Consider the following 72,089-nt stretch of genomic DNA (forward strand, 5'->3'; position numbering starts at 1 on the left):
TTACGGCTCTGCTCTTGTAGATGGTCTTGTGCATAAACATTTTAAAACTACACTTGACATTTCCAACGTTTTTTTTGCCCACAATTTGAACGGAATGAGTTCCCAGTGGACCAGTTTTACCTGTGGCGGCAAACCACGCCACTATACTCGTTTACCTAAGGGCTATAAGAATAGTCCAGGCGTGTTTGCTGCCCATATTGTCTCTCTTTTAGAGAGGATAGACACTGATGCGTGTTCGTATGTGGATGACATATATCTCACAGATGACGAACTTTGGGTGCATCTGTGTCGCGTTGACCGCATAATTTGTAACTTTGCGGACTTCGGTTACAAATTTAACTTTGCAAAGTCCCACATTGCAGAGTACACAGTGTTGTTCCTGGGCTATGAGCTAAACAATGAAGGTCGAGGATTGGCCCCTCACGTCTTGGAGAAATGCGCACAACTGCGTGCTCCTACAACTCTGAAAAAATTACAGTCCTTGCTGGGATTTTTGAATTTCGGGCTTACCTATATTCCAGCGTATCAAGCCTTTGTATGCTTTGATACAACCTACTTATACCAAAACTTGCAGGCTGCCGGAACATTCAGCTATTGCATCGCACAACTGGCAGAGCTTCGTGCTCTGATGCTGGCATTAGAATACGCTGATCCTGGTGTGTCAACTCTTATTGTGAGTGATTCTTACTACTGTGTCCAGTCTTACAATGAAAACCTTTTCTTTTGGATTCAGAATGATTTTCATGATTCCAAGGTTAGCACAATAAAACATAAAATGATCTGGGTCCGAGTGGCTGAGCTTAAAGAGCAGTTGCCACGCGTGTTTGTGATTCATACTCTCGGTCATCAGCGCGTGGGAGTCTACGCTGTTGGCAAATCGCTTGCCGACGAGGCAGCAAAATCAGCGGTATCGACATATTTGGTTGCAGCAATTACGCGTTCTAAAAGTAAGATTGGTGATGATATCTTGGCAGCTGTTGCTGCAACTGAGAAGGGAGTTAAATATCCACAAGGATTCCCTTTGAAGTATTCATACCACTTAAGTCCTGATAAAGTTCCTTATGTGAAAATTCCTGATGTTGGTGAGAGATTGCTTCCCAACGCGGACCGCAGGCATGCTCTGATTACCGCAGCCCATGAAGGCGTTGCGTCTGCGCATGCTGGCGCTTCGGTTACTGTAGCTTAGTTACAACAAAGTTTCTGGTGGCGGGGACTGTACAAACAGACGCGTGATTATGTCCTTCAATGTGACATTTGCCAGCAGATTAAGCCTTCAACTGCTGCACGCCCGCCACGGACACAGTTGTACATTTCTAATAAACCCCTTGGGTGTGTTTATTTAGATCACTGCAGTCCCTTTTCTTCTGATACTGCGTATAAGTACATCTTAGTAGCAGTTGATTCGTGCACACCCTTTGTATGGGTCTGGCCTCACCCAGCGCTGATTCACGGACTGTCATAAGAGACTTGCGTATCTTTGTAGGGATTTTCGCCTGTGGTACCTTCCATTCGGCTTTCGCCTCTAAGGCGTATAAGAATGCCAAGACTTCGTTGGGGGTCCTAGTCAAGTTTTCGTCTCCATACCGACCTGAGGGTAATATTGTTGTGGAACAAATTAATCAAGATTTAAAGCAGTTTTTGATGGCTCGAGTTATAGACACTGGCAGGAACTGGCTGGCCCATCTCAATGGCGTGCAGCGTGGTCTTAATAATCTCCCTAGAAGGTCTCTGGGTGGGCGGACCCCATACACAATGCTCTTTGGTATCAAGGTGTATGTACCGGACCTTGACTGTCTAGACTCGGTGGCTCAAGCCACCTCCTTTGACGTAGATGAACACTGCAATGTTTTACAGGATCTACAAAAGACAAGAGACAGTCTTGCAAAGGAACATTTGCCCTCCAGCTCGGATGATGCGTTGCAGATCCCGGTAGTTGACTGACTACCCCAAGTTGGAGAACTAGTTCGAGAGAAGATCGATAACAAGAATGAATTTGGTCCCTCTTATCGAGCTCCGGTTCCAGTGCTTGGTGTGAAGGGCACAAGAACAGTCATTTTACCACCACTTCCAGGTCGTAAGGAGAACAGGTATATCTCCATTGACAATGTCAAGATACACAGAGTGGCCGATTCTTCTTAGTATGACACCGGCAGTCTCATGTCCTTCGATTTTGAGAAATTCTGTTTTGGCCCCGGTTTCCAATCCTGTGCCTGATGTTGCTCTCAAGTTGCCTGCAATTTCAAGTCTTTTATTGAGTATACTGCCTGGTACTCAACATGATGAAACTGACTATACTTATCCTACTGACTTATCGATGCCTGATTTGCAAACTCGCTTGGCTACGGAATCCAGATTTTTATCCTACACATCTAAAAAGCCCTCGAAGATTTCTAATTGGACTGTTTAAAAAAAAAATGTCATTCCCCCTTGGACTTATATTTGGATGGTGCTTTTTTCGTTTTACCTTTTTATGACAATTGGTTTTGAATTTTATTTTTTCCGTCTCATCAATGGACACTATCTCGAGGAGAGAACTGACATTCAACATATCAATGGAACTTTGGCTCCCCATTCCTCATCGGACAGAGTGCAGAGAGACTTAGCTTTTGTTAACATCACAGCTTGGCCTGTCCTAGATGGGATTGTATGGGATGCTGTTCGATTTCAAATTCATGGGCCCACTGAGGTTATAAATGTCCCTAATGTGCTAAGAGTGTCAATGGGGGATGTGGTTAAACAAAATATACGTTCTGATGATTGGGATGTTCAGGCCGTTGAATCATTGTTCTCTGATTTGAAATATTATGCTGCCTTTGATGCTGAAGATTTGTACTTGGAGTCTGCTAATTACGGTGATTTGTATTGTATCAACATTTTGGCAATCACTATCTGCATAAAGCTAATACCAGGAGATTACCAGTTCTGCTATTTTTTAAAAGGTTCACTTACTTTACAGATTTTAATCAATCTAATCCTAATGCCTTTTATTTTAAAATGGGTAATAAATCCATATCCAAAGTTAGACTTACCGATACTAAATGATAGTATTCGAAGTCCTTTCTAGACCAGTTGGCTGTTGGGGGCTATGAGTTGTGGAAGGATACAATTGACCTTAAATCAGTTTGGGGTTCTAAAAGCTGGCAAGTGCAAGGCACTGAGGCTTTGTACCATGCATGCCTCATCCCGAGGCATATGTTGTTTTTGAATTCTACCATTTCACAAACAACATGCTTTGGATTGGCTACTCCTAAAAGATTGAATGCTCCTTCCTTTCCTGATTTAGAGGAATATTCCGGTTGGGAACATTTTACTAAATTTTTCATGAGAGAGTTACAAACTCTATTATTGAATTCCTCCTTTAACAAATCCAGTTTGGATCCTGAAGGCTGGTTGCTCTGGCACAGAAGTGCTGATTCATGCCAGCATCGTTTTCTGGGTTTAGCTCACAGCTTTACACAGGTCAGGGTAGATCCCCGTTTTGAAAGTGGCCATTCTGTAACTACCTATTCTGTGGGCAATCTGTGTCAGAACTGGCTCAGACATTCTACCTTGGTGTCAGTTAAACTGCATTTATCTAAACTGACTGATGATGTTGATCTGAATAATTTTATTAAAGGCCCGGCTAAGTTAGATCAAAAAGATGGATATATACTGTTTATAACGAAATCTGGAAAGCTGCCCAGATTGAGGCTGCTACCCGCCTTCGGGCTATAGATCAGGCTAATTTAGAAAAAGTGCTAGCAGTTGTAGATAACAGCATTAACACGCTCTCTTCCCGCATTTACACAGTAGATAATATTGTGTCATCCGTTGTGGATATTGTGCAAGATGAGGTGTCTGCCCTGTACCACGGTCAAAATCAGTTGCGTTCCATTATGCACCGGTCTGGTGCATCCCGCAAACGAAGGATGCAATGGCTTCGTAGTGGCGGGAATTTCCTCGCACTGTCGGGGATGCGCGCAACAAGCGAGCGATGCAACAAGACTTGCAGAAAGTCTTTAAAAGCTTGGTTTCCAGCTTCCCAACACAGGTACAACTTCCAGAGGCACCACAACTGGGCCACGCACTCCAGGAAGGACAGAACTCTCTCAATAGAGTTCAGGGAAGCTGGGGGTGAAGTCCTTTTGTTCCTGGGACTTCATAACAGGGAGCCACCTCTTCTCAGGCCCTTGGAGATTCCTTCAAGCAAGGGCACACAGCACAAAGCAAAGTCCTTCCCCTCTCATTGGCAGCAAAGCAACAGCAGGGCAATCCAGCAGAGCAACAGCTGGACAATCTTCCTTCTTCAGTTTCAGCTTTCTCCTTGGCAGCAAAGCAACAGCAGGGCAATCCAGCAGAGCAACAGCTGGACAATCTTCCTTCTTCAGTTTCAGCTTTCTCCTTGGCAGAGGTTCCTTCTTGATTCCAGGATGATCTAATTTTCTGTTGTCAGGGCTCCTGTACTTATACCACTAAAAGTCTTTGTTCTCTGTGTGCAAGTGGGCCCTGAGCCCAGTCTGAACCAGTTCTGGGTGTTTCTTGAGCACTTTGGTTTCCTGGCTTCTCCTTTCCTTTCCAAGTGAGGGGCAGGGTCCTCAGCCACCCAGCAGGAGGTGGAGCCAGCATTGTGGGAGGCAGGCACAGCCCTATTCAGGCCCAGGTGCTATCTCCTCCCACCACTCAAGATGCAAATGCTGTCATTCAGCCTAGGGCTGACTCAGCCAGCCTCCTGAGGAATCCCCAGCCCCTGTCACTCTCAAACCAGACAGTCAATACACAAACAGGCCAAGGCACACAGGAAGGTCAGACAAGAGAGAAGCAACTTTCTAAAATTGCTGTTCTCAAACACAGGATTAAAAAACAACCTTTCCTAAAAGATGTGTTATTAAATTCTGAGTTCAGGGATACTAGACTCTTATGTCCTATCTTGTTCCTATGGGAAGATATGCTGGTAGCCACTGTAGCCAGCATCCCCCATGTTAACCTATGGAGCAAGATAGCCTTACAATAGTGAAAAACGAAAATGGTTGTAATTCACTACCGGAGCTTGTCACCTGCACCAGTACATGCTCTACCTTTCACATACAATGCACCCTGCCCAGGGGGGTACCGTAAGGGTGACAAATGTGCACAAAAAGGGAACGGTTAGGCCCGGTCAGTGGGGACACTGACCAGGCGGACATGGCAGTTCATGGACTGCACACAGGCACTGCGGTGGTAGGCCTGAGACACCATTTTAGGGCTACTCATGTGGGTGGCACAATCAGTGCTCCAGGCCCACTAGTAGCATTTGTCATCTCCAGCCCTGGCACACCCAGTGCACTTTACTAGGGAGTTCATGGTGATACAAATATGCCAATCATGTATATCCAATCACAATAACAATTTACTCAGGGAGCACTTACACTCTGGCACTGATCAGCAGTGGCAGAGTGTCCAAAGCATCTAAACCAGCAAAAACGAAATACAGCACAGCATCAAAAATACAGGAGGTAGAGGCCAAAAAGACAGGGGAAACCACGCCACAGATGCCAGGTATAACAATTGCCCTCTAATGGAGTTTCCCCTGCTTGACGAGGGATCACTGAACACTCTAATGTCGAGAGTATCATCTGGTTTTCAGACTGATCGAGCCCCGCCGCACCATCTTATGCTAGTCTCCGATGTAATCCGGAGAGTGATCCAGAATTGTTTTAAATGTCTCTATCACCGCAGGAAAGGTGCGGCTGGCGTTGAAATGTGCCCAAGTCAGAGCTTTATTGAAAAAACCCAATCTGGATCCTTCCATCATGGCCAATTATTGTCCGATCTCCCTCCTTCCATGGCTGGGCAAGCTGCTTGAGAAGCATATCGATTCCATCTTGGTTCACCATCTGGAGTCTAACAACCTACTCCATGATTCTTAAGCAGGTTACCGCCCGAAGCTCGGATGGAAGCAGCCCTCTTGGTAGTGAAAGAGTGTGCTCGGAGGTATCTGCACCAAGGCGGCACTGCAGCAATCATTTTGCTGGACCTCAGTGCCGCCTTCGTCACGGTGGATCACAAAATCCTGCTCTCCCGTCTAAAACATCTTGGAGTGACAGGGCTGGCTCTCACTTGGCTGCAATCCTTTCTGGAAGACCGGTTCTTTCAGGTCTCGGAGGGTGCTACTCAATCCAAATTATGGCACCTCAGCTGCGGGGTCCCTCAGGGATCCTCCCTGAGTCCGACCCTTTTCAATATTTATATGGAGCCTTTGGCTGGGATAGTGCTTCCCTCCGGCATTGAAATTGTCACCTATGCAGATGATACCCAACTGGTGGTTGCTTTCAACCACCCTGAGGGATCATCTAGCTCCCTGGGCAGCTGCCTTGAAGCAGTAGCCGACTGGATGGCACTCTCCCATCTAAAGATAAACGGGGACAAGACAGAACTGATGTTCCTGGGTAAGTCCCTGTCACCCAGAGGAGCTATAGATTGGCCGACATGTATGGGCACTCTACAGGAGCTCAAAGATCAGATCAAGAGTCTCGGAGTCTGGCTGGATAGCACTCTCTGCTTCAACCATCAAGCTACTAAGCTTTCCACCACCTGTTTCGGCCTGATGAGGCTGTTGAGGAAAATTCTGCCCCTTCTCCCTTTTCAGGCCCGTAGGATTATAGTGCAGGCTCTTATCCTTTCCCGTCTAGACTACAGGAACACCCTGCACCTGGGTGCCCTGACGACCACCATCAAAAAACTTCAGATGACTCAGAACTGTGCGGCACGCTTACTTTTGAGGCTGCCTCAGAGACACTCAGGTTCAGCTGCTTTGCAAAATCTCCACTGGCTGCCAATACAGGCCAGGATTCGATTTAAGGCGATGTGCATAGCCCATAAAGCGATGTGGCACGCAGGCCCTGTTATGATTTGTTCTTTGGTGACTCCCTACCATCCTCCCAGAAATCTGCATTCTAGCACTATGTTTCTTGCAGTCTCATGGAAAGGTAAACGAGCTAGATGGGGAGGTCGCTCATTCTCCTTGAATGCTACCTCCTGTTAGAACTCCCTGCCCCTCACCATGCGCAACAAACCAAATCTACAAAAGTTTCGCAAACTTCTGAAAACCTTCCTTTTTCACTAATTTGCACAGCCTGATTGTTGTCCCTACCCGTCCTTAGCGCTACGAGGCCTTAGGGTGGAAGTGCGCTTTACAAAACTGAATTTCATTTCATTTTATTTCCTGTATCCTATTTGGATCCATCTCAATTCCACTAGGACTGAGGACATAGCCTAAAAATTCCACTTTAGTGGTGTGAAAAATACTTTTTTCTAATTTAACAAATAGAGAGTTCTTTTGGAGCTGTTGAAGAATAACCCTTACTTGTTTTACATGTTCAATTGTGTTTTAAGAATAAATCAAAATATCATCAATGTATACTACACAACAAACATCCCAAAAATCTCTTAACACGTGATTTATAAAAAATGTGAAAGCTATTGTTCTTTGGTTTGTTTGGGCAAGTTGGACATTCTTTTACAAAATGTTCTGCTTTACCGCAGTAAAGACACTGGTTTAGTTTTCTTTGCTTCTCTTTTTCTTCTTTTGAGAGGGGTCCTTTGATTGTATCTATCTGCATAGGTTCTCCTAAATCTAACTTAGATGCTGGCTCTGTTTTTAAACTAGTATTTTCCTTGTAGGTAAACACTTTATGATCAGATCTTCCTTTTTCACCCTTGCGTTCTGATAATCGATGGTTAAGTTTAACTACGAGATCTATGAATTCTTCAATATCATCTGAAGAATCCAAGATTTGTGTCACCATGTCTTTTAGCTCATATCGTAAATCCTTATAAAAAAGAGAAACTCTTTTTTCTTCTGGCCATTCTGCCTCAATCACTAGTCTGTTGAATTGTGAAATATAGTGTAATAAATCTGAAAACCCTTGTTTAAGATGCAATAATTCATGATCTGCAGATTGTACGAAGACATGTTTGCCAAATAATATTTTCATCATATTTTTAAACCTTCTAAGATCATATAGGATCGGATTGTCTCGTTCTACAATTGGTACGGACCATAGAGCTGCATCTCCTCCTAAGTATGATAATATAAATGTAACTTTAGATGAACATCTAGAAAGGCTGTAGGCTTTGCTATAACATGTAAATGACATTGATTCAAAAATATAGTAATTTTATTACTATCCCCATAAAACCTCTCTGGAGGAGCCAACGAGATTGTAACTGGAATCACTACCTGAATCTGCATGGGCTAAGAGGAGGTACTATTATGTAAGGTTTGCATTACTGGTTGAAAGGTAGGTGGTTTCAATGCAGGTTTTTGTATAGCTGGAAGTAGTTGGACTTGGGGCACTAGAAGCCTGCATACTAGTTTCTAAAGCTAAAATATCTCTTCGAAGATCTGCATTTTCTGATTTTATGTCTGCCAAGATGGTTGCTATATCTTGCAAGGAAACTGAAGTAGTCTGATCCACAACATCTTAGTGAAATTATATTTGTGGGCTTTGCCTTCTTTCAGGATTACAAGCAATCTTACCTGTTACTTGCTCGTGTGTTGATTTCACAGAGACGTTATGGACTGACATCCCAGTATCCTAACTAATAACCTGTGTTTAGTAAATCAACACTAAGGCTACGCAGTTGGGATTCAGGGAGAAGGGCCGGATCGTGGACTCTAGCTGCTCCTAGCTGTCGACCTGCGAGGCAACAAGGACAATTGTACCTAACTGCCTCTCTAAATTGGATTGTTTAACATAGTCTTGTTGTGAATGCAACCTTTGTATTTAACTTAGAGGGTTCCTACCTGCGATCTAGAGATGTTGGGCGTCGCGTTCTTGTAGTCGTTGTGAAGTTGTTTTCAAATTGTGTGACTGACGTGTTGGTCTTGTTAGTAGGAGGCTGTTTTGAACCTGCGTTAACAAAATGAATATTAAAAATAAGTTACTGATTTTTCAAGGTTACTGTTCAGTGTCCAATGGCAAATTCTACTCTGATTTATGTCTCACTTACTCCCTATTGGCTCCAATACTAGTATCATTCACGACCTGTGTTTAAATCAATAAATAATATATACCAAACTCACAGCAAATACTCAGACATTGTGCTTTTAGAGTAACAACTACATATGCCAAGAAATATCTTCCAAATCACAATGTACATACTTGTTAATTAGTGTCTTTTTCCTTTCAGGTAAAATTCTTTACCAACAATTGTCCCAAGAAACATCAATGGTAAGTATTGCGCGCTTGCTTCTTGCTTTCTTGCGTTGGGCGCCTGAACATTAACATGAAAAGACGTTCACTTAGATTAGGGTTTTTCTTTCTTGTAGCTCCGTGGATGCGGCGAATCAGAACAAGGTCTGCAACAAAGAAACTGACCCTTTACGAAGAACTGTGAGCTCCGTGGATGCGGCGACCCAGAAGAAGCGCTGCAGTGAAGAAACAGACCTTCAAAGTAGAACCGTAATGTCCTCAATGAATAGCACGCAAAGGGACCGTCTTAGAGTCTATGCGCTGGATGGCAAAGCGGTTTCCAGAAGATGGGTGTGGCAATTTATAGTTTTGCCACACCCAAGATGGCAGCTGACGTCTTTTGCACTTTATTTAACGTGCCTATTACTTTAAACAGTCTTACTCAGCAATAGTCACAACGTTTTGCCGTTTTTATCTGAAAGGGTGTTGCTGTTTCTTGGTGGCTCAATTTTCCGCAAGTAGACTTAATTATTCCCTCATCGCACCTATTTGGACAAAAAACATTTATTCATGAACGTTTTTAATGAAAACCACATTATTTATGAAAAAAGTGTAATGAAAACCTCATGATACTTGCAGATTATTTCACGAAACATTCCCACGGCCTAAATTCAACATACACATTCTTACGTATAATAGATCAAGGTGTGCAGGTTGCTCGGGACAGGGGTGGGTTTTAATTTGGGAAATGCACTCTATAAGTGCGTGCATAATACAAGCCCTAAACTGAATGCACATTGTTTTTAACAAGTAGGGGTTTTAATGCTGAGTACCAAGAGGTGGCAAGGGGTGGTATGGGGTGGCATGACAGAGACAAACTGTGGCCATTTTGGGCAATACTATATCTCCTGTCTCTCCTAAGATATGCCACCTGGCATTTATTTATTTATTTATTATTTGAACGATTTTTAGAGCGCGCAAATACCCGAGGGTGTCTCGGCGCTATAGTTGCAGAACTCTCAAGTGGATAGGAGAGATTTAGGCTGGGAACAACCAAGTTTTCAGTTTTCTTCGGAAATCCACCCGGACCGTGGTGCCCATCACCTCAGACATTATTTGGGCCAAGGTATTCCAGTATTCTTGAATCTTGGGACATGCCCAGAGGATATGCAAAAATATCCCTGTCTTACCACATCCCCGTACACATTGCTCCGATAAACAAAAACCTATACGATGTTGCACTTTTCCAGGGACGTACAATCTATGTAAAATTTGGAGCTGAACTAGGCAAAACCTTGCCCTTATCGCTTGTTACATTCTGTGTCTTTTCTCTTATTTGTTTATTTATATCTGCTTGTATGACATCAGCCTGTTCTTCTGATGTCTGCTCTACACACCATGTTATGATTCCAATAAGACCTGGAATTCTAGAAGGTGTAGAGGCAGATAGGCAGTTTTACATTGGACCTGTAGCTGTGTACTTGCTAATGCTGTGCTGGACATTAAATCTTCATTTCACCAATACTTGATTCCTGTATGATTTCAACATATTTTGGCGACGAGGGAAAGAACCACCCTACACTCCTGTCATTTTCCCAGCACAGGTACGGAGTGTCTAAGGATTTATTACATTTTACTAACTTTGTGTTTTGATAGCACCAGCGGCAGTCTTATTCATATTTTCCTTTCACTGTGCTCTGATAGCACCTGCGGCTGTTCCATTTACTTGCTGACTTTTACTATAATTTCAATTAAGATTATTTTTTTTTTTTTGGCTCTACCGTTTATTCATTTCAAGAAGGATATCTCTTTACATGCTATTTCATACTCGCTCTCGTTGTTCCCAGTAAGACGCTTGGAATTCCTGTTATTTTGTGACCTTGTACGTCCATCCTGTGAATTTTTACATATTTTCCACTTTTCAAACTGTTCAAGTGAGTTTGCATCATTTAATCCACTTACGCGAGCTCTTTGGAGTGTCACCGCTTCACACGCGAGCTCCCTGCTGTGTCATCGCTCCACACGCGAGCAGTCTGCGAGCCGCCTACGCGAGCTGTTGCCAAGGTCTTCCTGCATCTTCGCCTTCGCGCATCATCACGCAACGTCTTCACGCCGCGTCTTCACGCAGCGCGTCTCGACCTCGGCGGCCATTTTCTGTTTCCTAGGAAACAAAAATCAACACTACAACAGAGCTTCACTAACGGAGCTTCAATACGGACCTTCAGTTTGATCGCTTCTGAGACACTTTTTACCACACGGCAAGACTATTCATTGGGAATTCGATATTACCTTAATTTACAATAACAATTTTTTTTGCTTATTTCAATACCAGCTTATTTATATTTCAGTTTTTCAGTTTTTCTTTGATTGTGCTCATCAATGTTATTTCTCTTGCTCTAATATAGGGAAATTAATTCTGTTATACCTTACAGCTATTTACAACTTATTTGTTGTAACTGTAGACATATTGTTCTTAGCTTTCAACAATATTTAACATGCAATTTGACCCTCCAGCAAAATTTCTACAGACTAAAGGTGATCCCCCCATGCCATGGGCAAGATGGAAGGAAGAATTCATCACATATATGAAAGCAATTGATGGGGAACGCATGGGGGCAGAAAGAAAAAAAAGTATTTTCCTTCATTGTTTAGGATCAGAAGGTCAGGTTATTTTTAGATCTTTGCCTCAGGTTACTGTACAGAATGATGGTGGTGGTGATAATTTAAATGTTTATAACGAAGCCTTATTACGCATAGAAAAAAGATTTAAACCTGTTACTAGTATTGCTTTAAATCGGTTTAAATTTTATACAAGAGCACAGAAATCAGACGAAAATTTTGATGATTTTCTTACAGGATTGAGATCATTATCTCTACATTGCAACTTTGGGTTATTGACAGATGAAATGATCAGAAATCAAATCATAGTACATGTTAAGAATAAGAAAATACAAGAGAGATTATGGGTCTTAGGTAATCCCACACTATCTGAAGCTATTTCGGAAGCTAAAGCTTTGGAACAATCTGAGAAATGGATGGAAGTTGTTAAAGATAATGCTAATAAGAAAGTAACAGAAGAAGAAGTATGTAATGTTAAACTTAGGAATGATAGTCATATGCAACAAACCTATCAACGTACTCAACCTTCTCGGTTTCAACAAAATTACAGAGGAGGGTTTAATAAGAATTTTCAAGGAATGTCTGGTGGTATGACTGCCTGTTATAGATGTGGTAATAGATCACATTTAGCTTCTTTTCCTGGATGTCCTGCACTTAACAAAGAATGTAGAAATTGTGGAAGAATAGGACATTTCACTAGTGTTTGCAAAGATCTCAAACGAAATGGTACACCCTCTAAGGGAGCAGTATAATTTCTTACTTGTAATGAATCCTCTCACACTAGTACTCTACAGGATACAAATATCATTGACAAAGGTTTTGTTGTTTCAATAATTGATGTTGTTCCACCTCACATAAAAAAGTTACCTAAAGCTGATTTTGTTATGTGTCAGGTTAACATATCTTTGATGGTAGACTCAGGTTCGCCATGGACAATTATGACGGAACAGTATTTTCTTGAGAAGTTGAACAAACAACTATGTTTAAGTGAGTTGGAACAACCAGATATCAAGGGTGTTAGTTTTGAAGGAAATCAAATTGAAGTTGAAGGTTTTTTTGAAGTTTCCATACATTTCAAGCACAGATGTGCTGACATAAAACTGTACATTGCCAAAAAGGGTGTCAATGTCCTAGGTTGGCGTGACCAATACAAGTTGGGCATTATATTAAATCCTAGGGCTGAGGAACCTGTTATGTTATGTGACGATACACTATATAGCCAAGTTGCCACTGTAGATGATAATTTCAAGATTGATGGTGAAGAACAGAAACTGATCAACTCTTTTAAAAATGTATTTTGTGATAAATTAGGGAAACTGAAGAGTTTTTTGACACAAAATTGTTTTGAAAGACAATGCTACACCAGTGAAACAAAAAATAAGGGGTGTACCTATTAGTGTAAGACAAGAACTGAAAGATATGTTGAAGGAATTATCAGATGAGGGCATAATTGAAACCATTGAATCGGCTGAGTGGGTTTCTTCCATAGTTTTAGTCCGCAAGCCTGATCAAAAATTAAGAGTGTGTGTAGACCTCAGGGCTCTTAACTCAAATATTGTTATAGACTGTCACCCCATACCAAATATCAATGAGGTAGTATCAATGTTTGAAGGTGCCAAAATATTTTCTACATTGGATTTACGTTCGGCCTACCATCAGATTGAACTTAAAGAAGAATCTAAAAAGCTTACAGCATTTATCACGCCTTTTGGTTTATATCAATATACAAGGATGCCTTTTGGCCTAGCGTCAGCTGCGTCAGTATTTCAAAGGGTTATGTTTTTGATTTTCAGAGATTTAGATGAATACGTTAAGTGTTTTCAGGATGACATTCTGATTTTTTCAAGAAATAAAAATGACCATGTAGGTCATCTGTATGAGGTTTGCAAGAGATTAGAAGATCATGGCCTTACTTTAAAAGCCCATAAATGCAAACTTTTTCAACATACTGTAGAATATCTGGGACATACTCTGTCTGGAGATGGTATTATTCCTAAAAAAAAAATGTTGATGCCATAGTCAAAGCACCATCACCTGTCAACAGAGATCAATTATTGTCATTCACAGGAATGTGTGAATACTACAGTAAGTTTGTGGAAGGTTTTGCTACAAAAATGGAACCTCTGCGAAGTTTGTTAAGACAGAATGTGATGTATGTATGGTCGAAGGAACAACAGGAGGCTTTTGAATTGATAAAAAAGGATATTGTTAATGCTCCTACATTGAAACCTTTCAGGATGAAGAAGGAGTGTATTATCACTGTGGATGCTAGCCTATATGGGTTAGGGGGTGTTTTGTCTCAAAGGGAAGGAAAAGAAGAGTGGAATGTAGCTTTTGCTTCAGGCACCTTGAATGATTGTGAGAGGAAGTAGGCAGTGATTGAGAGAGAGTTACTCGCATGTGTGTGGGCTGTCGAACATTTTAGGTTATATGTCTGGGGCTGTAGGTTTGTTCTGAGAACGGATCATAAACCTCTAGTTAATATTTTATCTACAGGTGGTGGTTGGCATTCTACAGCCAGAATCGCGAGATTGTCATCCAGGTTACAGGAGTACAATTTTAGTACAGAATATGTTCCAGGAAAGAAAAATGTCACAGCTGACTTTCTTTCTCGACTTCCATGTAAACAGGATGATGTTGATGTTATTAGAGAGGTAGATTTTTCTTTAACGATTGCTGATGTATTAAGTGATCAATTCCAAGAGATTACAGAGGAGAAGTGGGACAGTTGCATTAGTGAAGATGATAAGTGGAGCACCCTCAAGAAGTATGTGATGGAGGGTTGGCCCAAGAAAAATCTTATTAAGGAAGAGCTGTTACCGTTTGCTAAAGTAGCGGATGAATTGGAAATGGAGAATGATTTTTTATTTAAATCAGGCAAATGTGTTCCACCCCAAGGTATACAAGACATGATTCTTAAATTGGCTCATAAGACACATCCAGGCATATCTTCTATGAAGAGGTTGATTAGGAGTTTCTTTTGGTGGCCAGGAATGGATGCGTATATTGACAGAACAGTAAGGGAGTGTACGGAGTGTGTGTCAAGTGAAAAGATGCTCAGAACTAATGTTCCACCTTTAAAGGTGGTGAAATGGACGGAGATGCCTTGGCAAAAGTTAGCTTTTGATATTGCAGGACCATTTAAGAACTTACCAGAGAATTCACGGTTTGCATTAGTGTTGATTGATTTCCATTCGAAATGGCCAGAGGTGAAGTTTGTTTCCAGTGCCACCACCAATTCGGTAATTTTGTTTTTTAAGGAGATTTTGGCTCGAGAGGGCTGTCCCTCTATTTTGGTTATGGACAATGGTGTCCAATTGAAGTCGACAGAGATGGAAACATTTTTGAAGGGGCATGGCATTGTACACAAGTGCACATCCTTGTACGAACCACATGAAAACGGTCAAGTAGAAAGGTTTAATAGGGTGCTAAAGTCTTACGTTTCTGATGTTATTAATACACGTGGAGAATGGTTGAGTGAGTTAAGAGAGAGGTTGTGGGTTTATCGAATCACGCCTCATTCAACAACTGGACTTAGTCCTTTCAAATTACTAAAGGGAAGAGATCCTGCTTCTAAAATTTGTCCATGGTGGCTTATGGATAAATGTCAAGATAAATTGATTACTAAAGAATGTGTACATGACACTGCTAGAAGAGTTGAAGAAAAACAAAATAAGACCATGTGTTGGTATAACAAGAAATGGAAAGTCAAAATGCATAATTTTGTTGTAGGGGATTGGGTGAGAATTAAAAAACCTGGTTTGATGACTAAAGGATCATCTAAGTTTGGTAGACCCATTCAGATTAAAAAAGTGTTCTCCAATTCTGTTATTACTCAGGATGGTAAGTTATGGAACATAAGGAGAATTGCTAAGTGTAACAATTCTGTTCATGATGTTTGTGCTAAGGATCAACCTAGTTCTGATATTTCAGGACAGGGTGATCAAGACACCATTGCCTCAAGGATCAAACGTAATGTTTGTGTCACAAATAGACCGTTAAAGTTAAGAGATTATGTTTAGTTTTCTTTTGTTTATGGAAAAGGGGGATGTGTTACATTCTGTGTCTTTTCTCTTATTTATTTATTTATATCTGCTTGTATGACATCAGCCTGTTCTTCTGATGTCTGCTCTACGCACCATGTTATGATTCCAATAAGACCTGGAATTCTAGAAGGTGTAGAGGCAGATAGGTAGTTTTACATCGGACCTGTAGCTGTGTACTTGCTAATGCTGTGCTGGACATTAAATCTTCATTTCAACAATACTTGATTCCTGTATGATTTCAACATCACTATTTCTCTAGGGCTTTGTAAAGCCTCTGCCCAATCATCATCTTCAAGGAGGCCAGATCTGATTCCCAAGCCTCCTGCAATGGCACTATGTGGTCTGGTGTGTTATTTATCAATTTTTTGTATGTGAGTGGTATAGCCTTATCAAGCATTGGATCAAGCAACAGCCTATCCTCTAACGGAGCATGAAACGCATGTCTGAACTGTGAATATCGCAGAAACTCACCATATCTCCCCTCTGATATTCTGAATGCATATTGACATAAACCAACATCTTCCCTTTCTTCCAGACATACCCCAACAGATCAATGCCGATATTACTCCATCCGCGTAATTCCTTTAGGCTTATGGTTTCAGTCAGAAAGTCCCAGTCCCATAACGGGGTTTTCGCCGTAAGTTTGGCTTCCCACCTCATCACTTTTGTCGCTTTACGCCACACAGCAACTATTGCCTTTGTGTGAGTCGGGAGAGTTGAATTGCCCCTTTGTTTAAGATAGCGGGCTGAGAGATTGATTTCCGTACCCAGGGCCATGTGATCCACCCAATATCCTTGTTCCTCGGTTGAGAGAAAACCCACCTGTTTATATTGACTAGTTGTGTCGCCCAATAATACTTTCCTAAATCCAGTACTGTCAGTCCTCCCTCACATACCCCCAGTTGAAGCTTCCATAAGGCAATCCTGGGACTCCCCCCTCCCCACCGTAACGTCTGCTGCTCTATCTCAATCGCTCGTAAGAAACTCTCAGGGATCAGAAAGAGGGTATTCTGTAGTGCATATGACAGGTGAGGGAGGGCCATCATTTTAAACAGGACGGAGCGTCCCATAAGCGAGACTGGCAGACTTCTCCAGTGGGCCACATAGCCTTTCAATCTATCCAGTTGTGCAGAAACATTAAGGTGCCTAAATTCGGCTTCCATCTTAGTGATCCAGATGCCCAAATACTTAAAGGTCTCCTTATATACCAGGTCCTTACACTCCGATGTCAACACAGCCGGTGTTCCCGCCAGTGAGAACACTAGGAATTTGTACCATTTGGTGCGATATCCGGAGTACTCCCGAAAGGATCTTAAAATGTGAAGAAGTCTATGGATAGTTTGTCTAGGGTGGTGTGCGTAAAGTAGGACATCATCAGCGCAGAGGGAAATATGCTCCTTCCATCCACTCCCGTATCAATGCCCCACACCACCGGGTCGCCCCGCACCCAAGAGGCCAGCGGCCGGGGATGGACTGGCCCTAGCAGGCACCGGGCTTTTCCCCAGTGGGCCAGCAGGGTGGGGCCAGTTTTAAGCACCTGGGGGGCGATTTTTGTTACCTGAGGTCTGCAATATCAGCCCCGTTAACGAAATCAGCGGAAACCACCCCTAACCAACAGCTCGTCCGCACCTCCCACCCCTCCAAGTGGGGCCGGCCTAGCAGTGTGCCAGGGCCCGTTTCTGTTCCCAATCCAGCCCTGCCAGTGGCTTAAGTGCAAGAGCAAAAAGAATTGGGGAAAGCGGGCAGCCCTGCTGTGTACCCTGGTGTAGCTTGAAAACCCTACGCCATATGAGCGTCTAAAGATAAAGTCCAGCTGGTCTATCCGAGTGTTGGGAAACTACATGCATCACGCCATATAAATGACAGAGATTAAGTCTTGTGCTTCTATGGGGCATGAAGCCAGACTGATCGGGTGGATCAGGGATTGAATGACCGAGCTAAACCGGTTTGCCAGCACCTTTGCTAAAACTTTTGCCTCGAAGTTATTTAATGAGATAGGTCTATTGAAATACATATATTAATATCAGAATTTCTCGACGTTGATGGATGACTGGAAGCCATTTGCGGCTCGTGCAGTAATTAACAAAAATGTATACCTATCGATATGCACTATAGAATACACTAAAACAAATGCACAGCTGTGTCCTCGCAAGTGGGTCGGTAGCAGCCATGTCAGACGGGAACCTAAGAGGAAGAAGGTGCCAGTACCAGCGCACAAATTAATGATGGAAACAAATATATCAAAATGATGAATTTTTCTGACCAATGAAGACACAGCAGATTAAAGCAGAGGTCGAATAGAGGAGCTATAAGAAAATACATAGGGGCAGATTTAAAAGCCCCTTGAGCCACTTTTGCGTCATTTTTAACATGGAAAAAGTGATGCAAAAGTGGCATAAGGGGCTTGTAAATCTGCCCCATAGTTTTCAAAATATTTTTTTATCACTTTCACAAGAGCAAGTGAAACACTCCAGAAGGCAGTGATTAAGTAATCCTTCATATTGTACACATTCAAAAAACGCACATGGACAAACATAACATGTGTATTTGTAAAGCGCACGTTCACCCATAGGTCTCTTGGCGCTGAATAACAGATGTTTATTATTACCCAACTCAATGGCACTCCTTTTATCAAACACAGATGGGAAAAAGATTGAGTGGACCCACTCGGATTTGAGCCTGTGACCATGAGGTGGAACACAGGCCCCTACAGAGGATGCATTAGTCCACTGAGCCACCAAAACCGAACGACAAGCCTGTTTTATTTATTTATTTATTTATTTGTTGCATATTTATATAGTGCCCAAAATCACAGGATGTGGACGTGACCCCGAGGCTCGAACCCTGGTCTCCAGCACCAAAGTCGGCAGTCTAGCCAACTGACCATATCCTCTGAAAAAAAGAAAAGTTTTAAATGGCCAATCAACCATGAGTCCGCTTATTACTATTAGACTTCGTGTTGCCAACAGTGCCATAGCAACGTACCCTTGCTGGATTGTCATTTACCAACCCAGTGTTTTCTGAATGTCGTAGTTGTGGTTTACCTCTTTTGGTCCAATTGAACTAATGTCCTAGATCACAGTCGTTTGTAGAAGGAAAAAGCTGCAATTTAAATATTGTTCCGCTGAACGCTACACATGGACGACCTTGGTTTACCCTTGTTTTTAACCAAGCACTTCATGGGGTACATCAATATGTGGCATTTTTACCTCATGGCATGTCGTCATTCAAACAGCGTAATCTGAATAAATATGAACCATACTTTGCTGATTTCTGAGAAACGAGATACTTGTAACTGCTACTGCCACGTTAGTGCGGCTCAGAAAGAATGCAAATGTGATGAATAGTGTTTATTGTTTCTATGTGGATTCCCCACAGCTTGTGGCGACGATGTTTTGTTGTCTTTGAAACCTAATAAAAAACATTTTCCACAAATCCATCTCTGGAAGCAGTATCTATTACCACATCGCATTCCCACATCGTGTAACCAAAGTGCGTGCTTAGGGAACATTCAATGCTCCACATGGTTCATCTAAAGCAGACTGAAGTGTTGTTAGAGGGCATGAACTTGTTAAGCCCTGATCTTTGTAACTTGTGTTTGAATTTGTTCAAACGTATTCAGCTTTTGCATCACTATTGCTCCGTGCCACTACAGTTGAGGCCTGACAAATTAATTTGGGCATTTTGAGTGCAGTTGACTTTGCAAATGGAAAGTGCAAATCTGCTGTGCATAAAGGTGCATGGAATTTAACAATTGCAAACCGGAATAACCACATTGCAAACTTTTGCAATTCACAAGTGCGTGGCAAAAGGTAATTCCTATGTCCTTGCGACTCTAGATAGCAGTCGCACAAATGATTGGCCCACTGTCGTCACAAAGCATGGAGTAGTTACCGGTTGCTGATGCAGGCAGTAATTCTTCACAAAGTGTGACTCGGCAGTTCTGACTGTAAATCACTACACCTGCCTGCAAGGGGATCTCTAACCCCCTTTAAAAGTGCAGGCGGATTGCCTCCTGCAGAGTGAAACACAAAGCTGCTGCCTCAAAGTCACCGAGTATTTCACTTGAATGTCCTGCCCCCTGGGCAGCAAGACGTAGCATCTGCACTGGGGCAGTGCATTCAAAATTACACAATGCACTCTCGTTGTTTGAGTAGGGCACACCTCTTGAATGGTGCACCCACTGCAAACAAAGAGAGCACACAATATTCTGTAATATCAGCCCCGGATGTTAATGGAGGATGTTATCAGGGCCGGACTGACCGTAGTGGATACCAGGCATATCTGAGGTGGGCCGGAGGGGTGGGGCCAGTTTTGTACCTGTGGGGGACATTTTTGTCATTGGCGGACGGTTTTGCAGCAATGCTACAATATCGGCCCCCTGTAACGAAAACAGGCCCCTGTCCAAGGGCCGGTCAAACACATATAAGCACATTCACCACAATTGAAATGTGCTAGGTTTTTGAGAAATGTAAAAATATCCCTCTGGTAATGAATGCTTCAGGGAGGTATACATTTTAATGCTAATCTCGGGTGGCAGTCAAAGTAGATTGGGCTTTGGATCAAAATGTATGGGAGTTTGAGGTGATCCACTCAATTAAGGCCCCAGTTATGTCTCCTTGATACAAAGCTGTGCAAAGTGCTTTTAACACTGAAAAAAGGGTACATTTCCAGTGCAAAAATACCTTTTACATGGGAAAGTAAACACTAATGCACTGCTTTGTGTCTCTTTGTGATGGCACACATCCTTAGTAATTCTGGTCCACATTTTTTTGCCACACGTGGCTAATTTTCTGTACTAAAAGGCAAGCATCTTTTTTATCTAGTCACACCCAGCTGACACATGCCCAACTGGACAGGACTTAATGTAAAATATTACTTCATAATTAGTAGCTGATTATTTCATAATTGTCACGAAGTAAGGAACACAATGCCTTTATATTTTACAGTGAGGCTATAACCTGCTGTAGGCAATTTGTTTTTGATTGAGAGTGGTGAGAGTGGTAAAAATCGTTCTCAAGCTATAACCACAATCCATGTCAGGGTGAACCACAAATGTCACTAAATTAATCTGTGGTAGCACATAAACAGTAATAAAGAGAAAATGCAACCCAAGAGATATCCTACAACAATTTAGAAAATTAGAGTAAAGTGAAATAAACAAAACAAAGCAAAAAATGAAACCAATTCAATTAGTAGAATTGTAGATATGTAATTTGAAAGGTTTAAGTAAAAATAGCATCAAGAAGCAGAAAGTACTAAGGGCCATATGTATGAAGGCAATTTTGCGATCACAAACACCAAAATTCGCCAAATTTTGGCATTTGCGATCGCAAAATAGCTAAGTGGTATGTATGCAAGTAAAGCAGCCTCGCAAAATAAGAAATCTCAAATTTGCGTTTCCCTATTGTGCGATTGCTTTTAAGGAATCGCAAATTGCGATTCCTTAAATGCAATGTATGAGGTCCAGAAAAAGTGCAATTTGGCCATAAGGAATCGCAAATTACCACCAACTTCGAGTTGGTGGTAATTTGCGATTCGTTGAAAAATGCACTTTTTTGCATTTCAGGGATGCATCAGGGTGTCCTTTTGACACCCTGGCACCCTTGAAATTGCATTCTCAGTTTGCGATTCTCTAGTTGAGAATCGCAAATTGAGAAGGTCTTCCCATTCATTGCTATGGGCCTCTAGGCCCATAGGAATTAATGGGAGGGTATTCCTTAATTGCGAATTGCAATTCACAATTAAGGAATTTGTAGGATTCGCAAAATTATTTGCAAATCCTACATACATAGCATTTTGCGATTTTCAAATAGCGTTTCTCTAAAAATCGCTATTTGAGAATCGCTAAATGTAACTTTCATACATATGGCCCTAACTGTTAATATCTGGTCAAGCTAGACCAGGACAAATTTGCAAGTTCGGGCTGAATGGATGGATGGAGTTCAGGCCCAATATAGGGATAAGGTTAGTCCAACTGTAATGTTCTGCAAATCTTGCGCCAAAGTAAAAAATTTCCAGATTTCACAGAAGGAGATCGCCTGATTCCAGCCAAGGGTCCAGGTCCCGGAGAGGTCCCTTATGTGGAGCACATTCCAGTAGCAAGTCCAGGGAGGCACATACACATGGTGCAACAGGAATATTCAAACCTTTCTGAGTCTCAAATATACAAATTAATATTTAAAATAGTGCTACTCTTGTCAGAGTTAACTGCCTCTAGACAAAGTATACACAAGGCCTCTGGTTTGACCTTATAGACTGATGAGAATATTTTCCTTTGTATAAATCTTGTATTGCTTTATGCGTTATTTTTTGTCTTATTCCTGTTTTCTATATTGGTGTACATATGAATTTTTGCTTTTAGTGATACGAATATAGGTGTGATATGAGTGAGTTTGCTGGTTGAGGTTTGAGTGATTGAGTATGAATGTTGAGGGGTGGGAGAGAGAATATTAAGGGGGAAAAGAGAAAAAAAGAAGAAAAAAAAGAAGAAATCTAATATATGTTTTCTTGGCATGTTTACTGTTTTATAAATCATTTCTCCTATATGGTGAGCCAATAAATTGAGGTAGGACAAATAATACGGTGAAATGTAGTATTTACATTCTTAGTCTATGCCGGGTTTTGTCAAATCCTTTATATTGCAGTGAGATATTTCTGCTTTTATAAAATTAAAAGCAGGTGGCAATATGTCCCCCTCTCGTAGGGTGGTTTCTCTAGTTGCAAGTCCAGAAGGGCCAGTTGCAGCCGATCAGCTGGGCTATCAATGTTGTTGCATCCCTATACCCCTGAAAAGAGAATCAGCAAAGGGACGTCTTGGAATCATTCTGGCTGTTCTGGGGTCAAGCAGCAATGTAGACCTCAAGCAACAGGAAAGTCCTCTGAGGATGGAAAAGCAGGCTCCAAGCAGCAGGGTGGTTATTGTAAAGTACCTATCTCCACACCAGAATAGTTGAAATGTACTTTTATTAGTAAATGGGAAACACAGATAGAAACACGGCGGTCCCACGCCAGCCTCCAGACAACTGCCACTCGCAAGACCCTTCCAACTGGTAACTCATTCCACGTTTGAATTCTCAGTATGTGAGGCATATCGAAAATTGTACATCATAAGTAAGTCACAACACATTTATTCCATTTATGAGCAAATGCAAATTTGTAAATAGCAATGGAAGATCAAAGGTTCCATTGACTTATATAAAAACAAGGGGTGAAACCAAAAATGGGTTTGTTAGAAGCCATTAGGAAGGCTCCTACCCCTCAAGACAAGGACCAGTTACGATCATTCCTACGATTGATCGAGCAATATTCAAAGTTGATCCACACCTTTGCACGCAAAACTAAATGTGTGGATTCCGTTGGGAAGAAGAACAGAAGTTTGCATTCCAGAATATAACAAAATTATTGTGTGAAGTAAAGGTTTTAGTACCTTTTGACGTAAACTCTAGAACCATCATCACAGTGGATGGATGTGTGCTTATATTGGGGTAATCTTATCTCAAGTACATGGTAAAGGTGAATGGACAGTCGCATTGGCATCATGGTAGTCCTAACTAGGGCAGGAAGGTCATCATTATGGTCCTTTTTTTTGTCTGTAGTACATGGGAACTGCAGATGGAAACAGAGCTCCTACACCAGCCTCCGGATAACTGCCAGTATCAGAACCCTTCCAGCTAGTAGCGAGCTCCACATTGGAATAAGTAATTCACAACACAAGTTCTCTCATAGCAATAGGGAAATACTCTGAAGCACAAAGCAGGCCTGAAGCAGCAAGGCAGTCCTCCGAAGTACAAGGCAGTGCATCTTGGGGTCCTCTGCAGGCTCAAAGGTCCTCCGCACGTCCAGGAGTGAACTAAAGAGTGGGTCTGAGGGTCCTAATTTTATACCTGGTGCCAGTTATGTGCCGAATAAACCTCTAGAGCTTTCCACCCACAGTTAGTACTGGAACTTTCTTGCTCCCTGCTTAGGTTCCATGGGGTCTGGAGTCACAATAGACTTTAAGTTATTTTTTAGTGTGCTGGAGGTATCCTTTGCAATGTACATGGGAAGAGAACATCTCCATCCCTCCCCAGTGCCCTCTCCCAGCTACACCCAGGTCCTATTGTTCCCTTTCTGGGCCCAATGCATATTCCTGATGGAGGAGCAGTTAACAGGTCCGGGCAGATGGCAACTCCTAGAAGGCCTCTGAAAGTTTAGGGCTGGAAAATGCTAACCCTCTAAAATTGGTATTTTTAACATTGTAATTATTAACACAAGGAGGTTCCCCTGAAATGTATAACAGGGAGGGGGGTAATCACATTCAAAAGAAATTTTGTATCCCTGTTGTGTGAAAAGCAGATTTCATTTGCTGAGTTTGTCATTAATGGAAATGGTCTAACTTCAGTGGGGTCTAACTATCTATACCCATGTAAATTAGAGACACATAAGGCAAAGTGGACAACTGAACCAATGAATAGATTGAAACCTTAAGTAAATATACCAAGCACAAAGTAATTATAAAAAAGGATCCAAGAATTTATTTGTACCTCCCAACCGGGTTACAATCTAAAACAAAATCAATAACAAAAATTAAAAAGGTTTAAAAACAACCACCATTGGTGGCAATACAATGAAATTTTCAAGCAGTCAAAGTAAAAACAGTCGACGCGGCGTTTCGGTGCTTTTTGGTTCTTGTCACCTTCTTTAGGAGATTAAAAACATTTGACTCCGTATCTACAAATTAGAAAAATATGTTCAGTATTTTATGCAATATTTTCTCAGTCAATCCCACGTGCCTTACAGATACTTATTTATAATTTGAATCCTAACCTTTTCTAATATATACTAACAACCTTTTATTTTGTACTACTGAAGCTTTAGACAGTTCAATTGTAAGTAACTAACTGTATGTTGAGATTCAGTAGATTGTCTCAGTGACATAATGCTTCGACATACAGTCTACCTTGTCGGTGTCCTTATAGATTGAGGACAAAAAAGTAGGTCTCATACCTGTGATTTTGACAGGAATTGTTTGAAGCGTTTCAAATGACTTCCAATCTGTTACGACTTTCTCAGGAATTTCATATTTCCCTTAGTCTATATAAATACAACAAATACAGGAGCGCTCAGTATCTAGGTTTACCTGCTCTCTCATTTGTCTACAACTATTATAGATAGTATGAAATTACCTCTAACCACAGAGCTAGAATCTTCTGTGTGCACGGAGGGGCCACCGTCTGTTGTGGAGGGGAAGTGGTTTTTCCTAGATCTTTAGACCTGAGTGTATAAAGATCATATTTGTCTAGAATATTCTTTAGTAATATTAAGTAATCTCTATATACCGTTAATGATTTAGCCACTGCAGTCCAATAGTGTACTGACCTGGTTATATGTAGAGTGGTTCTTATTATGCTCTATGCTTCATTGGCATAATGTAAATTTTGATGATTCTTAAGATCCTCTCTTCATTGATGGAAGAAGAAATTTGTGAACAATATAGTAGTCTTAGGTGGGAATCTAAACAATAGTGCAAGTTCATAAAAACTTGATATGGAGAAAAGACTAATTTGTTTACTTGAACAGAATGGTATAAATTAAAAAGATGACAAAAAAACCCATTTGCCGTTTGTGACTTAAGTTTAGCAAAATTGGGCAAGAAACATTTACTGCTATTGACAAAGATTGTTTATCTTAGGACTAATCCAGGTTTATACGTTACAAAAATCAATGTATCCGGCGAAATACATGGCACTAATAAGGCCAAGACTCTCGAAATTATATTTTAAAAACGGGCGAGGGTTCTAGCTCATATTTTAGGACTAAATCAGGTGTCTACGTTACAAAAATCAATGTATCCGGCGAAATCCATGGCACTAATAACACCAAGACTCTCGAAGTTATAATTTAAAAACGGGCGAGGGTTCTAGCTCACATCTATCCATCGCTTTTACGGGTATTGCTCACCTTGTGATAAAATTGCGGCCTCCCTGCTCCTCCGTGCTCGCGTCTTCATGGGGATTCGAAGAGTGGATTGAACTAATTCTGGCTCTTGTTTATATGCTGACGTTTCCCATTGTTACCCAGAAGTGGTCCCCTATAGGTTTGGAAATACGGGTTTGGACAAAGCTTACTAATCTTTAATTATTATGGAGACTCGTATATGCTGATGTATAAGTCTGGCATATTTAATTCAGCCTGTATGTCTTTTTTTGTTTATTTAAACACCAAAAACCGGGCACTGAACCGGAAGTTGATCCCGATATTGTGAATTTAAGAAATATTATTATCCATAATTAGTAGCCTCTAATGAAAAGGTTTTAAATATCTATTTTCTGATTTCGACTTGGGTCATGATGTGTTCCATAGCGGCTATCTACATCGCTAGTTTTTGGCGAATTATGTTTACGTCGTCCATTTTGGATTGGACACTGGTGTCTAGACTGGTCATAAAATATAATTGAACACATACAACTGATACTGTTTGCCCTTCAGTCATTTACACTTTGTAATTCAATCAATTTTGCACATTACTATATGATCGTGCCTATTTTCTCATTCATTCTGTTCGGTTTGGTTATATATGTATAAATGATCAACCTGCTTGGTTTATAATAAAGATACACAACGCCAACAGACCCGCTCTGCAATATATATGTAGATACTCATTATGTCATGTTAGTAATAAACATTAATGTGCATAAATACCAGTTCGCTAATACATATTAATAAATAGTTTACATTCGAAGTGTGTACACAGTTTAACAATATTTGGATTTAGGCATTGCTGTACATTTGTGCTAGTCTAATCATTTAGGCTGTTTGATTTAGCTATACAAAAACGGAAACACAAAAATAATAATTGAAAGAAACATGGCATCATATGGTCTACTTTAAACTCTGCATATAGGTGCACATTTCGTGATGTTAATAATCAACATTGGTATGCAAAGATATTGGTTCACCAATCAAAATGTTTTTGGTCTACATCTTTTCTGTAACTCCAACTAGTGGGCCCGAAAGGATGGAGGCCTTTGTACAGTTTTACATTCAGGGTATCTCTATATTTGGACAATACTTGGTAAAGAGAATAGAATATATAAACCAGAGGGTAATTGCTTGTACTCATTTTACCTTTATAAAATTAATCTCTCCCATTCCTCTCTGTTGTTTAGCCCTGTCCGGAAGGTATTAAATAGGGACATATAGAATTGTTCTCTTTTCTTTCGTTTATTGTCCATATTTCCACCTCTGGTATTATGTGAGATTGCTTCGACAACACACCATTTTAATTCATCTATTTTATGGCTGTGTGTTAACCAATGTTCTACTAATGGAGCAGATCTCTTTTTCGTTCTAATTGCTGATTTGTGTTCTGTTAATCTAGTTTTTATTTCCCTAGCTGTTTCACCAATGTAAGCTTTGTTGCACGGGCACTTGATCATATATATCAAATTTTTTGTCCTGCAATTTACAAAGTTTTTTAACTTGTGTTCTACTCCATTGTACGATATTGCATTGCCTTTGATCAGTGATGTGCAGTTTAAGCACATGTTGCAAGTAAAATTACCAACTGGTAGAGGGGTATTATTGATGGTATTTTGGGTGATCCGTGTATTCTCTCTAAAAGTGTTTACCAGGCAATTTTTAATGGTTCTGTTCCTACGGAAACTAAACATTGGTTTAGGAATATTCTCTCCTGGTCTTTCGTTCAGTAATGACCAGTTCCGGTTTATGATGTTTTTGATTTTATTACTGGCTGCACTGAAGTTGGTTACAAAGATTAATCTGTCTTTGGTGTTATCATTTTTTCTGGCGATGTGATCCTTGTCTTTGTTTTTGTCAAAGAGTGCCTCTCTGTTGTAATATTTTGCGCGTTTGTACGCATGTTTGATTAAGTTTTTGGGATATCCCCTATTTCTGAGTTTGGCGGATAAGACATCAGCATGTTTGTTGTAGTCTTGTATACTGGTACAATTACGTCTTATGCATAAGTATTGTCCAAACGGTATGTTATTCTTTTGGCTGTTGGGATGATTGCTCTTGTAATGTAACAAGGTGTTGCGGTCGGTTGGTTTGGTGTAAAGATCAACACCAAGGACTGCATTTTCTACTCTAATCCTAATGTCCAGAAATTCTATTGCATCTTTGTTAAAATTGGACGTAAATTTTAAATTTTTATCACCCAGATTTAGCCAATCAATGAATTCGTTGAGCGAATCCTGGGTGCCGGTCCATATAAAGAAAATATCGTCGATGTATCTCGACCAACAAGTGATATTTTCACTAAATGGAGTTATATTGTTGAAAATATGTTTTTCCTCGAAGGCTGCTACGTATAAGCAGGCCAGACTTGGGGCACAGGTGGCCCCCATGCTGGTCCCTTTTATTTGCTTGAAAAAATTGTTTTTAAATAAAAAAATATTGTTTTTTAAAATAATTTCTGCACATTCCAAGATGAACATTGCGTGTTGATCTAAGTCATCTGTCTCATTTTTTAGGAGGCCCTCTAACATCATGATGGTATCATCCTGAGGGATGTTTGTATAGAGGGCCTCTATATCCAGGGTTACCAACCATTGTGTGTTGCAATCGTATGGTAAACCTTCGATTTTTTCGATCATGAATGTTGTGTCCTTTACGTATGCCTTCTGCTTGGTTACTATGGGTTGAAGAAACTTATCTATGTATTTACTCAAGGGTTCTGTGATTGAGTTGATGGATGACACAATAGGTCTCATTGGTGGGTCGATTATACTTTTATGGACTTTGGGGAGCCCGTAAAGGGCAGGAATGATTGGTGCCTCATTCTTTAGGAATTTATATTCATCTATGCAGATTACCTCGTCCTCTTTGGCAAACTCAAGGAGTGAATTAACTTTCTGAATCAAGGCGTTCCATTCTGATCTATTGGATGAACAGTAGTGTTCAGTATTATTGAGAAGAGTCATTATTCTTTTTTCATAATCTACCGTATTCATTACAATAATACTACCTCCCTTGTCTCCAGGCTTAATAGTTAAAAGATCATTGTTTTCAAGGTTTTTAAGCGCAGCTCTTTCATCTGGACTTAGATTGTTTGTGCCTACTAATGGGTGCGTCAGAAGCTCTGAAATGTTACTTTCCACTACTCTTTCAAACAGATCCACTTGTTTGCTGACCATCCCAATGTTGGGTGTCCAGGTCGATCTGGGTTTTAGATCCGATTTGTTGGTGGGGCCATCTTTCGCGGGTTTGTCTCTAAAGAAGTCTTGTAATCTAATTTTTCTGAAAAACCCCTGAAGATCTCTTTCTAAGTTGTATTTATTAACTCGGGTACTGATAGCAAAACCTAAACCTTTCTCGAGGACTTCTTTTTCTATCTTAGTTAGAGTAACATCAGAGAGATTTATAATTGATGCTTTTTGATTTAGTCCCACTTTGGTTGGCTCCTCGTGTTGAGGTTGAGGGAAAAACTTCCCTCTCCCGTTGCCTCTCGGACGGTTGTGGTGGTTTTGGTGGTTCCCTCGACCCCGTTGGCCTAAAAAAGGTAGCGACTCTCTATTTGGGGTTGAGGTGGATTCTCCTGTCCTATTTTTATCCGCGGTTTTCTCTTGTTCGGAGTCTGTTCTTGTGTACGATGAGTCCGAAAAGGTCACTCATTTTTTGGGGTATGTTCTCCAAGGTTGTTGCCATTGATTTCTAGTGGGGAAATTTTCTCTAGGACGGTCAAAAAAATCTTTTTGGGTGTAGGGATAGACTATCTCGGTGTTGTAATTGGAGACATCTTTATTGAATTTATTAGTTTTTTTACCAAATAGGTAATCCCTTTAGCCAGAAACGTCCTTTTGAATATCCTCTAGTTTTTTCTTAGCATCTTCCAGTATTGAAGTGTCTAATTTTGCTTCTAACTCTGCTATCTCTTTTCTTTCTATAATCAATATGGAATTAGCTGTTTCAATTATCAGCAACTAGAGGATATTCAAAAGGACGTTTCTGGCTATAGGGATTACCTATTTGGTAAAAAAACTAATAAATTCAATAAAGATGTCTCCAATTACAACACCGAGATAGTCTATCCCTACACCCAAAAAGATTTTTTTGACCGTCCTAGAGAAAATTTCCCCACTAGAAATCAATGGCAACAACCTTGGAGAACATACCCCAAAAAACGAGTGACCTTTTCGGACTCATCGAACACAAGTACAGACTCCGAACAAGAGAAAACCGCGGATAGAAATAGGACAGGAGAATCCACCTCAACCCCAAATAGAGAGTCGCTACCTTTTTTAGGCCAACGGGGTTGAGGGAACCACCAAAACCACTACAACCATCCGAGAGGCAATGGGAGAGGGAAGTTTTTCCCTCAACCTCAACAACAGAGGAGATATTACACGAGGAGCCAACCAAAGTGGGACTAAATCAAAAAGCATCAATTATAAATCTCTCTGATGTTACTCTAACTAAGATAGAAAAAGAAGTCCTTGAGAAAGGTTTAGGTTTTGCTATCAGTACCCGATTTAATAAATACAACTTAGAAAGAGATCTTCAGGGGTTTTTCAGAAAAATTAGATTACAAGACTTCTTTAGAGACAAACCCGCGAAAGATGGCCCCACCAACAAATCGGGTCGAAAAACCCATATCGACCTGGACACCCAACATTGGGATGGTCAACAAACAAGTGGATCTGTTTGAAAGAGTAGTGGAAAGAACATTTCAGAGCTTCTGACGTACCCATTAGTAGGCACAAACAATCTAAGTCCAGATGAAAGAGCTGCGCTTAAAAACCTTGAAAACAATGATCTTTTAACTATTAAGCCCGGAGACAAGGGAGGTAGTATTATTGTAATGAATACCGTAGATTATGAAAAAAGAATAATGACTCTTCTCAATAATACTGTACACTACTGTTCATCCAATAGATCAGAATGGAACGCCTTGATTCAGAAAGTTAATTCACTCCTTGAGTTTGCCAAAGAGGACGAGGTAATCTGCATAGATGAATATAAATTCCTAAAGAATGAGGCACCAATCATTCCTGCCCTTTACGGGCTCCCCAAAGTCCATAAAAGTATAATCGACCCACCAATGAGACCTATTGTGTCATCCATCAACTCAATCACAGAACCCTTGAGTAAATACATAGATAGGTTTCTTCAACCCATAGTAACCAAGCAGAAGGCATACGTAAAGGACACAACATTCATGATCGAAAAAATCGAAGGTTTACCATACAATTGCAACACACAATGTTTGGTAACCCTGGATATAGAGGCCCTCTATACAAACATCCCTCAGGATGATACCATCATGATGTTAGAGGGCCTCCTAAAAAATGAGACAGATGACTTAGATCAACGCGCAATGTTCATCTTGGAATGTGCAGAAATTATTTTAAAAAACAATATTTTTTTATTTAAAAACAATTTTTTCAAGCAAATAAAAGGGACCAGCATGGGGGCCACCTGTGCCCCAAGTCTGGCCTGCTTATACGTAGCAGCCTTCGAGGAAAACCATATTTTCAACAATGTAGCTCCATTTAGTGAAAATATCACTTGTTGGTCTAGATACATCGACGATATTTTCTTTATATGGACCGGCACCCAGGATTCGCTCAACAAATTCATTGATTGGCTAAATCTGGGTGATAAAAATTTAAAATTTACGTCCAATTTTAACAAAGATGCAATATAATTTCTAGACATTAGGATTAGAGTAGAAAATGCAGTTCTTGGTGTTGATCTTTACACCAAACCAACCGACCGCAACACCTTGTTACATTACAAGAGCAACCACCCCAACAGCCAAAAGAATAACATACCGTTTGGCCAATACTTACGCATAAGACGTAATTGTACCAGTATACAAGACTACAACAAACATGCTGATGTCTTATCCGCCAAACTCAGAAATAGGGGATATCACAAAAACTTAATCAAACGTGCGTACAAACGCGCAAAATATTACAACAGAGAGGCACTCTTTGACAAAAACAAAGGCAAGGATCACATCGCCAGAAAAAATGATAACACCAAAGACAGATTAATCTTTGTAACCAACTTCAGTGCAGCCAGTAATAAAATCAAAAACATCATAAACCGGAACTGGTCATTACTGAACGAAAGACCAGGAGAGAATATTCCTAAACCAATGTTTAGTTTCCGTAGGAACAGAACCATTAAAAATTGCCTGGTACACACTTTTAGAGAGAATACACGGATCACCCAAAATACTCTACCAGTTGGTAATTTTACTTGCAACATGTGCTTAAACTGCACATCACTGATCAAAGGCAATGCAATATCGTACAATGGAGTAGAACACAAGTTAAAAAACTTTGTAAATTGCAGGACAAAAAATTTGATATATATGATCAAGTGCCCGTGCAACAAAGCTTACATTGGTGAAACAGCTAGGGAAATAAAAACTAGATTAACAGAACACAAATCAGCAATTAGAACGAAAAAGAGATCTGCTCCATTAGTAGAACATTGGTTAACACACAGCCATAAAATAGATGAATTAAAATGGTGTGTTGTCGAAGCAATCTCACATAATACCAGAGGTGGAAATATGGACAATAAACGAAAGAAAAGAGAACAATTCTATATGTCCCTATTTAATACCTTCCGGACAGGGCTAAACAACAGAGAGGAATGGGAGAGATTAATTTTATAAAGGTAAAATGAGTACAAGCAACTACCCTCTCGTTTATATATTCTATTCTCTTTACCAAGTATTGTCCAAATACAGAGATACCCTGAATGTAAAACTGTACAAAGGCCTCCATCCTTTCGGGCCCACTAGTTGGAGTTACAGAAAAGATGTAGACCAAAAACATTTTGATTGGTGAACCAATATCTTTGCATACCAATGTTGATTATTAACATCACGAAATGTGCACCTATATGCAGAGTTTAAAGTAGACCATATGATGCCATGTTTCTTTCAATTATTATTTTTTTGTTTCCGTTTTTGTATAGCTAAATCAAACAGCCTAAATGATTAGACTAGCACAAATGTACAGCAATGCCTAAATCCAAATATTGTTAAACTGTGTACACACTTCGAATGTAAACTATTTATTAATATGTATTAGCGAACTGATATTTATGCACATTAATGTTTATTACTAACATGACATAATGAGTATCTACATATATATTGCAGAGCGGGTCTGATGGCGTTGTGTATCTTTATTATAAACCAAGCAGGTTGATCATTTATACATATATAACCAAACCGAACAGAATGAATGAGAAAATAGGCACGATCATATAGTAATGTGCAAAATTGATTGAATTACAAAATGTAAATGACTGAAGGGCAAACAGTATCAGTTGTATGTGTTCAATTATATTTTATGACCAGTCTAGACACCAGTGCCCAATCCAAAATGGCCGACGTAAGCATAATTCGCCCAAAACTAGCGATGTAGATAGCCGCTATGGAACACATCATGACCCAAGTCAAAATCGGAAAATAGATATTTAAAACCTTTTCATTAGAGGCTACTAATTATGGATAATAATATTTCCTAAATTCACGATACCGCGATCAACTTCCGGTTCAGTGCCCGGTTTTTGGTGTTTAAATAAACAAAAAAAGACATAAAGGCTGAATTAAATATGCCAGACTTATACATCAGCATATACGAGTCTCCATAATAATTTAAGGATTAGTAAGCTTTGTCCAAACCCGTATTTCCAAACCTATAGGGGACCACTTCCGGGTAACAATGAGAAGCGTCAGCATATAAACAAGAGCCAGAATTAGTTCAATCCACTCTTCGAATCCCCATGAAGACGCGAGCACGGAGGAGCAGGGAGGCCGCAATTTTATCACAAGGTGAGCAATACCCGTAAAAGCGATGGATAGATGTGAGCTAGAACCCTCGCCCGTTTTTAAATTATAACTTCGAGAGTCTTGGCCTTATTAGTGCCATGGATTTCGCCGGATACATTGATTTTTGTAACGTAGACACTTGATTTAGTCCTACAATATGAGCTAGAACCCTCGCCCGTTTTTAAATTATAATTTCGAGAGTCTTGGCCTTATTAGTGCCATGTATTTCGCCGGATACATTGATTTTTGTAACGTATAAATCTGGATTAGTCCTAAGATAAACAATCTTTGTCAATAGCAGTAAATGTTTCTTACCCAATTTTGCTAAACTTAAGTCACAAACGGCAAATGGGTTTTTTTGTCATCTTTTTAATTTATACCATTCCGTTCAAGTAAACAAATTAGTCATATCTCCATATCAAGTTTTTATGAACTTGCACTATTGTTTAGATTCCCACCTAAGACTACTATATTGTTCACAGATTTCTTCTTCCATCAATGAAGAGAGGATCTTTAGAATCATCAAAATTTACATTATGCCAATGAGGCATAGAGCATAATAAGAACCACTCTACATATAACCAGGTCAGTGCACTATTGGACTGCAGTGGCTAAATCATTAACGTTATATAGAGATTACTTAATATTACTAAAGAATATTTTAGACAAATATGATCTTTATACACTCAGGTCTAAAGATCTAGGAAAAACCACTTCCCCTCCACAACAGACGGTGGCCCCTCCGTGCACACAGAAGATTCTAGCTCTGTGGTTAGAGGTAATTTCATACTATCTATAATGGTTGTAGACAAATGAGAGAGCAGGTAAACCTAGATACTGAGCGCTCCTGTATTTGTTGTATTTATATAGACTAAGGGAAATATGAAATTCCTGAGAAAGTCGTAACAGATTGGAAGTCATTTGAAACGCTTCAAACAATTCCTGTCAAAATCACAGGTATGAGACCTACTTTTTTGTCCTCAATCTATAAGGACACCGACAAGGTAGACTGTATGTCGAAGCATTATGTCACTGAGACAATCTACTAAATCTCAACATAGAGTTAGTTACTTACAATTGAACTGTCTAAAGCTACAGTGGTACAAAATAAAGGGTTGTTAGTATATATTAGAAAAGGTTAGGATTCAAATTATAAATAAGTATCTGTAAGGCAAGTGGGATTGACTGAGAAAATATTGCATAAAATACTGAAAATATTTTTCTAATTTGTAGATACGGAGTCAAATGTTTTTAATGTCCTGAAGAAGGTGTCAAGAACCAAAAAGCACCGAAACGCTGCGTCGACTGTTTTTACTTTGACTGCTTGAAAATGTCATTGTATTGCCACCAATGGTGGTTGTTTTTAAACCTTTTTAATTTTTGTTATTGATTTTGTTTTAGATTGTAACCCGGTTGGGAGGTACAAATAAATTCTTGGATCCTTTTTTATAATTACTTTGTGCTTGGTATATTTACTTAAGGTTTCAATCTATTCATTGGTTCAGTTGTCCACTTTGCCTTATGTGTCTCTAATTTACATGGGTATAGATAGTTAGACCCCACTGAAGTTAGACCATTTCCATTAATGACAAACTCAGCAAATGAAATCTGCTTTTCACACAACAGGGATACAACATTTTTAAAATTGTAATCATACATCACATATGACTTACAAGTAAGGAGGCTTTTCAATCAAAATTCATTGAATTCAAAACATGACATAACTACCTGTTCCCAATAAAATGTTAGTACTCAATACATGTAATAAGGTTAACCAATGTTAACCTATGGTAGAGGTAGGCCTCACAGTAGGGAAAAATGAATTTGGGAGATTTTCATTACCAGGACACACAAAACTTAAAAACACATCCTACTTTTTAAATACAGTGCCTGTTGCCCTCTGTACTATTTGGGGCCTTCATTAGGATTGGCCTATAGATATTAAAAAGGAAGGCCTAGTCCTGGCAAAAGATTTTGGGGCAGTTCAATTAGGGAGTTTAAAACTGCACTACATGCTGTAATGGCAGGCTGGAGACATGTTTTTAAAATTCTACTTTTAGTGGGTGATAGAATGAGTACTGCTGCCCACTAGTTGCAATCAATTCACAGGTCCTGGGAACCTGTGGTACCATATACAAGGGATTTGCAAGTCAAGTAAATGTGCCAATCAGGTGTAAGCAAATTACACTATGTATTATGGGAAGAGCACAAGTTCTTTTAAAACTGGTTGGCAGTGGTAAAGTGCACAGAGTCCTTAAGGCCACCAAAAATACGTTCAGAAAACAGGAGGAATGAAGGCAAAACATTTAGAGGTGATCTTGCAGAGAAGGCCAAGTCCAACACATGGCAACAGACACCCTCAGCCAACATTATATTGATTATCCAACAGCGTGTGAGGATGTACACACACAGTCACACAAGGAAGGGAAGTAAAAGATAAAGAGGACGCAACACTTACAATATCTCAAAAAAATGTATACACTACAGTAGAAAGTGTATCCTGGCTTGTGCAGATGTAAATAAAAATGCTTAAATCATATATTTTGTCTGTGAGAGTGATGGCGAGATTTTATTCCTAAATGATGTCTTATGAATGTGTTTCGAATCCCACATGATACATTTAGTATTAGTTTCACTTTCGATTTCCTTTCATTAACCATTGCACAAACTTAATCTCAATCTCCCCAATGCTGGAATTGTAATACGCAAGTAGGGGATTTACCATATATGTTATTCTACTGCCGTCTCTTGCAATCCTTCCTGGGATAAGATTTTTGAATTAATTACGCACAATTTACATATTAGACCAGCCAGAGACTTCTCATATGTTATCCTAGGTTCCCTCGACCCCCAAATAAAAAATGACAATGACCATGACCTCCTGGACCTAATGTTCACTCTAGCGTACAAAATAATATTGAGAACCAAGAAAAACTGCAAACAGATTGCTTACAAATTATGTAGCACTCATACTAAGTGAATTTAAAAGGTTTCATGACAACCTTTATTTCTCTTTGTTTACTTCCCCTTTTGTGTTGTATACCCTAATATGGCAATAAAAATTACTTGAAATCAAAAAATGCTTAAATCAAAATATGTATTCACCCTAAGTACTCACATGTGGACACGCTCTCTGATCTACTTGCAAATGAAAACAATCACATGCATTCAAGCCCAGGCTTACTAAAAAATTTTGACACGCAGTGCAGGAAGGCCGTTTTTAGGCTCAGTTGCATAAAGGAGAGAGAGTTGACCAGCACCATTTTTACAAAGGTATGCTGCTGCTCAGCTCTCTCCCCACACCTACGCACATGTGACCACCAAGTGCCAACTCATTCACCCTCATGCTACGGTGCATGTTTGCGCACATTGTTCTGAGATCGTTTTTGTGAAAGAAAGGATATCTTTCTGCACAGAGACTATTCTTTGAAGCTATTTCCTAATTGTATGTGTGCCACAGAATGCATTTCAGCCTGCAACAGTCTTTATTACATGACTAATGCAGTTGATACTCTTCCAGGTATACAAAAAAGTGACATAGCAAATTGACTATGTGGCTACAAGCGGGTACCATCTTGGAGTGGTTCTGGCAATAAATTAAACAGTATGTAAGGTGACTAAATATACAGTTTGCAGCTACATATTTCCACCAATCAAAAATAATTTAGTGTAATTAAAAGTTAGTTAAAATATAAATCTTGATATATACTGAGAAAGTGAAACAAATTGAAAAATATCTTACTCAGTCCTGGTTCCTTAAAGAAAATTGTTGTCCAGAGATTTTTAATTTTGATTTGTGTTTTTTGTATCCTTAGAGAAGTAATTTAGCTTGGGTAGACATTGCTAAACCAGCCCAAATTTTTCTGGACCACATTTTCAAAAATAGCAGATGTGCTGCAGTGAGGATGTAATATTTCGTGAACCATGAGACCTATATACTTCATTTTGATGTCAAGGAGGTCATGTAGTCTTGTAGAGACTGAAAATACCTTCTCAGAGCAACCCTTCCTCCATTTTACAAAATGAAAGCATGATATGTTTTAGCCATCATAATAATGTATTTTAAAATGTATTTTTATTACAGGTTTTCTGTTGATTCAAATTTGTAGATATGAGCGAAGAAGGTGGTAGCAGAGGATCTTTACCTCCTGACAGAGTGTTGCTAATTATAAAATCGGAGGACTCCTTCAACAAAGAAAAATGTGTCATATGCCAAACTAATCCAAATGAAAAGCGAATGTCAAATGCAGCTGGACAGCAGAGAGTTCAAAATTCTGCAGAAATAAGTCAAGATGAAGTTCACAAAACATTGAAATTGATGGGTGAAGCGGATCAAATATTTTATCATTGTAACAACAAGTGCTAAGAGTTGTATACAATGGAAAAACAACTGGAAAAGATTTGTCATAAAATAGCAGAAACCAGTGAATCTGAACAAGAATTAAGTCTTCTGGGAAAGCGACAACAACCAAACCCAATGCCCATCCACTTAGATCATCAATGGCTACCCATCATCCACCTCCAACTGAACAGAAAGCAGAGGATCTTCAATGTGTTATCTTGTTGTGAACGTATTTAGGACCCGAATTAAATATTCCCGATTCATGCCCTTATGTGGTTATAACAAATCATGGGGCAGATGTATCAAGTGTTTTGCATGTCGCAAATGCTGCGAATCGCAATTTCGCAGCATTTGCGACATGCAAAATTGCAATTGGCATGTATCAAAGAAATCGCATCGCATAATAAGAATTCGCATTTTTGCGAATTCTTACTGTGTGAGAAGTGAATATTCGTAGAATAAACTGCGATTTCTAATTTTGCATTTTCTTACTTTTGCGAAAATCGCAAATAAGAAATCGAAAGGCAAGAAATCGCATCGAGATGTAAGAAAAATTTGCAAATTGCGAATTTCCAAAAATCACAAATTAAGAAATCGCTATTAACATCAAGTAGAAGCAGGTGGTAAAAAAAATCACATAAAAAGCTCCCAGAATGCATTTTCTTTCTCTCCAAAATGGCGGGACTGTACCTGATTGCCAGGAGGCTGCGCATTCAAGCTCTTGCCCAGAGAAGACAAAGGCAGGATAGAATATTCGGAATACGCATTACGCTGTTCCAGCAGACTCAGGAGGAGATCTATGAAAAATACAGGCTACATCCTCACACCATTCTTGACCTCATTACTGAATTGGAACCTTTTTTCGCACACCCAACAGCCAGAACACAATCAATACCAACACATGTGCAGGTATTGTGCTCACTGCACCTTTTGGCTTCTGGCTCCTTTCAAACTGTAATTGCAGAGTTTGGTGGAGTGTCACAGAGTGACCTATCACGTTTTTTCCATTGCTTCCTGGACGCAATGATAAGTAGACTCCAACATCATATATATTTCTCAAATACACAGCAAGCCATACAGGAAACCAAGTTGGATTTCTATCAAATTGCAAGATTTCCACATGTGATTGGATGCATAGACAGAACCCATATTGCCATCACTCCACCAGCAGCCATACAATATGTATTCGGAATAGAAAAAGCTACCACTCGCTGAACATCCAGATCATATGCAATGCAAAATACATTATCAATGACATTGTCGCAAAGTTTCCAGTTAGTACACATGACTCTTACATCTTCAGACATCGCGCAATTCATAGACGTCTCAGTGCTGGTCAGTTTGGAGATGGATACCTGCTAGGTAAGTAATACACATGCAAACATCCAACCATCCATCAATATGGAATGGAACATACAGTTACTTTTTCCTCTCCAACTTGCAGGTGATAGTGCCTACGCAGTGCGTGATTTCATTCTCATCCCATACTTGAATCCTGCAAATGCAAGTGAAAGACGGTGCAACAGGGCACACCGGTCTACACGTGGGGTAATTGAACGTACATTTGGAATCCTGAAAAGCCGTTTCAGATCCATACACAAAAATGGAGGTGCATTGCAATACAATCCAGAGACATGTTGCAAAATTGTGACAGCATGTGCAATGCTGCATAATATGGCAATTCGCAAAGGCACAGAAATTGAAGTGAGTGACTCTGACACATCTGATGATGATGATAACCCTCCACCAACAATGGCAGTGGCAGGAGTAGGAGCCATGGCTGGTCGTCAAAGAAGGGCAGAGATTACACGTAACTATTTTTAGGTAAGAAAAAATACTACACACCAATATTACTTTGCTATTGTTCTTTTAATTCAGAACATGCAAACAGTACTATAAATTTGACTCATTACTTCACATTTTTGTAAACTTAAAGATCCATATGTGTTAAAGAAATGAAAAAATTGTCTCAATGCATTACTGCTGCATAGGTAATTGAACACTTTAAGTCATTTTTTACGCAGGCGGGTGGAAGCATGTTGCTCCTGTGGAGGCATGGCCTCTTGCTCAGCTCTGGTAGTGGAACGCCTTCCACTCCTGCGTTGCACCATATGTTAGTTGGGGTGGGGTTGTTACTACTCCTACTGGAGTTGTCCTCACTTTCTCCAGAGCAGAGGAGAGTGTTTGCACGTGAGTGGGTGGTTTGCATGCTTTCCAAGACCAATGTCATTTTGTCCACACTCTTTGCAACTGCACGTGTGCAGTCACTTAATTCACGCTGCATGTTGATGCTGCGACGTGTGAAATTGCTGGTGACTGCACATAGCCTGTTGATGGCCTTGGTGTATGTGTGCATTCTATCCTGCGCAGCCTGTGCAGCCCTGTTTCGTGCCTTTTCAGTTTTTACAAGTGTCACGCAGAGTTTGTGAATTGAAGCAGCCATGCTTTCCTGGTTTTTGTTTGATTTTAGTAGCTGCCTATTAATTGATCTCAGTGCCTTATGTTGTAGACGTTGCACCTGAAGCATGTTCTGCTCAAGGCCTGCAAACACTGTGACTCCTTCACTTTGTCCTGTGTTACTTCCAGATGCCTCCAGACGGAATGAGCGTGCCCTCCTTGGAGTTTGGGATTGCTGTTGTGCGTGTTGGGAGGACACTGTAACTGTCTCATTGGGGACTGATTCAACATCAGAATTTTCATCCTATCCCATTGGTTCTATAGGTGGTACACGTCGGCGCTTCCTTTGTATGTTGAGATGTTGCACAGGGGCATTAGTGACTTCATCTACATTTTCTGACGTCACATGGGGAGGAGAAAATTCGAATTCATTCTCTGTCCTGGCCTCACGTGTATGTTCTGTGGATGTAGAGTGCAAAATATGAATTTGTGTTCATTACAAAATACAATTTTTAATGGCAGACTACTACTTGTACTGCACTGCTTCAGCATACCAAAGTACTACTTTGAAAAATAACATGAGTGACTATGATTGAGAGTGTTACTATGTCAATAGGACTACCACTCCCATAATGCATTGCTCAGTTCTTGTTTCACAGTGTAACTGGACTACTATGTATCTGACATGCAGAGCATACACACACACATTCGTTGTACACACACATGCATGCAATTTGCAGTCCTCTTACCTTGTGAACTTGCTGTGGGTTCAGAGCTGTCAATGGTAGCCACTCCACTCACACTTTCAGGTAACAGTGTGGATTCAATCAGTTCCTCATGGGGTGTGGGTTTGTCCACAACAGAAGTTCCACCACCTGTTTGGTTTGCCTCTTTGATCCTCTCAGCAAGTCTTTCTTTGGATACGAGTCTCATGTCATACCACCTTTTTTTTATTTCCTCAGTGGAGCGAGTGGTGACTCCTACAGAGTTAACTTTCTCCTGGATCTCCAGTCAGATTTTTCTTTTCCTGGAGTCAGGTACTTTCAATGCTTTTTTGCCAAACAGATCCTCATGGTTACACACCATTTCTTCTATGAGCACTTCTTGCTCCTTTTCAGAAAACTTCTGCTTTCTTTTCATCTTTTCCAATGCCTGTTCCTCCTGTGCCTTCTGTGACTCCATTGCTCTCAAAACAGGTCTGCTCTGCCTCAGAACACTCTTCCAACTGCCACTGGGTGTGGCTCTGGGTAGCAGGTGCAAGCAATCACTAGAACTTCCTGGTTGTGATGTCATCAGCCTGTTCCTGCAGTGCATGATTCCCGTTTTTGCGATTTCTTAAATTGCGAAATTCGCAATTTTAGAAATCGCAAAAAAATCGCAAATTATTCTGCGATTTTTAAGAAATTGCCATTTTCTCGCAGAATTCTTCTTACATACCATTTTGCAATTCCGAAATTGCGATTCGCAAAAAATCGCTATTACGGACTCGCAAAATGGTTTTTTGATACATCTGCCCCCATATCCTTATAAAGGCATAAGAATCATATCCATATTTAGACATAGCCAATGCAGTCCAAATACGGCAAGGCTACTTCCCTAGACTCCACGAAAGTACAACGCGTTCTTTAAACAAACCAAGCCTCCAGCAGCCCGGGAATTCCCCCTGCTTCTGTTTTGATTTGTCCTAGAACTCCTTAGAGTCCTGAAAGAACTGCCAGCTCTTAGTGACAGTTCTTAGTGACGTCTTATGTCCAACCTTACGTCAAACTCGGCACCTTCCAGGTATAAATATACCAGCATTTTCCTTAAGTAACACACAGTGGTTTGGAGCAGAGCAGTTATCTACTTACCCAAAGCCCAGCTGATGCGAGTGCCGAAGGAAGCCGACCCTCCCATTTGACGCACTGAGAGAGACGCTGTCTTTTCTCCTGCCGAGAAATCCAGCTCCAGTGTTTCCAGTCACCCTTGCGGGTTGCTGGGAGATCGAGTCCAGAGAAAGAGATACAAGACCTGCTTCATTCTAAAACCAAGGTACGGAGCTGATTAGATCCTTAGAGAATTCTTGATTCAGATTATTGGCAAAACTAACTTAACTTAAACTGCAGCTCACTTACTCCTTCCCACGTAGAAGACTGCTCAATAAATAACAATTTTTATTGAAAACACCCGTCTCTCTATTTCTCTGCACTCTGGTGAAACTAAGCATGCACGATTGACTGAGTGAAATAGCTATCTATTGTTTTCACACGACTCATGAGATATACTCCTTATTCTGGAGAAAGCAAAGTTGTCATGTTTATGCGATTGTCAGAAACTAATCCCTTCTTGTCTATTCAGGAAAGTTAACTCATTCCTGTTCCTGTTCGAGAAAGTTTCTAGTGACCTCAGAGCTAGCTGGCATTCATAATTAAGCTTAACATATTCAATAGAGACCTAGTCGACCTCAGTCCTACGTCTAAACTATCGTTTATGTTATTCCAATGCACAGAGCCTGTTGGGAATATAGGAACTACACTACAATCTGTTGTTTAGCCATAACAAGGGACAAAGGGGTTGATAAAAGAACAGAGTACAGAGTATGTGAGTATCAAAGGACAACATGTTTTTGTCTGCAGCTAGTTTCTTCCAAGATGACGTTTTCCGACAAGTAGCTGATCTAAACAACAAGGTAAATGTATTTGCAGTGGAGTTGAATGCCAACCTGAACTGCATGCAGGCATACATTCGAACACATGAATGTACAATAACCTCCTAGCAGCAATGTAAGTGCCAGCCTTCAGTTAAGCTTACAGTGTTTGAAAAAGCAAATGAAATTTTAAAGCCACTCTTGAGTGTTGGCTACGGGTTCACACTCAGTGAGATTCGATAAATTATGGTCAACATTGATAAAACTGTATTGATCCATAATAATGAAAGTAAGATTTTACTGGTGAGAATATAGAATGATAGAGATTGTTTTTGTCAGTCTAACGAAAACAATGAGCCACTTATGACTGACCACTCAATCTATGACAAGTGCAAAAGTAGAGAGCAATTCACTTCAATGAATAGGATTGGTGTATCAACAAGTTATAATGACATGGCACGGAAAAGGAACTTGTTAGCAGTTCATGCTATAAAATCTTCCAAGTCACTTCACCAGGAAAGGATTTACAATTGCTGCTCTTGATAATTTCAATTTTGAATAGAGCTCTTGTTTGTCTGGAACATCAAGCACACATAATACTGGCAGGGTACCGAAGTAGCTGCTGGAAATCAAGCTGTGTCACCAGAAGTCATAAACAAACAAAACTGCAAACCTATGAACAAACTGCCTTGCCAACGTGTGCAAAATCACTACAAGCCATCAGCACATCTTAGTCTACCAGAAAGTTTCAAAGTGGTAGAGGACATGGTTCTTCTTCTACTTGATACCGCGGTGTGTAAAGCTGATTTAATTGAATATATAATATTGCCTATTCAGCGGGGACGGAAGGATGAAGCAAACTTAGTTCCTCTGTGGACTGGAATTCATGCTCTGATCTCCCACAATACAATTTCCACTGAAGAAGGTTGGGTTTTTACAGTAATAGCATCTCCAGTCCCAACTACACAACAGTATATACAGCTCTACAATTACAAAATGTGCGTGCTCAGCTTGAAGACCAGCCTATCTTGTACATTTTCTGTGATGACGGTGTTTCCTGTATTGTAGCTAACATTTTATGAAAAATCCAGTAGAATTTGGTGATCTTTATCCAATGATGGACATTTTTCACATGACAAAAGCTGCGTTGCATTGTGCAAGAAGTTATCTCAGTGGATGTGGCATAGATAATGCACTTACTAAGGCGGAAATCATTGGAAGAAAAACTGTCCAGTCATTATTGAATGGAAATCATTATGTTACAAGGTATACTCTTCATGTCTGATGTTAATGGAACATTGCAATGGAATGTTTTCTAGAACAAGAATGTCAAATTCGATTTTGCTTATCTTATCTCTGAAGGGAACATGGCACAGGGTGCACTCCCTTCAAAGGATATTATGCAAATCCCGGAAACATTTTCAATAAACTTAGTTCCAAATCAGAAAACCAAAAACCAAGTTCGAAGAGTTCGGCAAAGAATCTGAAGAAAATTCAGAGTTTTGCAAGTGTTGTGGATATGTTTTATACATGATAGCACTAGTGAAAAAGTTGTTAAACCCTGATTGGGAAGTTGATTGTGAGCTGCACGTGAAGACTGAAGACACTGATTACTGTGTCTTACAAATTCATTTGCATAAACTATGTGACATATGGGTCCTGGTATTTGGAAATAGTGAAGAAACTAGAGATGGTAAAAAACATAATTCAACAGAAAATGTATCCAAAGACATATTGTATTGAAAGACAGAGAGGGAAGGTTCAATGCTGTGGTTCCAAATATGAAACTGGAACAGACAATCCAGGGATCACAGAAAAACTCCAAGGGAATTGTTGGTCAGACATGTAAAAGTGAATATATTGCTCAATGGCAACTAGTTTACCATGAAGTCCTTTCTATTTGCAATGTTATCAGAGAGATAATAAATTCCAAATTATAGGACCTTCGTGAAACTGTTCCTCACCTTGCACTTGTGGGAAAGAGAGGAAAACATTTTAATGCACATTTTGACATCCTCTTTCATTTCATGCAACAGCAAGGAAACACCTTTGAAATTATTGAGCCTGTGTGACTACACAACTATGAGACCAAACAACATGTGGATAATGATATAAGGAGCATCACCTAGATGTCCTGGAGCATGGATCCAAACTATACCCAGAACTGAAGCAGGAGAGATTTACATTGAAAGAGAAAAAGCTGTTTGACATAATCACTAAAGCTAAACTTTCACGCTTTAATTGCCATAGTAAGAGTTTTATCCGTCCAGCCACTACAAATCAGGTTACAAATATCAGCAACGACGCTCAACATCCTGTGATTCCGGGCAAATCGCTTAATCTCCCCGTGCCTAACAAAAATGAATGTGTTCATCTGTAATGAAACTGGTGTTCATGTAAAGCGCTCTGATACCCGATTTCTCGGGTCTAGTTCGCACTGTATAAAAACGCTGGAAAAAAACGTTCTCAAGCACATAGAGAGATGGATTTAGAAAACGAATGTCGTGAATTTATCAAGGACATTCTGTTGCATAATCTTCTTCCAACAAACGCAATATTTGATGGAGATATGCTGCAACCAAACCAGTAAAGCACAAACTCGTACAAGAGCTCTGAAAATTTTCAATTAAAAAAGGTGTCCTCATTGAAAACTGATGTTGATGTGGACTATATGTCACAATTGTAAATGGTCATGATTTCATCCATGAAAAACTTTAGCGAGGTCGTTTAGACTGTTCTACAGATATTAAAGTCATTGTGCACCTCGGCAAGAACTGTAAATTGTCTTTGACAGTTATCTTGAACCATCTGTCAAAGAATGTGAGAGAATCAGACTAATATCTACAAGTGGAACAATTGACCTTATCTCCATCTAAAACATTTTTTTATTTTTTTTATTTAATATTTGTAAGACACAGTGAATCAACACCAAGGGGATCTCTCGGCGCCTGGGAGGCAGATCACAGGATCCGCTGTACATGCTACATATTCTTTACAAGAACCTTGACAGAGAGATGCTCAGTGTTCTTATCAGGGCACATATTCTTACGGGTGTTGGTACTATGAGCAAAATTGGAACAAGGCTTAGAGCTTTGACTGCTGAACCTGTGAAGTTTCTAAAAGGATTTGCTGAGACAGAAGAAGAATGTTACTTTAAAGACATAGACAAATGCCTTGTATATATGTGGAAAACGAGTTCTGACTTTCACACATTTGATGATCTTCAGTACAGTGAGTTCAAGAGATCAGTCCTGATAATTGACCTTGCACCAATGTCATATTCTGTGCCTTGGCACAATAAAAGAGCGTTCTACTTGATCAGAATTTGTGTAAATGTTTTGGATAATGCATATGTCGAGAAAGATCCATGTGAATTTGATTGGGAAGATATTGATGGGGTGCTAAAATCTACAAAATTTCGAAAACCTCTACCCATTGAACTTACAAATGCATGTACTTACAAAACCAGTGCTACAAAAAAAGTCCCTGTTAATATGCTCTTCTCAATTGTTTAACATTCTGCAAATGTACTACAAGTGAATGCAGAAACAAAGAAATAAAGTGAACTATGTAAATGTGTCTAAAACAGCAGTGATAAATGTATTTTTTTCTCCAATTCTGATCATAAACATTGTTTGGTGTATACTAGGCCTGGGCGGTAAATTCCGTTCCGCTCGCGGAATTTGCAGAATATGGGTAATTTCGTGCGAAATTGCCCAAAATTCTGCGTTCCGCGACCTCGCAAAATTTTTGCTTGTTCGCGTTCTCAAAATGCGTGTTTGCAAGATATTTCCCCCAGCACGCAAACAGTGACTGCGAATAGTAAAAAAGCATTGCGAACAAGCAATTCGATGTGTTCACTGAATTTCTGCTTGTTCGCAGAGATTTTTTTCCGTTTTTCAGAGATTTGCGTAACACGATTACGCTAATTACGCCCACCCCTATCGTATACATAAAAGGATAAAAAAACATTATAATTTGTTTAATTTCTATATATGTCTCTTCGTCCTCTATTATACCTGTCATTTTGGAAAATGGCTGAAGGGTTGCTCTGAGGAGTACTTTTCCATCTCTATAAGACTACTTTATCTTAAAAACCTATGTTTTGACACCAAAATGAAGTATATAGGTCTCATGATTCCTGAAATATTACATTATCACTGTAACACATCTGTCATTTTTTTAAATGGCATGCAGAAAATGATGGCCTCCAACAGCAATGTCTACCAAAGTTAAAACGTTTCTCTAATGAACCAAAAACACAAATCTAAAATGAAAATATCTGGACAACATTTTTTTATGGAAATTTATCAGGGGCCAAGATTAACTGGCCCAAAAAATAATCAGCATCCAATCTGAATAGCAAAGCAATATCCCCATCAGAGATGTACATATCATCATTCAGTAAATGAGGGGAGAACACAAGTAGGGAAATAGAAGCAGAAAGATTCCTGAGCTAAATGGAGAATGTACCAATGTGAAAAGCGGTGTTGTTTGACAATCTTTGGAAGCTCCTGAATGTCTCTGAGGTTGAAGTCAGTGAAATTGGGATGAGAGCTCAATCAGCTTGGTGCATCAAAGTGTATGGAAATCTTGATGGAGGACACCTTCTATACATTTAATGGTGTAAAGACCCTACCAGACAACATACTGAATGGCATTTGGTTACGAATGTTCAACACACACGTGCAGTTTTCTATTTTAAAAAACAAGCAGAGTAAGGCATATTGAAAGGAGAGCACCATTGCAAGACTAATATGTACTAAACTTTCAAAGCTTTTAGAATAAAATAGGTCTTGTTTTGGGTAGTTTATGCACATAATGTGAAAAATCTGTATGAATAAATTGCAATATAGAACGTGCAGAAACTTGAAAATAAGTTAAACATACCTTTATAAAGGAAATCTATTTATTCTGGTTTCAGAATGCCCCCTGGAGAGACGGCTTATGTGTTCTTTTTAGAGTTATTTTGCATGTGAAAAGGGCAGCTGACCAATTTTAAACCAGATGAGACAGTTTATTTACCATTACAGGAGCAGGCAGCAAAGATGCGTATGCAAAACTTGTTTTTTAGTAAATGGTACATAAAAGCTTTAAACCTCATAAAAGGAAGGTAGCAGGTTCCAATAGGAAACACAGTTCAAAGAAACAACGCACAACGGAGACATAAACAAAAACCTTTATAAGAAAAAACAGAACTGCCCAGTAGCAAGAAGTAACGAACAGCGCACACTTGAGATGGTTGCGCCAGATCACATGAAACGATGCACCAAGAATAGACATCCAACACAGCACAACAGAGGCTCACTAGCCTTTGTTTCCCAATTAAAACAAGACAAGTAGTAACCGCAAGCCCAAATACCATTTGAAGACGAACAATGTATAGGTATAAATTATTGATAACTGAGACACATCGAGTGTACTGTAACTATGAAAGCAAGGATCCCCAGTGCAGATGTTCCATCCCTGCCATTTCCCCTTTCTTTTAAGGGACTGCTAAAATGTGACTATTTTGATAGATTTTGGGGCTCTTGGGCTTTAAAGGCTACAAATACTTAACATCCGATGTTCCACAGATGGCCAAATGCAGTTGCCGGAAGTAGAGAGACCCTCAGATGGTCTCCCCAACTCATAGACATGAGGGGGATAGCCTCGTTTTGCAGTCGTCTACAAATGCTCTGACTTGAGGTAACATTAAATATGGCTGGGTCGGAGTATTGAGTCGAGATGCCGATTTTCTAAATTAAGTACAGTAGCCTGGAGAAGATGGAAGTCAGTTTATAGTTACTTACTGTATGATTGGAAATGTTCATGAACATTAGAAGCATTTGCTTTTCAATCATTAGGATGTATGCACAGATAAGGCACTTCACAATCAGTCGTGAAGTAGGTGTCATTAGGGATACCGTTAACTGATAAGAACATTGTTACATTTGCAAGAGGAAAGTTGTGTGCTGCCTACAGTGAACAACAAAGGCCATTCCATCCCTCATGTATTCTTACTCTCCTGCATCCTTGGATTCCAAGCTTTATCTATGGAGAAAATATATTTTTTCTCACCAGTGTAGAACACATGGGCATATTAACAATAAAATATCCGGCTGGAGCTGCGTCAAATTTGACAGTGCTGTGCTCCAACATTTTCAAAACGCAGGGATGCACCTTATTCACAAAAATACGTTGCACCCTTGTGTTCCCCTAGTGCTGGCACAAAAAAATACTGCCTAGGAGCTGCGCTAGGCAGTGTGTGCAGAATGCAGCTCACATGGAAAAAGCAAAAAACGAGGAGGAATGAATAATTTCTCCTCGTTGCACCATTCTAACACCTGGTATGCAAAAAGCAATGGGTGTTGCAGTGGAACGCCTTTGCCGCAGAGGACTGCTGTGGAAAGAGGCACATTTACATGGTGGCTTTAAGCCATGCAAACTGGCTTAGTACCACCTTGTAGGCATGGAAAATGGTGCTGTGCCACCGGAACATAAAAAAAAAGTGATGCTTTGGTGGCGCTGAGGGCTTGTAATATGCCCCACTGATTGTTCTACATTTTCAAGAAGAACAAAATCAGAGGGCAAAACAGTGAATTTTGGGAAGATGGCAAGTTGTGTTCCTCTTTGAAGACGAAAACTCTGAACCAACCTGGTTGGTTGGATTCTGGAACTGTAAAAGATATACTGAATCCGATTGGTAGAGGTCTGTTACTTTACTACCAGTTACTGGAAGGAAAAGTTGCACCTCCCCGCCATCATAAACCCTCCTGCTGATGCCTCCTGAACACGTTGCTGAGTGCACCCTACTGAAACTCTGCTAATCTGCTCTAATGCTGCCACCCTTGCCTGTATGAATGACACACAGCCAGAAAAAGGCGTTCAGAGAGGCAGACATGGAAGCCCTCCTACCCCTGTCTACCCCTCTCAGAGGAGTTTTGTCTGAGGATGCCACTTTTGTAAGTGCAAGTTAACTGAGTGGAACGCCTCTGTCTAGGAGAACACTACGTCTCTGCACCACAGTTTATTTTTTTGCTGCCCTCTCACACTGCTCCGTATGCACAGGTTCAGCACCATTTTGGACTTTTTGGTAGCTACCTCCAGATGGGTCGCAGGTGGCACATGTGTACCCTTCGTAATGTTTGTGCCACCCACTGTACTTCTACCCCAGATTGCATTTTGTCTGCTTTTTCCTATCCACAACCTGAGTTGGTTACCTCTTAGTGTCAAGTCACTGGCCATGAGCCTGTAAGGTTCCAACATCACGAGGCATCACCGTTTTAAGGTGAGAATTAACAAAAACCCTAAGCCTGGAGACATGCTTCTCTTCCCGACCCCACTTCTTCAAGTTCCTGAGCACCAAGACACTTTTGACTTTATTTGCAACACAAAACTCCTGCAATATCACTGTTTGATTTTTTTTGGGTTGCTCCAGTTTTCTAGTGCATGCAAACTGCAGGATCAAGTAATGGTAAGGTTTGCACATCGGTAATCAAGCAGCCAAATTCTGTAGGGAAAATTGAAATTATCTATTTTCAGTTTGGAATCAGAAGTTACCACAAAAGCTTCTTGTTTGTGAACATTATGTGTAGCATTCCTCCTATCCAACGTTATTTAGAGTTGTTGAAATCAAAAACAAAGAACAAACAAACAATCAAGACCCCCATCATGTGAGTGCACCACGGAATCTTTAAAACATTTCAGACTGCCGTGTCAGTTTAAATCAGAGTTAAACAATCATAGCCATTTTAAAGCATGATACAAGAACTTGACATGAGCACCTAAAAAGGATATCTGGAGACTATGAACTTCTCAATTCCCAAATTCTACAACTCACCCAGTAGCCCTGGACGCAGGAGAATGAAGGGCCAGTACATTGAAATCAGTACCAAGAAAACCAGCTTTACCTTACCCTGGAATGTTGGATACAGTGGGTCAATTCATAAAGGTAAATTTAGCTGTAAACATAAATTTATAATTGAATTTATATCAATGATTCCCAGAGATATTCCTGACCAGGTATAAGCCCATATATGGTTCAAAAGATCTCCACCATGAGTGGGAAGATTACTGTACCTATAAACCCCACTCAAGGAGTGGGATTAATGTTGTTCTTCAGTGTTGCAAGGCATGCTTAGCATTCAACGTTTGTGAAAGTCCCAAACAAGTATGGAAAGGGTTGTCAATAAATTTAGTTTAATTCTGGTGCAATACCCTTTCCACAGTGTGAGTAGGGGAAATGAATCACCCCAAAATGTGGTGGGAGTTAGGAAAACGATTTTTTCGCAGGCAAATACATTTTTCCCTCCACAAAATAAGTCTGCAAGTGCCACTATCCAAGCCTTTATCACAATTTGCTTATAGCTAAATAAAGAGGAGATATTTGAGTTATCTACCACTAGTATAAGTAGGGAGACCATCTGCGGTATTCAAGTCGATAAGGCCAATCCATACCATGAAAAACACTTGGAGGTACAGCATTCAACTAAGTCCGACATACTTTTGATTTAAAACTTAGAGATGTTTGTAATGTGCCTCACCCAAGCAATCTCTGTTCACTCATATGATGTTAGCAGTATGCAGGAGAATAGAACAATAAGGCTGAGTAATGATCCTGTGTTGACACATAGTATATTTACAAATCGGGTACCGCCAGACCACCCCTTTGCAGTAGCACAGTGAAAACCTCCCATGTAATCTTAGCCTGTTTGATGTCCCATAACAGATAAAATTGCACTTCTTTTAACTTCAAGAAATATTTTCATCAGCAGTATTTTAGATTAAAACATAAATGAAAAATGTTGGCATACCATCATCTTATTGCTGTCAATCCACTCGATAATCGAGAAGAACAGGATGATCGACCTGCATTTCAAATTTCCATATTTCTCTCTGGTAATTAAAAAAAAAAATTAATTTATCCTCATTGTGCGATTTTATGTATAAGGAGCTGCCAGGAGCCCGTCGCTACAACGTTTGAGTGGGGAGTCTGCCTTTAGCGGTTGTTTCAGTTAAGGGTATCCTTTGTCCTTTACCATAATCAATAATTCGGTTTACTTGTGGGGGAGCTAGCCCTCCTGGCTACTCGGCGGGAATATTTTCCCGTCTGAATTATTGTCACCGCTTAATCATCGAATTTTGTTTTTACGGGGTCACACTAGTGCATTACGTGCCTGATTGGTAGTAATTTTCCCAAATTTCCCTAAAAATGTGTTTTTTACTAGGTTTTCCTTTCCTGTCAAGTTTGTTTATTTTTTATAATGGAATTCAGCCAGTCCCTGTGTGATGGTGGTACTGGTTTAACCCAGTTTATGCATATCTCTCTCCTTGCTAATAGTATCAATACAAAAAGTAAACTTTCCTGTTTTGTTTGTTAACTTACCCAGATCATTTGTGATATCGATCCCAAAGATAATAAGGTTTATACTTACATCTAGTTGCTTCTTCAATACCAGGCTTATTGTCTTACCGACTTCCCGCGAGAAGGAGTCTAGGAGGGGACATTTCTGGAACATGTGTAGATAGTTTGCCTTCTCCATTCGGCATATGGGGCAGGTCTTTACATTAGCTCCCTTAAATTTTGATAGCTTCTTTGGGGTCCAATAGGCCCTGTGTATTGTGAATAGGTCGTTCCTCTTTAAGGCGGCCGGTTTTACGGTAGACCAGCACTTTTCAAGGGATCTTTGCCATATGTTTTGTAAATCAAGCACCGGTATATCTTTCCTCCATATTGTTTCTGGGATTAGGAAGTTATCCTCCCCTGCTATAATTAGGGCCCAGTACCACCTAGATATTTCTTTTTTTATGGGGATAACTTTCATCATTTCTTTCTCTAGATCCTCATTTCCCTTTTTTTCTCAGTGAGTGATTTGGCCCAGCTATTAAGTTGGTAGTATTTGAATTTAGATAGGAATGAGTTGGAGATTATGATTAGTCGGTCCCAAGAGATTATGGAGTTTTCGATCATCAGTTGACCCCATTCTTTGATTCTTGCTACTTTCAGCGGGGAGGCCATGCAGTCTTCAGCAAACCGGTGTGCCCGGGGAATCCCATATAGGGGCCATAGTGCTGTAGTATGGTATGTTTAGTGTGCTTCTGATTTGATACCATAATTTTGCTGCGTTGATTAGGATCTTAAGTTTTTGTTTTTTTTTTAATTTGGGATGACCGAATTTATATAGAAAATAATCTGTTCTTCCTGTCATGTTTTGTAAAAAGTCGGGATAGTGTTGATAGCTTTTAAGGAGAGGCCTCATATTTTTAAATTGGAAAGCCCTATAGTGTTCAAAAAGGTCAGGGCTAGCTATTCCCCCTTGTTCTTTTTTCCTTCTTAGTTTACTCCATGCGATTCTCGTTCCTTTAGAAGACCATATGAAACTCGTTATTACTCCCTGGATTTTCTTCAATGCGTCTCTCTTGAATTCCAGAGGTATGGTGTTGAAGAGGTAGGTCAATTTGGGCACAATGGACATTTTTATTATGTTAGATCTTCCCAGGAAGCTTAATGGTAGCCCGTCCCATACTTTAGGAAGTCTTCTGGTTTCTCCAGCAATTCTGTTAAGGTTTATCTGATAAATAAGCTAAATGTCCAGGTAGGAATCATTCAAAACAACCACTTTACATTTCTATGTGTCACGTAAGTGATCACACAAATCAATAGAGTAACCAGAGGGTTTATATCAAAAATATATTTAATTTATTTTTGATTCTCAATTTTTGTTTTTTAATACACAAAAGAAGTTTCAGAACTGGCAACAGACAGACTACCATAACATGTAAACTGATTGATAGTCTACATACACCTACAGCATAACATGTGGCTACGTTCTATAGACCACATCAAAGTAAATATTTATACATAAGAATTCACAAATCAAATTATACAGTGAATTATACAGTGTATTGCATGTTAGGTGTTAAGCATCGACGTTTCGGTCCATGCTGGTCATGTCGATCCGTCGGACCATCTTCAGGACAGAGACGTTGCACAGCAATGTCTAATACAAACATAATAACAACAATGATAAACCCTGAGGCACACGGAGACCAATATCCAGCTCAACACAAAAAACCAACAAAGTGATAATAAAGTAAGTAATCCGAGAAACCAAAGCAAGTGTAGGTAAAAAGTTACCATTAAAAATGTAACCATTAAACTCTCACTGCATGCAACCACAGGTGAACATGCGGGGTCAAATTCGTGAGGTGGTATATCTGTAACGCAGGCTCCAGAGAGTATCAGCACAAAAATAACTAAGCAATACTCACGATAACAAAAACGCCACACAGGTCGTTCTGTCATTGAGCCAAAACAAGACATAAACATAAATTGTAGGGGGACATTCTTAAATAATGCCTCAAGCTGCGTAACCCTACACCAATACACCCGATAGCCAGAAAGCAACTTACATGTAAGACTGTCGCCACGGAATCTACAAACGAATTACAAAGTGAAGCATTAGCGCGTGCGCCTGCACAAACAGGTGAGTTTACAATTCAAAAAACGGACCAAGTTTCAGAAACGGAGCGGGTGTGTGGCACTTACTGGATCAACAGCTATGCGCCGGCTCTCAAGAGTCCGTGCTCGTTCCCCGGTGAATACTCGGGACGCCTAATGATCTCCACTCATAGCGCGGTTAAGAAAAATTGACGTGATGACATCATCGCGGCCCGTTAGAGCGGCGGCCATCTTAACCTAGTCAACAGAGGCAGTAAGCGTGTGCATGACTAAAAATCAAACTAATACCAAATAATAATGAAAACAGTTAAATAGGTGCGAAATTCGGCATACATACTAGGCATACAACCACCATAGTGTCTATATTGCAAATGTCAGAAAAAGCCAGCTGGGGCTAGTCATTCCTACACAGTATTCCAAAAGTGAGGCGAATAAGCAAGTAACCAATGAAATACCAATAATCTTGAAACAGCTTTTCTGAGTCCAACACTGAGCAGACTACGTGTGTTTTGACTTTCGGTACAGAATCGACAGCAATAACCAAAATTATCAGAAGCAATTGGCATCTGATTAAAAAAGTTGAACCCCAATTAGCTATGCCAAGATTTGCATTTAAAAGGGGAAGAAACTTAAGGGATCACCTGGTTAGGGCTTACACTGAACCTAAACCTAACACCCTCACAAACATTTGGGGTTTGGCTCCTATTGTGGGACACTTTCCTTGTGGTAGCTGCACGGCGTGCGCTACCACCCAAGCTACCAAAACATGCTGCATCAACGGAAAAACATTTACGTTCAAACATCATTCAAACTGTCTGACCAAAATGTGGTCTATTGTATCCAATGCCCATGCGACCTCTATTACATTGGTAAAACAACGCAGGAAATAAGAAAACGGATTACCCAACACCAATCCCGTATCAGATGTAAAGTTACCACTGCACCATTAGTAGAGCACTTTAATAACATGTCTCATGCTCCAACTGATATGAAATGGTATGTAATTGAGTGTGTAAGAGGCACAAGGAGAAGACCCAATGTCGATAAATTACTGACACAAAGGGAAAACAAACTGATTTGGTTGTGTGACACAGTCGAAAATGGGTTGAATAGCCTTATTGAATGGCATAATCTAGCCACTCTTACATGACTGGCTTCACGCCTGTAATACATGTCTGTAGAAGCTGTTTCAAGATTATTGGTATTTCATTGGTTACTTGCTTATTCGCCTCACTTTTGGAATACTGTGTAGGAATGACTAGCCCCAGCTGGCTTTTTCTGACATTTGCAATATAGACACTATGGTGGTTGTATGCCTAGTATGTATGCCGAATTTCGCACCTATTTAACTGTTTTCATTATTATTTGGTATTAGTTTGATTTTTAGTCATGCACACGCTTACTGCCTCTGTTGACTAGGTTAAGATGGCCGCCGCTCTAACGGGCCGCGATGATGTCATCACGTCAATTTTTCTTAACCGCGCTATGAGTGGAGATCATTAGGCGTCCCGAGTATTCACCGGGGAACGAGCACGGACTCTTGAGAGCCGGCGCATAGCTGTTGATCCAGTAAGTGCCACACACCCGCTCCGTTTCTGAAACTTGGTCCGTTTTTTGAATTGTAAACTCACCTGTTTGTGCAGGCGCACGCGCTAATGCTTCACTTTGTAATTCGTTTGTAGATTCCGTGGCGACAGTCTTACATGTAAGTTGCTTTCTGGCTATCGGGTGTATTGGTGTAGGGTTACGCAGCTTGAGGCATTATTTAAGAATGTCCCCCTACAATTTATGTTTATGTCTTGTTTTGGCTCAATGGCAGAACGACCTGTGTGGCGTTTTTGTTATCGTGAGTATTGCTTAGTTATTTTTGTGCTGATACTCTCTGGAGCCTGCGTTACAGATATACCACCTCACGAATTTGACCCCGCATGTTCACCTGTGGTTGCATGCGGTGAGAGTTTAATGGTTACATTTTTAATGGTAACTTTTTACCTACACTTGCTTTGGTTTCTCAGATTACTTACTTTATTATCACTTTGTTGGTTTTTTGTGTTGAGCTGGATATTGGTCTCCGTGTGCCTCAGGGTTTATCATTGTTGTTATTATGTTTGTATTAGACATTGCTGTGCAACGTCTCTGTCCTGAAGATGGTCCGACGGATCGACATGACCAGCATGGACCGAAACGTCGACGCTTAACACCTAACATGCAATACACTGTATAATTCACTGTATAATTTGATTTGTGAATTCTTATGTATAAATATTTACTTTGATGTGGTCTATAGAACGTAGCCACATGTTATGCTGTAGGTGTATGTAGACTATCAATCAGTTTACATGTTATGGTAGTCTGTCTGTTGCCAGTTCTGAAACTTCTTTTGTGTATTAAAAAACAAAAATTGAGAATCAAAAATAAATTAAATATATTTTTGATATAAACCCTCTGGTTACTCTATTGATTTGTGTGATCACTTACGTGACACATAGAAATGTAAAGTGGTTGTTTTGAATGATTCCTACCTGGACATTTAGCTTATTTATCTGATATTACCCAGTCCCGGTGGGATTATTGGGTGGCTCTATTCTAAAAAAAGGTTTATCTGAGGCACTTTTCCTAAGTCTTTAACCAGATTTATCCCCAAATATTTTATTTTGTCTTTAGAGTATGGGGTGTTGGGGTGCGTATTCCAGCTCATTGCCTCAGTCTTTGCCTGATTTGTCTAATACCCTGACACTCTGGCAAAGTTAGATATTGTGTCTTCTATTGCTACAGTTGAGTTTTGAAGATTGTCTGTAAAAACCATCAGGTCATCTGCGTATAACGCCACCTTTTTGGACCAATCATGATGTTTAAAGGGCGTTATTGAGCTGTGGTTTCTGAGATTACATGCTAGTGGCTCAATATAGAGATTGAACAATAGCGGAGACAGAGGGCATCCTTGTCTTGTTCCTCTTTGAATATCAATATTTTTGGTGAGGTTCCCCTTGACTAATATCTTTGCTCTTGGTCTTTTATATATTTCCATCACCATATGACTAAAACTCTCCCCTAAGTGTATTTGCTGATGGCTTTGTTCAAGAATGTTCAGCTAACTCTGTCAAATGCTTTGGTAGCATCGAAAGTGATAAATGTTAAAGGCTTTTTTTCACAAGTGGCTATATCTATTGCAGCAAAGAGTTTGTGGCTTATCTCTTGTATTTGCCTTCCCTTCACAAAACCCTTTTGGTCAGGGTTTATAAGTCTTGTCATTATAGTAGCTAACCTTCTTGCCCTGATCTGCATGAAAATGTTGTAGTCGCAGTTCAGCAATGAGATAGGTCTGTATGATTCACAGATTGTTGGATTTTTTCCGGGTTTTAGGGTGATGCTAATAGTTGCGTCGTTCCATGAGTCAGGAATTTTATCCTGATCTTTGTAAATTATGTTTAGTAACTCTGTTATTGGCGGGGCCAAGGTCTCTCTCAGGGTTATGTAGAATTCATTGGGCAAGGCATCGGGACCTGCAGCTTTCCATTTTTTCAGCCCTCTTATCACGTCTCTTACTTCTTCAATTATGATTTTTTTTTCCAGTTTGTCTTTTTCCTCTTCCGATAGTAGAGGGAGTGGCAGGAGGTCTAGATAGTTTCCAATCTGAGCCTCCGTGGGGTTTATGTCTTCCTTATATAAATTCGAGAAGAAGTTTGTGAACTCCTGCATTATTACGGTATCATCAGCGCTTGGTTCTATTTGGTTACGCTGCTGGATGCTGGATATTTTGTTTTTGGTTTGATCCGTCTTCAATTTCCAAGCCAGCATTTTGCCACATCCTTCTCCATATTCATGGTTCGATAATTTGCTGGCTTCCCACTTTCTCCTAACTTTATTCTCAAGCAGTTCGACCAGTTTCTCCTTTTGTTCTTGCCTCTCCTTTTCTAAAACTTCTTTGATACATAGAGTGCTCGCAGTCACTATTTGTGAGTTGAGTAATTGTATACCTTTTTCCATGTCTCCTGTTTCCTGCGTCAGTATTTTGGATCTGTAAGCTCCCAGAGTTAACAGATTTCCCCTAATTACTGCCTTGCATGTGTCCCAGGTGATTTGTTTTGAGGTGCCAATTTTATTATCCTCAAAGAAATTAACTGCAGCCAGCCTTAGTTCTTCCGTTGACTGTGGGTCTAATAATATAGTCCGGTCGACCGTCCATCTAGGTTGTGTGCTGTTCTTTGTTGTTTGCAGTGTTAGTTGGACTGCTGAATGATCGGATAAGTGAGCTGGCAGGTGCTCTATGCTCCTAACATTGCCTATTATAGTCCTATTTATTAAAAAGTAGTCGTTTCTTGATTTGTGTCCCAGTTTTTTGTTGTGAAAGGTGAAGGGCTGTCTTTTGTCACCCTTTTCTTACCACATATCCATCAAATCCAAATCTTTTTTGTAGTTGCCTAGCCACTCCCTCATTTTCGGTAGATTAGCTTGTCTTCCTGGGGGGGATCTATCTATTTTAGGATCTAATATAACATTGTACTCACCCTCTAATATTATCGGTGAGGTTGTTGATAGAAGTTCTGTGTGGAGTCTTTGGAGGGGATTTGAATCATCTGAGTTTGGACATATAATATATTATCGGATATTCTTACTTTGGTTATTGCCCATCTTCCTTAATTATCTACAGTCTTGTGTTCTATCTTGGCTTTGAGAGATTTTTTGAAGAATATTGCTATTGCTCTTGGTTAGTGCAGACATAAGTGTCGACCCAACTGAGATTCTTCATTATTTGGTCCCATTCCACGCTTAGAATGTGCGTCTCCTGTAATATGATTATCTCACTATCAGCTTCCTTAAGGTACTTAAGAATCCTCCTCCTATTAGCTGTTCTGAGACCATTTACATTTCAAGAGAGTATTTTAAATTTTTTGGAGTTTGTCGTCATTTTCTTATGTTATGTTTGGGAGTATATGGGCTAATTCATGCTTACAGGCCCCATGTACTCCCTTTACTTTAATTCGTGAGGATATTTTTTCTGTTTTTTTCCCTAGTTTGCTCCCCACCGTGTTTTCTTTTTGTTTTGCATTTGTACTTTTTTGTGAGATTCTTCATTACCCACCCTGAGGAAGCCTCCCTTCTTTTTGGGCGGTATTGTTCGCCCTCTTTGAGCTCCGTGCTTTGCCTAATTTGCAAGTTTTGCACGTTTCACCTGGGTCTATGTTTCGGTCCGCGGTTTATCCTTAATTTGCTCTAGAAAAGTTTCAACTTCTCTGGGGTCCCTTATGTTATACATTTTGTTTCTCCACATGATCCTCAGAGCAGGAGGGAATTTCATTTGAACTGTGACTCCAAGGGACTTTAGTTCTTGCATGTATTGTCCCAATTCCCACTGCCTGGTCATTGCCTCCACATTCTTATGAATCTGAATACTAAGATATTTTATTGAGTCTTCCTGGCATTGTAGTGAGAAATCATGTCATACTTGACATCCTGTGGGTGGAAAAATTCATATTTATACCAATTGATCCACAGGCCAGAAAAGCTTCCAAATGTAATCACTCACTTTGCGAACTAGCGATTAAATATTAACCAATAGGTATTGTACATAAATATTTATATCATCTGCATATGATGATGATGATGGTGTATGCTCATTGTTGTCGATGAAGACCTCAACATCTCATTGATTGGTTGACCAGGGTCTGTTCCCCGAAGATGACTGAGTAGTCCAATTCGGGCGTGGATCATCCTGTCACACATTGGCCAGAATTGTGTTGACCCTGTCAGTTATGTGTTGTCAGCCTGGACTGTTTCAGCTCATGCTTTCTTTGAGCCTCAGCAAAACGCCTTGGAGGTTTGGCAAACCATTGTGAATGAGGCTGCACCATGCTGGATGGTTCAGTGCAAGGGTTTCCTAGTTGGCAGTGTTGATCTTAAGGGACTTCAGGAAGGCCTTCGCTGTCTACTTGAACCACTTCTTTTGTCCTCCATGGGAGCACTTTCCCTGAATGAGTTCTCCGTAGAAGAGCTGTTTGGGAATGTGCTCATCTGACATTCTTAAAATATGTACAGACCATCTGGTCTGGGCTTTCATCAGCAGTGTATAAACTGACAGCAGACTGGCTCTTGAAAGGTCTTTAGTTTTTGGTACTTTCTCCTGCCATTTGATTATCAGAAGCTTGTGCAGGCAGGACATGTGGAAGTGATTGGTCATGACTCCGGTAGACAGTCCATGTCTGGCAGGCATGCAGCAGAGTAAGATTATATCTGCATATAGTAAGGTTATCAATGAGTTATGCCAGCATTTTTTCAGGGGGCCAGAGGGACCACTGGGCCCCAAATTTGGAGGTTGAGGTCATTTCCCTCTGGTGTCCTGGAGCCCATCCTGCTATGGCTATGTAAACTAGGCCAAGATCAATCTTTAACTTTCAGACTCTCAGAGTAGCAAGGGTTAGCAGTCAAAGTCTTATCATGGAGGCTGTCTTGGGGCAAACAATTAGAACTCATCAGTGCTATAACATAAATTTAAAATAAAGAACGTTTAATCAGACAGCGGAAATAACTATACACAGTGCATTTTGAGTTAGCAAACACAGGGAAGTACCCCAGTTATGTTCTCTCATGCATGCGATACACTGAACCCCGCCTTTCCATCACTTTTTCCCATATTCTGTGGCAGAGGCATGAATTAGGCAGAGATAACGATTTAACCATCAGTTAATTCTTCCTTACTCCTGTCAATAATATGGACAGAAAAGCCTCAAACCATTGTGCTTCATTCTTTAGCACACAGTACAATCGTTCAGTTTGACAGCAGATGCTTGTGTTACCTGTCTTATAACTCTGGGGAGAAGGATGAATGCAGCCCATGTATTTGGCTTGAGTGATTCCCCCCCTTCAGAATAGGATTTTCAGATGAATGCAGCACAGTCGTTCCTGTCAAAGCGATCTTCTGCACTTGTGGCTGAATGCAGACAGGTCCCTACGGCAAGGCAGTTGTGGTCCCAAGTGGGTCAATTTGCCAGCGAGGAAGTGTTCTTGACAGTAGCAGCCTTCCCAAGCTAGCTGAATTATCTCCTCTGTGACATGTCAACCCAGATCTGTGACTGGGGATGAGTGTCTGAAAAGTTCCCTAACTTCATTCATCATCTCCTTGAGTTTTCTTTCTCCATCCATTGGTGACAGCACCACTAGATCACAGCCTGCAGCAGCTACGAGGAGGATGCAATGGTTGTATAATTTGTGCAGTCTTTTAGGGGCATTTTTCAAAAGGAGCCTCAGAGAGAAACCTGGAGACCGACTCACAGCACAGGTTACACCTGGGTTTTCTATCTCAAGTTGTCTGTTTTCTCTGGACCCTCTTTATGATGGGAACACACTGGGCTTTGCCACCAAGACAGTCTTTCCTATCACAATGCCAGGCAGACTCATTCCATCTCACAATAGGCAGGCAACCTTAGTTCTTCTTGCAGAAAAGGCAAACTTGAGGTGATGTCTGTTCTGATCTCACTGAGCACTCTACGGAACACTTCTTTTATTAGTCATGAAGAACTTGGAACTGGAAGAAAGTGAAGTAGTTTTCATCCCACCTTTATAAACCTTTGCTAGACAGGGGTTTATGGAATCAATGCCTCATGTTTAAGCACCAATTTGAGTTGGTTCCTTTCTTAAATGTAATTTACTGGCAGCTAGCTAGACACAGCTTTTGTGTAAAATAATGTTTCTTGCAGCAGGTAGCAATGAGTCTAACTCCAAGAAACAGTGTCATGATTACATGTAAACTCTCCGTTCCTAAAACCAATCAGCCATAATCAAGGAAATACAAAAGGGCACTTACTTATGCCTACTACCCCTCCTGGGATATAGGCCTTCAATCAGGGCTCTCCAGTCAACTCTGTCTTGGACTTTACTTTCAATTTGACTCCAGGTATAACGCATATCATTGCAGTAAGCCTTAAGACCTTGGTGCCAGATGTTTCTTGGCCTTCTTTTCTTTCTTTTTCCTTGAAGGTTCCAGGTCAGGGCTTGCCTGGTGGTGTTTGACACATCTTGCGGAGAGTGTCTCCTATCCAGACCCAGCAACTTTCATATTTACTCAAGAGCAGGGAGTTGGGAAGTCTGATGTCATAGATTGTTGCTGATGACATTTGTCCAGTGGATTTGAAGGATTTTCTTCAGATACACGTTGATGAATGTCTGGACTGCATTGGTGGTGGTCACTGTTGTCCTCCTAGTGTCTGCTTCATACAGAAGGACCGATTTTATGTTTGTGTTAAAAAGCCTGATCTTGGTTTGCCGAATTAGGTCCTTGGAGGTCTAGATTTTCTTTAGCTGAATGAAGGCAGCCCTTACTTTGAAGATTCTTGCAGCCCTGGCCAAATAACTCCCACCCCTTAAACAATAGACACTGCAGTCCCACCGCCACCCATACCATCAATTATTTGGCAGTTCTCTGGAAGAACTAATGAGCAGCCCCTTGCTAACAAGTCTTGATAGAATTTCAAAAGATAGTCCTATCTTCATCCTCTCTTCAGTGTCTGGATCTCCACTCTCCAACCACGCGATTGCCGGCAATACACTTCCACTGTCTTGGGAAGCAATCCTCACCTTGATCTTCTGTCATGCCTAACCTGATGCATCAAAGATGTATCAAACTGTCTTAAGTACTCATGCTTACACACCCACAAATAGAATCCTATGACCATTTAGTTATCTCATGCTCACTATACACACATGCACACTCAACATGTACACTGAATGCCAGCTCTAGATTCCTTGCTCAACAGTGGAAATTTACACAAGAGGAGGTAGAAGAGCATTCTCTTACTGACATCACTGAAAATATCTGGTGAAACTGTAAATCACAAAACAGGGTATGCTGCCTATCCTTATGTGATACATTCAGGACAGGCTAGTCGTTCCCTGTCTCACTGTCTCTATGAGGGTACTCCTAGTGCACCCCTCCAGGTCATAGGAAAGGTCCTAAATCACCATTGTAATGTACAAGCCTAGGACTCTGTGAATATGCTGACTAGCTAGCTCTCCATTCTATGAAATCAAATGTGTTTTTTTGCCAGCGAAAAAGTGTCACTACCGGTACTCATGGGTAGATGTGGCACAGCACTGCAATGAGTGTACGAAGATTGTAGAGTGTAGATTACTCTGTTTTAAACCCAAAAGGATATGGTCAAGTTTAATAATGTCTGCTGCCCCAGCAGACATTTCTACTATTGGCAGGAATCATAGTTATATTGGTTCCTGTCAATTAATTGTAAATTTGCCATATGGCTCGGTCAACATGTCGGAGATGTATGGCAAACTTTCAAATAATTTTTATTTCCAAAGTTGTATTTTCTTTTTGAAAATAAAAAGAAACCGCACCCCTCTCCATGGCAAGTGGGACATTGAACATTTTTCTATGCCCCCTACTGCTAGGTTTTTCCTGGCAGTGGAAGGAATTGTATAACGGTTAAATGTCCGCCTATCCAAATTAGGCAGGGGGTCATATAGTCAGTCTTCCAATAGCCCTTGCTCTATCAGGCCATTAGAAAGTTTGACCACAGCGGAGAAGGGGTAGTCACTGCCCTCATCAGATTATGGTCAGCATTTAATGGTGCAGGTGAACAATAGTTCTGAACTTTGCAACAAAGTTCCCTCACCACCAGGAAATAAATTGGGCCCTGAATAATTATCATGGAAAGGCTGTCATGCCCGATTTTTAAAACTGAGGCCAATAATTCACAAAGGTGCTAATTGTGACTCTTGAAGCAAAGGCATATTTCTTAATGGAAGATGAGATATGTTTTCGTCCCTTGGGGCCTTTCACAGTCCATGCCAATGTCAATGCAGGTTGAATTGCCTCTCTGTATTGCCACACCCAAATATCTTTCCCAGGAAATAAAATCTCTAGTTCAGCATTCTTGTAATTCGCCACTAATTTCAGCTAATGTAGTACCATCACAGGTTTTTTTCAAATTATGTTTGTAGCAGAAGTATTTTAGTTTCAAGGGAATTTAGCCTGTCACTTAGCAAGTTACCTTCACTAGCCTCTTTAGAGACGCCCATACCCAGTTGCTACAATTTAAAACCCTCCCAGACTACTTCAGAGCTTCACAAGCAGAAGGCACTGATTTCAAAGTATATAGTTATATATTCGTGAATATCTGCTGCGTTGCATCACTTTTGTGGCACAGCTCCGATGTGAAATCATTCTTGGCATTTACTAAGCCACACAAAGCCACATCTTGTGGTTCTGCATGGTTTTGGAAATACATAGTAACTCAACACAGCGCCTATTACTTCCTTCCATACTGTTGCGTTGGGTATGCATCACAGACATAGGCGGACAATGTGCCTTCCCATGCATCCATCCATGTATTTTGATGCAAACCCAGATTTACAAAGACTTGTAAATCTGGATGTGAGCCAAAATGGCTACCCGACAGAGGCGTAACACAGAAAAAATCTTATTTAATTACTTTTTCCGAACACATAGAAAGAGGGATATGTCTCTTTGGATTGATTTTGTGCTGGAAGGCATTCCTTCATGCACAAAAACTACCATCCTCCTTGTAACATAGCCGCCTTTTGCACTATGGTGCACAGTTGCCTCCATTGACGCTAGGCAGCAGACAGTGCGCCAGCACAAGGACAGAGCAGAAATGCTTGATATCTTTGTAAATATGGAGCATTTCTGCTAACTCCCTTTCATGCAATGCCGCATAGCAAGTTCCCTTGCTGTGCTGAGTTGCGAGAAATAATAATAAATATGCCCCTATATGTGTATTGTCTGCCCAAAGTGTATTGACATCCCTCATACCTATCAAGTCTTATAATTGCATTAAGTGAAGGATGGCCCTAGAGAGATGTTATGTCTCAAAGTGTTATCTTTCTAAGTATAGGCTAGTAGTGTATAGGAATTTCCACACCATTACATTTTGGAGGTCTTGACCTCTTAACAATTACACAGCAGCTTGGTGTAAATTTTAATCGTGTTTATGCTTAGATCATGCACTCACTTCTGTATGCAATAATCCTGTCGCTATAATATACCTGGCTTGTATGTCCACTATTCACCTCTATAACTCCAACCCTGAATTTCATCTGATTCGGTATTTCGTCTCCTCTGACGCATGTACTGTAACAGAAGAAGAATCTTGTGGCTCCCCTCTTGCAGCTACAAAAATTTGCAAACAGGATTAAAAATATGTCTCTTGTAAGATAGCCATGTGGATTCTATTAAGTATTGTCCAAAAATCCGCTCCGCTCGTGAAATTTGCGGATTTTCGGCAATTTCGCAATCCGCAAATCTCGCGAAATTGCTGCAAAATTCGCGAATTCGCTTGCGGGCGGATTTTTTTTTTTTGGCTAGCTCATTCAAGGGACCAAAAGTTACAGGCACACACGGTCACTGGAGGCAAATCTGCAGTGCAGGAAAATCACCATGCATTTACCCAGCGAGGTAGCACTTACTGATTAGCCAGTAGAAAGTGCTCCAGTTGAGTAGAGGTATTGCACAAAACGGTGGCATCTTCATGGATAACTATGCAGGGCAGGATTCATTCTGGCACAAGGCTCCTGTCACAAAAATTAAACCTCAACAGGAAGCACTTACAGTTATAGCAGGTGCCCGAGTTGAAGCTAACTTTGTAACCATTTTAAAATGGCACCGGCAAGCTGCCAGAGTTAAAGTTGCTTAGTTGCAACTTCAACTCTGGCAGCTTGCCAGCACCATTCTAAAATGGTTACAAAAGTTAGCTTCAACTTGGGCACCTGCCGTAACTCTGTAAGTGCTTCCTGTGGGCCAAAAATTAAACCTCAACAGGAAGCACTTACAGATATAAATAAAGCAGGTGTTCGGGTTGAAGCTCAAATTCAGTAACGTTTTAATCAGCCCAAAACATTAGTGAGCACGGTCGAGGCTAGGCAAGTGTGCTTTAACCCCGTCTCTGCCGTCGAAAATGAGCTGTACTGCCTGAGGGAGGTCTTTGGATCCCTGACTTTCTCGAGCGCAATCCTGTAGTTCCTGTGACCAGGAGGCTGCTTTCTCCTCACCTGCTACCCTGCTCGCTCTCTGACCCTTTACACAAGAGGCATGTGAACACGCATAGAAGTCCCGCACCACACACTAGCGGTATCAAACTTCTTCCCGCCCTTTCCCAACTATGATGGACAGCTCACTCAAGGGACCTCAGTGCCTTTTGGCGTGGTGGCAAAGTTACAGGCACACATGGTCAGTGGAGACAAATCTTCTGGCCCTTTACGCAGCTGCAGTGTAGGAAAAGCACTTTACATTTACCCAACGAGGTAGCACTTAATGATTAGCCAGTAGAAAGTACTCCAGTTGAGTAGATGCAAATCGCAAAAAAATCAGCGAGTTCGCAGGAAAATCCATGAATTTGCAGATTTTTTTGTGATTTCGCGTGAATTTGCGGACCGCAAATCCGCAAAATTCGCCCATACTTAAATTCTATGTCTGCGGACGAATCCTATGGCATGTCTCATCTTTCAGGGAACAACGCAGCTGGTATTACTCACAGGAGGTCGCGCGGGGAGGGGGTCACGTGGGGGGGAGTTTTAATTTAACTAAATAAAAAAATGTACTTACCTTCGTTGGCTTGGTGCGGTCCTGCGTCGTCCCGCGTTGTCACTGCTTCTCTGCTCCTGACAGGAAGCAGGCATCCTCCCCCCTCCGCCAATCACAAGGTTGCAATGGCAGTGTTGTGATTGGCTGGGACGCCGCCAACACAGGCGTCTATGTACAGGCCATTTTCTACATGTAGGCTGCATGCAGCCTACATGGAGAAAATTCAGAGTGCGTATAGTCAGCGCCCCCAGAGTGGCCAAGCCACTCCTCTCCTGCCCTACAGTAGGACCGCCCACCCACCTGCCCCAAACCAAACCCATCTGCTTTCTCGCAGTGGGAGAAGCAGAAACAAAATGGTATTTATAATACCATTTTAGGTTTCTGCATCTCACGTTGGGAAAAAGCAGTGGGCAAAGCTCCTCCACCCACATGTAGGAGCCGCCCCAGTAGAGTCCTCACACGGTCCAGCTCATTAATTTAACCCCTCCGCCGCAGCCAGAATTCTGCGCCTGTGGGGCACATTCCGATCGTGGGCGTGGTCATGACGGCCCCCAGCCGTCATCAGCACACGCCCACCATCAAGCATGACGGCCCGGGCCGTCATCAGCATGGAAGGGGTTAAAAGTCTCACACCTTCGCTGTGTTTTCTTGATAATACATATCCATACCTTATTTTGCAACTATGTGTGTTGATTTGCATGTTACTCATGGCTAACACATCAATTGTTGGTAGTGTTGGAAATGTAAATACTCTTCCATACCATCCATCCAATCCAATCCAGATTGACCCTAATAACCCTTGAATAAATCTCTCAAATGTAACAAGAGGCTAAATCTTGGCTCTAGAACAATCTTGATTGGTACACTGTGTGCTCCACATCTGGTGGAATCAGAAACACACAGGATCTCCCCTACTCGGACTTGAGCCGAGTTGCCATGTCATCAATTGATGCGACAATACATTGACATCTGCCTATGGCGGATAAAACCCACCAGATGGCCTACCCTTGAGTGTTCTTATTTAGTGATGAATTAACATTTTAGCATGTATTAAATGGTATTTCATGGAGTAAAGTGATGTACATTCTTGTCAGTTTACTATCATAAGATAACCAATCTTTGGTGACCCAGGGCATTCTCTAACATCATTTAGCACATCAGGATGTCACATACGCTTTAAGCATCATGTTTGGCCTAGAACAGAACCAGCCATTAGTCAATCATTTTAGAGCCATGTGAGGAGTCGTGCCTCTTCATCTGCAAGCTGGATGAGCTTTTCACGGCGTGCTGGACTTTTTGACGTGGGTGTTTTTTCCTCTTTCTGACGTGGGTGGCTTTTCCCTTCTGTTCCACACAACATTTGACCTGCCAGAGCATTTCATATTTCCTTTCTAGCAGTCGTAGGCGTTTATTCACAGCTAAAGAGTATCTGGCATATTGAAGAGTTGTGGTAAAATGATTCATTTTACTGTTTTTTTAAATAGAAATTTCATTCTAGTGGTAGCTACATATAAGCAGATGCACTAAACCAAAAACGCAGCGTGTTACAAATTGCAGGGTTTCTAGCCAACAACTCTACCCTCCAAAGACCGCACACACTTTGAGCTCTGTCAAAAACGAAACTGTTTTTCAGAGACAGTTTTCCAAAACACCACCTGTCTCGGAGAGCAATGTATCCAGCCTAGCCAGTAATGTGGCTCATGGTTCCTTTGAGCAGTTTACCTCCATGGCAATAATGAAAGACTAGGGGCCCAATTCACAAAATATGTAAGTTTACAATTGTTTCTCATTCACAAATGTATTTTACGAGTAGTATCTTTACGACTGTAGAGTCTCCGCAATAGTGCAGACACTGCACATAAAAAGACAGGACAGTCCTATTTTTTTATACGCAGAGTCTCTATCACGAGTGGGCAGACTCTGCTACTTATGAATAGGAAATCGTAAACTTAAACAAAAGTGTTAGTTTACCTTTGTGATTCAGGCCCACACATTATGAATGTACCAGTAGGATAAAAGGTAGGCACCATTATATATACTTTCCAGTTACAGGCCTGTTCTTTTAGTAATTGAAACCATTCCTAGCACATACCAAAATACTGGGGACAGCACTAGAAATTTAGTTTAGGAGACATATCTAAGTCTCAGAATTGAGACAATACAGCTTAGCAACCAGTTCATGTGTCAATCACTTTTTGATGTGTGTAGTGGGAGGGGTGTATTCCTATGTATAACTAGTGTGTGACCTTGTAAGAGTTGGAATGGGATTTGTGTTCTATGTATATTGTACAGATTCATTCGAAAGCCAGTGTTCAATGCATTATAATACATAAAACATCTTTCTTTTGAGTCTTATTTCTATCCTTAGCATCTGTAAGCCAGAGACCATATGTTCACAGAACTATCTGGAGGCAATTAATATGAACTAAAGGCTACCATAACGGATGCTGTTCAGATTTATAGACGGATCACATAACGCAAGGACTTCAAGTTCTAATTTAAGACAGGTCTCTGTCACAGTTTGTGGCTGAATGGTGCCTCAAATTCTTAGGAGCTTATTTACGAGATGCCTTCACTGCTGGTGCGTGAAACTTTTTGGCACGCCAGCGGTGTAGGCAGTACTCCACATTACAAGTCAATGCATGTTGGCAAATGAGTATGTTCTTGTAGGCCTTCATCAGATTGTACCTACTCTGGAACGGGCTTCGCAATGCAGGGATTAAAATATGTATGGTAGGCATTCCACCTCCAAAAAAACTGCGCAAAACCCACATAATTATATTTATGGTTTCACCAATGTTTGAGGCAACTTCGGCAAGTGTCACACAGACCCTAAAATGAGTCAAACATCTTGTGTACCCGCAACCCAGGCGTTAGAAATATTGCATTGGCTGTACTATCTAAGGACAAGCCACACAAAACAGTGTGGAAAGCTCAACTAAGCCATGGAGGTACTTATCTTGCTGCTGGGAGTTGTGAGTAGACCACCACTGCCACCGCCACCACCATGTAGGCAGGAGAAGGGAGTGAGTTTAACACCAGCAGACTTCCCTTATCAACCTCAGGAAGGAAGAGACCATCACATACTACAGAGTCAGAAAGGAGTCCAGCAGAGAACTGCTGACCAGATAGCTCCAGGGCTCCAGCCACCCACTTCCAGGCCCACCAACATCCCTCCACAGGTCAAGCAGTGGCAGGAATATCACATGTTATGTTATGTTAGCCGGATTTGTAGAGCGTGCAGCTGCCCCAGCAAAGGGGCGTCCCGACATCCATCTTGTTCTGCCTTCCTACCCTCTGTCCTGGATGCCATCATTCACTTCACACCCAGTACCTCCTCTTCCACAACACACAACAACTGCAGCTGGAGACCATGCAAGGTTTCTATGCCATTGCTGGATTCCCACATGTGCTGGGTGCTATGAACGGATATTCAACTGGTCCCCCCTGCAGCACCATCACATCTGTAGAAATCCTGGAATCACACAAATCCATCAATGTCCAGACCATCGTGGACCATTGGGGATGTTTACCAGTACACTGGCAAAATACCCAGGTAGTGTGCTGCATGCCTACATCTTCAGGTACTCCATCATTAATGATCAGTTTCAGAATGGGTGATATGGGAAGGGGCTACATGTTGGAAAGCAAAACCCAAGTACATAACACACCTACTAACACTAACAATTTCATGGACGCCCGAACTGCTGCAGCTGGGGAGAATAACTTGACCTGAGGGTGACGTGACTGCCTTTCTGTCTGCACTGCCATCTGCTATCGTTGGGGCGCACTCTTCACGCACCTGTGCTAACAACGAGGCTCACATCCACTCTTGTGGGACTCCAAGTCTCAGAGTGCAACGACTGGCTCCAATCCCACGCAGCTGGATGGGAGGAGTCATCTGAGCCCACTTAAGCCTCGCTAACATCCCGCGGCGCAAACTGCTGCTGCTGGGCAGAATAACTTGACCCGAGGGTGACGTGATTGTCTTTCTGCCTGCACTGCCATCTGCCATCTTTGAGGCGCACTCTTCGCGCACCGGTGCTGACAACGACGCTCACATCCACTCTGCTGTGACTCCAAGTCCAAGAATGCAATGGCTGGCTCCAATCCCCCGCAGCTGAGTGGGAGGTGTCATCTGAGCCCACTTAAGAGCAGCTCACATCCCGCGGCGCAGGATGCGCCCGGGCCGAAACCGGGGTCAAGGGCGGGCCCGTCCTGCGCCCGTCATCACCAGGAAGAGACAGGGCCTGCCCTCTGGTGCTGGAACGCTATGAGAGTCTAAGCCCGGTTAGAAAGGTACTGTGCATCCATCCTCCTTACTTACCCCCTATTCACTCAGAACTTAACATCTGTACACTGACTGAACTATCACTGATAAAGGTGGAAGAGCCAACCCACGCAATTGCAAACTATTCTCTTTGATATGGGGAAAAAAAAGTTGATGGAAAGTGGTGGAGGGGGGTGGTTGGTAACCTGGGTAGAAGCATTAAAGGGAAAAAGGCAAGGAAGGTAACCAAGCACTCTGGTAATAACTGTGTAATGGACCGTATAGATATGCTGATTGAAGAATGCGAGGATATCTTAGTACCAGACACAAACACGAACACGCATAGGAAGTAGGAAGAAGTTTCCCTCTGGTAATGTCCTAACTTTGTGTGTTAGCTCTGGAAAGGGCCCCATTATCCCAGCCATGGTTTCAATGCGCAAAAAAGGTCCCATAGATACTAAGGGAGTGAGACGAACAAATACAGCCAGGGAGGATGATTCCGTTGCTAGTGCTCCTATCCATGAAGAGCTAGGGGGCAGCCATCCCCAAATTCTTTGCCTACAGTAACTTGTTCTAATAGGTATGCTATACTGTCAAATATCCAGGGGGATGGAATCATGCAGCCCCCATACAATCTTCAGCTGATATCACAGAGCCGGTTGTTAAGGAAACACCGGAAATGCAGAATATACTCAATGTGGTATCCTCACTTCGATATGAAATTGGGACTATGAGGTTATTGATGGAGAATATGACTGTGGGGGTTAGGCTCTTGACTGAAGGAGGGCCCTTTCAACTGAACCATGCAACCAATGCAGCTACCAACCCCGCCACCTAGTCATCC

The sequence above is a fragment of the Lissotriton vulgaris genome, chromosome 10 (assembly GCF_964263255.1).
Source record: "Lissotriton vulgaris chromosome 10, aLisVul1.2, whole genome shotgun sequence".
NCBI classification, from domain to species: domain Eukaryota; kingdom Metazoa; phylum Chordata; class Amphibia; order Caudata; family Salamandridae; genus Lissotriton; species Lissotriton vulgaris.